Source organism: Ruditapes philippinarum, unplaced genomic scaffold, assembly GCF_026571515.1.
Source record: "Ruditapes philippinarum isolate M1 unplaced genomic scaffold, ASM2657151v2 ctg7952_1_1_1_1, whole genome shotgun sequence".
In the NCBI taxonomy this organism is placed as follows: domain Eukaryota; kingdom Metazoa; phylum Mollusca; class Bivalvia; order Venerida; family Veneridae; genus Ruditapes; species Ruditapes philippinarum.
The window spans coordinates 9666-81754 of NW_026867316.1; the positions used below are offsets into that span (position 1 = coordinate 9666).

General features: G+C 30.7%; 1 long non-coding RNA gene across 1 annotated transcript; it reads right to left on the reverse strand.

Annotated features, from left to right (window-relative positions):
* Positions 1 to 16214: 16214 nt before the first annotated feature.
* On the reverse strand, positions 16215 to 18794 carry LOC132735698 (uncharacterized). Its single transcript, XR_009626488.1, has 3 exons — positions 18467 to 18794; positions 17347 to 17443; positions 16215 to 17015 (listed from the first exon to the last, which is right to left on the reverse strand). It is a non-coding gene; the product is annotated as an uncharacterized LOC132735698 (long non-coding RNA).
* Positions 18795 to 72089: the final 53295 nt, after the last annotated feature.

Below are 72089 nucleotides of genomic sequence, written 5' to 3' on the forward strand. Positions count from 1 at the left end.
GGTATTTACTTCAAAGTTCAAATATAATTTTTTATCATCAACCTCATCATATGTGACAAGGTTTACAGATCTAGCACAAAAAGTATCGAAATTTCCCCCTTGAACTTAGCATTTTTCATAAAAAATGTTGGTTTTATACCTTCTTTTTCTTTTAATGTATCTACTTCAAACGTAATCTTATTTTCACTCAAAGCATTTGTGAGAAGGTTCAATACTCTGAACTTGATTTTTTCGAGAATAATGTCCTCTTGAATTTTGATTTCTCTTCTTGAAATTAGTAATTCTTACTCAAGCTTCTTTATTTCTTATAGGATTAACTTTAAACTCCCACATCATAATAATACGACAACGTTCATAAATCTAGCATCCATATTTCCAGAATTGTCTCCTCCTTAAACTTTAAGGTTTTCAATCCTTAACTTTCTTATTTCTCCATTGATGTACATCAAATTCAAAAGATACAGTCATTATCAATAGCTTCATTATATGGGAGCCATGTGTTACCATGATTATTTTTGTTTTGAACTTGAAATTTAGTTGTTGTTTTTTTTAATTGAAAATTGTTAGTTTTTCGCTTCTCTTGTTTGTGACTATAAATGGCATTTTTCTAAACATAAAATAATTGTTCTATGTTCTTTGTTACACTTTCATCATGTGTGACCTTGTTTGTTTGTTTTGGGTTTTACGTCACATCGACACAGTATAGGTCATATCGCGACGTTCCAGCTTTACTCCTGGAGGAAGACCTCAGGTGCGCTTCCGTGCATTATTTCAGGCACGAACGGGCACCTGAGTAGAACCACCGACGTTCCGTAAGCTAGCTGGATAGCTTCCTCACATGAAAGAATCCAAAGTCCCTCTCGGGATTCGAACCCACAGCGGTGAGGGGCAAGTGGCTTGAAGTCAACGACCTTAACCACTCGGTCACGGACGCCCTCATGTGTGACAATATTCATAAGTCTAGCTTTATTTCAAGGGTGAACCTTGAAGTCTGCTTTTAAAATGTTATATTTTGGCAACAACCAAGGATGTTTATTCATTGACACCATTTAATGGCCAATGACCCTTCAGAATGTTGCTTGGGTTCTGACCTGTAGAGGACTCAAAGATTGCTTGTAATTCATTTATAATTGCTTATTTTATATGTATTTATAAATTCAATTCATTTAATATTTATATTTGGGAGCGGTTGTTAACTTTAAAGTTTGTTTGGGAATTCTTAAAATACATCAAAGCAATTAAGTTCATTCAAATAACATGACGACTCCCAATACACAATTCCGGAAGATATCATTAGAGTATATGTATATTTATGTTTTGGGCATTTTTTAAAGCCCCTGACTCTTTAATATTCAGCTGCTACGCTTAAACAACGACCCGAAATTTGTTTGAAATATAAGATGCAAGGTTGTCTGTATAGACCACGATCGCTATAATACAACCTACGATAACTGCGTCAGTTGATTTATTCTTTAGATCAATGGTATTGATCTTGTTTGTATTATGTTTGTACTGTTTAAGTTGTTCGTTTCACTTTTTTTTCATCTTATAAAAATATTGTAAAATTAATTAAAACTAAAAATGTATCGCTTTTGTTTTCCCATTGATAAGTTAGATGTTTAAAGCCTCTCAAAATTTACTTAGAAATATCTCATAATTGCGTTTGTAATTATTTAGTTTAGTTTTCAATTTTAGTCAAATTAAATGTAAAGTGGTGATCATCAAGAGCGGTACGTATTATGTTTTAAACTGGGCGTCTTTTCGCCCACTATTTAAGCTTGAAATAAAAAATAAGAAATAGATTTATATCATTATATTCATGCAATTTAACAAAATAACACTAACTTAACATCAACTTTGGTTACCAGAATTTTGTACTTCACAACAGCAGGTGTCAAGTGCCGTGTGGCAGCCGTTAAAAGTTGCCCCGTACTTCACTTCAGTGTTGTTATATTTTCTGGTCCTTCGGGATCATTGATGCCAACACTATAAAGTGTTGAGAATTGAGTACCGCTCAAGCCGGTGCTAGGGGGCGTGAGGGATGTTGCACTTATTCATTATCCCTCATGTACAGACTCAATCAAACCGAGTCTGCAATTCTTATGATATTTTGTTGTGATTAATGCTTCCGAAGGATCACTTTGGTTACCAGAATTTAGATGCCAAGTCTAAATGAAATACTAAATGTGTTTCCTGGAAACAGGTGACATCATTCAGACCTTCTTAAAGGATTCTATTTCTCTCTATTTTTCTTCCGAAACATTTGTTACCTTTGTGGTACGTAAATTTTTCACAAATCAACAGATGTTGAATATCGATATACAGTAAAGTTCATTTCTAGCGAACACGGTTATTGCGAACTTCCGGTTACAAGGAACTAACTATTTTGGCCAGAATTTTGCCCTTCTTCATTTCATATAAAACATACGGTTATAGCGAACACGGTTATAAGGAATAGTCGCTTATAAGGAACTCATTTCTTAGTCCCTATTTAGTTAAAAATACAGAAAATTACACGTTTATAACGATTTCAATATATTGGCTATCCGTAAATATTCAACTTTCGTTTCATTGGCACAGATTAAAACTCGGACGAATGTACCGTTTATTGATGTATGTACTTCAATACCTCTATGAAAATGGATTTGTATAGCAGTACGTAATAGTTTTCTATTTAGGATATTTTAGTACGAGTTCTTGTTACCAAGATAAAACGGTTATTCTTTTTATCATATTATTTTTTTCCTTAATAGTTTTGCCCGACGAGTAAAATTATCATGACCATTTAAAATCGGTTTTCAACATTATCACGCATGCAAAATCCATTGAAAACATCAACGTTCGCTTGATTGTAATGAAAAGAAATTTATATCTTTCATAAGTTAAAGTCACCCTGAAGATAAAATAGAAGATTTTCAATATAAAAGGAAAAATATTCAATATAAAAAGGAAAAAATCGAAGAGATTGTTTATTATTAATCATAAGCACTGAGTTTAGAAACAAAATATGATAGTTTATGCTCATTAAAATGGCGTACGATGGTAAATAATCAAATCAGTTCGTTATATGTAAATCTGTTCGCTATAAAAACTCCTGATACAAGGAACTAATTCGCTATATGCTTACAAGAACCTCCGTATATAAGGTTCAGATTTTGAATGTCCAAATGAGTTTGTTATAAGCGGAGTTTACTGTATATTGAATTATGGTTTTTGAAACATTTATCAAGAAACCGAAGCCATTTTTTACACAGTTCCTCTTTACATTTGGTATGAACACGTCTGCGGATGTTTCTTAATTTATAATTTACTATTTAATGTTTAATGTTGAATTCTGCTTAAGCTGGTGCTAGGGGACGTGGATGTTAGTTTGCACTTGACAGTACCGTCAATGAACAGATTCAATCAAACCGAGTATTCCATATTTTCAATTTTGCCGTTTTGTAATTTTTTTAGGGATTCTTATTTTCTCTTTTTGTACCAAATGTGGTTAACATTGCAACTTAAATATCATGCCTGAATGTCTTAAAATTGTCCCAAAATACGATTATTTGATAAAAGCATAGTATATCTTCTATAGTACATCATTCACTGAAGAAAGAAAATGAGCAATAAAAAGGTTGATTTGTAACCCGAATTATATGTCATTGGACATAAATCAGTCACGTAGACTTCCGATAATGTGTTTGTAATGTGTCGCTGCAGGCGAGACGGTAATATCTTTATACTGTAGGGCAAAAATTGCATATATTAGGCGAGCATTCCTTTCGCAATTTTCCAAATTGAATAGACATTTCACAACAACGTATATTAGATAGTATCAAGAAAGAACGTTTTAGTAGAACGTTTTATTTCCTTTTCGTCTTTTAAATTTTTAAGGATACAAAAATCTTGTATGGTTTAAATGCAGTTTGTCATTTGACAGATGAATAAAATGATATAAAGAACATGGAATTAACATGGAATTTAACTTAATGTAAATGTTAAACTATGTACGGCATATTGTCTGCATTGTAACTTTTATGGCAAATGTATGCTAAATTTTCGAATTTACTTGTGTCAATTATATTTGCTTTTGCTGTTGGCTTGTGGCACAATTTCGATTTATGACTTAACAGTAACTTCATTTTTTTATATCCAGTCACTTAGCTTACATAAGTGCACTAAAACGACTACCAAATGCATCATTTAAATTTTCCGTTTTTCAGGTGTTCCAAGTGGACTCCGCCTTTATCTGTTTAAATAAAAGGAAAATAAAGAAAAATATCAACTGTACATTTATTATTACAATGCCTGAGCCTTTTGCATATACATTGTGTTGTGTTTTTCCTAAAATATTTTGGTAGATTTTCTCTAATAATTGAATAAGCCAATCGAATTGTTCATGAGCATAGCCGTTTTATCATTATGCAATAACACTAGAAGCTCTGCTCTGTAAAAAATGTTTTTACATATTGTGTAAAATAGGAATTGAACTTTTAGATTGACCTTCGTTGGTTGTTGTTATCTTTTGAAATATTGCTAACGACTGAATTATTTAGAAAACTATTGCCTGAACTTACTAAACAAATTTGAAAAATACCAACAAAATATCAAAACAACTCACCAAGTAATTAACGAATTATGTCTTGCTGGGTTCTTTGCCAGTGTCTTGTGTTGTTGGGTTGGGTTGGGTTGGGAGATGCGTTCATAAAATAGCGCCATTCTTTGATGATTTTGATTCCAATGGAATGTGACTATCATTTTACTAGTTGACGAATATAATTATGTGAGAACATATCATTGTACAGGAATATTAACTGCAATTGCGTGTGCACTTCTTTGTTTTATTCAAGTTAATCCCATCTTTAATGAAGAAAGGCTTTAAGTATCAATTTTTAATAGCCTTGCTTAATGTGATTTCAGATATCAGATTCACTGTAGAAATATTGCCACTTGTAAGGGACTTTTTGTTGAAAATGTGTCAAGAGTTAAATCGTTTACATATACATGTACATTTCGTTAACTGGAGAGAAGGTATTTGTTACCCGCATTTTTTGGCTTATTTTTCTTGGTTTTACTTATTGTGACGGCAGAAAAAGGGATAGCGATAGAAATATTACATTCAGATACTTCACCATTGTTTTTGTCTAGGGTTTTATAGTGCAACAACGGGAACTTGTTTTTATTTTGTCTATGATGCAATTAGAAAGAACATCAAAATAATCGGCAATCTGATTCAAACACGGAGTTACGCCCCTCAAACAAAGAATGCCTCGTTTTTCGATGCTCAAAAAACGTATCATAATCTAGACAATACTTCAGAAAAAATATTGTATTTTGAAATAGCAGTTTCAATATATTTAAAATCGCATTAAGGAAAGTCACCTATTTAACGTTTCCCTATCAAATATGCAAAGGTCTATCATTTTGTGCTGAAATATATGACTTAAGGGAGGGAACATGTTGGATAATATAATCGGTTATTAGATGACATTAAAATATATGTATTGTTGTGTATGAGTTTTGACATCCCTGCGGTAAAGGCTATCTGGGTAAAGTAAACGTCTGGCATCTTTGATAAACGTAACTATGGCAGGAGCGTTTTGTACGAGACTTACATACATTTTTAATTGACTCGTGCTCATGTTTGAATTTATACAGCCACCTCAAAACATGTGTATAAGATACTTCTTCACTGCTGTTATACATGTTACAAATGTCATTTACCTAGTTTTCTTTGAGCTTTTATGTAAGCGCCTATTTCACCACTTTTATCTGAGCGTTTACCAGCAATATTCTACATGAACTCACTCGTGTAGGGTATTTGTAAATATTAATACAAATATTAATATGTTTACTGAAAAAAATCATTCTGGTTTCATTTGAAAGCAAATATTTTGAAACATAACATAGTTTATATAAACTTAAGGATTTGCGGGCTACATACAATAATCACTTCATTTCATTGACCGACACTTGTAGTTACGAAGGTCAATAAATTATAAAACTGTACATGTTTGTGAAGAATGTTTTCAAGTATCTCATGATAAAAAATATGGCACAATCATGAATTGTTCTCCATATAATAACAATTGTTATTTGCATATTTTATTGATATATTTAAGCAATATCAAGAGTAATACCGATCAGTCATTATAGGCGACAACAAATTTAATGTGTATGTTCATAAATAGTATATTTTTATTCATTTTCCTCTAATATGCACACAGTTTACTACGATATACAAATATATATTTCAACACTCGATTTTGATGAAGAAACTATTTCTTGACTAAACCTAACGGATATTTGATAACAAAATAAAAAGACGTCGAGAAAAGAGTCTTTGGGGTTTACAAAACTTATTTGTTGAATGAAAAATTACTTTAGAAAGGTAAGTATATAAAGATCATTTAGAAAATGTAAGACAATCTAATTCAAACGTTATTTGTTCACGTGTTTCTTTTTCGAGTGTTATCCTGATTAATAACATGATATGCTATCAGAAAACATATAAAAATTGAAGATATGAAATGATATAAAACTACAACTTTATATAAGATATCTGTCTGCTTTGAATTCATTATACGAGACATTTAATATGTTTGCCAGACAAACCGGAAATCATAAAAGCTTCCAAATTACCCATAAAATAAATTTATTGAGCCATACTTGACAACGTTGACAACTTTTGAAATATTTGACGTCACAACTGTCCTTGTTGTTCTTGTTGAAGTAATATAAAAGTTTATCTTGAAAAATGTGCACCATGTTACATTAGCAAATATTAGTTAAATGTGCAAGACTTATCACATGTAAGCTACATTTCGAAAAGAGTAATCGATGCCAGACATACCAATGATATTTATAAAGAAATGTCACAAATGAACGATTTTAAAACAAAAAAGCATATATTTTATTGAAAAGAGATATTTAATGATTTGAACTAAATTTTGATAAATAAAAAGATTTTTTTAACTAGCGAATATTCCTGTTTTATCTTGATAGTCTCTCCGAGAAATGACCTAATATATACTATTTTTATAGTAGGTTACAGTATATGCTTCGAAATACAGGTCTGTTATGAAATACAATTTTACTATACCGTAAGTGTTACATGCGATTTTTTTTTTAATCATGATTGCATATCACTTTCAAAGGCATATAACTCTAAAGGGAAATTTGACAGGACTATGACCCCTTTGTGAACTTTCGATAATTCTTTTTAAAAGATTTGCACATAACAACATTTTTTATGAAAAAACAACTACTGAATAAAATCATTTGAAACATACTAGTATATTTTCCTGATTATAAATAATCGACTTAAAGTGACAGTATGTCCATTCCACTATAAAAGGTCACTGTACAGGTAAAAATCAAAATAACTTGACATTTAGTCATAAGTGTACTCATTATTTTATTTTACTATGAAAAAAATCAATAATCCATATGGCCAATGGATAGTTCTATAAATATCAGGGAGATTGCATCGACAATGCTCATTTCTTAAAATCAGTGGGTCAGTTTTTATAATTTGGCTCGTTTTTATATTGTATTAAAAAATTTCTTTACAAATTGTCGCTCGTAATGTTCTACTGACAGTTTTTGAAACTTAGCAATCACAAAAAATGGTCTTATTACTTTGTATGCTAGTCTTCAACTGATGTTCTATTTTAAGATTGTTTCTATTGATTGTGCTTTAAAGTGACATTGTGCTCATATTTTCTTACTCAAGTTGAGCTGATTTGATTTCATATTTCAAAAGATTGACTGTCAAAATGGTGTTTGACCAACAGTTGACATTGGAAAATGTTAAGGATAAAATTAAAAATCTGCCTGAAATTTAAAAAGACTGCCCCACTCTTTTTATAAACTAAGCGTTATAGCGTTATAGTAAACTGTGTGCATATTAGAGGAAAATGAATAAAAATATATTATTTATGAACTTACACATTAAATTTGTTGTCGCCTATAATGATTGATCGGTATCACTCTTGATATTGCTTAAATATAACAATAAAATATGCAAATAACAATTGTTATTATATGGAGAACAATTCATGATTGTGCCATATTTTTTATCATGAGATACTTGAAATTTTGATAAATAAAAAGATTTTTTTAACTAGCGAATATTCCTGTTTTATCTTGATAGTCTCTCCGAGAAATGACCTAATATATACTATTTTTATTGTGGGTAACAGTATATGCTTCGAAATACAGGTCTGTTATGAAATACAATTTTACTATACCGTAAGTGTTACATGCGATTTTTTTTTGAATCATGATTGCATATCACTTTCAAAGGCACATAACTCTAAAGGGAAATTTGACAGGACTATGACCCCTTTGTGAACTTTCGATAATTCTTTTTAAAAGATTTGCACATAACAACATTTTTTATGAAAAAACAACTACTGTATAAAATCATTTGAAACATACTAGTATATTTTCCTGATTATAAATAATCGACTTAAAGTGACAGTATGTCCATTCCACTATAAAAGGTCACTGTACAGGTAAAAATCAAAATAACTTGACATTTAGTCATAAGTGTACTCATTATTTTATTTTACTATGAAAAAAATCAATAATCCATATGGCCAATGGATAGTTCTATAAATATCAGGGAGATTGCATCGACAATGCTCATTTCTTAAAATCAGTGGGTCAGTTTTTATAATTTGGCTCGTTTTTATATTGAATTAAAAAAATTCTTTACAAATTGTCGCTCGTAATGTTCTACTGACAGTTTTTGAAACTTAGCAATCACAAAAAATGGTCTTATTACTTTGTATGCTAGTCTGCAACTGATGTTCTATTTTAAGATTGTTTCTATTGATTGTGCTTTAAAGTGACATTGTGCTCATATTTTCTTACTCAAGTTGAGCTGATTTGATTTCATATTTCAAAAGATTGACTGTCAAAATGGTGTTTGACCAACAGTTGACATTGGAAAATGTTAAGGATAAAATTAAAAATCTGCCTGAAATTTAAAAAGACTGCCCCACTCTTTTTATAAACTTAGCGTTATAGCTTAATTCTAATGGATATTTACAGAAATTTGGTTTAGATCTATGCGTAATTTATAATTTATGCAAAGTAAACTATTAAATTGAAAGGAATTATGTCAAAATGGAAACTTGCTTTGATCTTCGCCCGTTCACTTACTATATACCCTTGAATGGGCATAATGTCATTTTAATCTCTACTTATTTTGCAACCACTTTTATATCGAAATAGTGGAAATAAATATGTTTATCAAATATGCATGCTCGTATGTTTTATCAATTAGAATGTTTTACAGCTCGCTCAGATTATGTTTAAGAGCAATAAGCAAATAAAAAAAGCTTACACATCTTTATCGTTAATGTGAAGAAGAACTTCAATCTATTAACCTTTTCCCTCATAGAAGTGTGTGACGGCATTTTGTCCCCCCGCCTTTTTGTGAGGCCTCAAACAGTGAAAATGTCCTATTTAGGCCCCAAACACTGTTTTTCGTTTTAGAAGTGTTGTTAAAAAAGTGTCTTTTTCGGCGCGGCCCCCCCCCATCAAAATGATAAGGAGGATGTACCCCTTTTGTTTGTGGGGTTTGAAGGGGGCGGTAGTCCCCCTCATCTTCAAGAAAAGTTTGGACATGTGAAGATGGCCTCAGGTCGATCTTAAGGTGATATTAAAAACCAACGCTGAAAAGCCTTTTGATCTATCTCATTGCATTAAGAAGTTGTAGCACTTTGAAATCAGTTTGATGGGGGAAAAAAAGGCAAAATAGTGATATTTCGCAATTTTGATACGTCCCCCCGTTGCCATGGTAACATGAAATTAAAGATTGAGCATGTTGTTACAGAGGTTATGGTTCAGTCAACATATGTGCCAAGTTTAATCTATTGAAGCATTTTTCATAGTTTTATAGCAGTTGGAACTTGTAACAGGAGGCTTTTCAATGAAAACGGCCATTTTTAACAATATGCTCATGTGGTATAAGGTTAAAGGCTAAATTGAATTGATTAATTTCTTTGTTGTTGTTGTTGTTTGTCCATTTGTCGGTGCAAGGTGCTGCAAGACATTTTGCATTATTCACTGTCTCGAGTACACACACAAGATAAAGTAGCTGTCGCCATTGAACCCGAATAACCAACTGATATAAAATAGATTTCTTATCAACTATATCGTGCAAAAAATAAACATGCTGATATTTTGTATGTTGAAAAAATATCATTCATAATTAGTTTTGAATTACTTTCGCATTGTAGGAAATTTATCTCCGGTGTAAGAAAGACAATAAAGGAAATTATTAGGATCCTGGAAACAATGTTTGATATGCATAATCACAGAGCCAGACATCTTGTAATGTCCCTATAATGCATAAATGCATGCAAACTTTTGTAGTGCACGTAAAAAACCTTTGGAAACACAGACACCTGTAATATTTTAGAGTAAGGATGAAAACAATCGATAAAAATAAATTTTCAATGCTTTGTTAGCAAGACTGATTTTCCTGATTTAAGAGACAATGAGATACATGTTGTATACTGTTTTCAAGAAAAAAAGAGTATTAAATTCGACACAAGAAATGAATGAAATTAAGAATTAATAGACTATTTTAGTTTCATTTTACCTCTCATATAAGACTTTAAGACACACATTGTAATACAAAGTGTAAAAATAACAAAAGAGTTGTTTTTAATGTAATCATATGGCATTATTCTCGTGTATTTCATCAATACTATAGTGTCGTTAATGAAGATAACGTACGTAAAATAACATTAAAATTAATTTACTACTTTTTGAAGATTCCTTCCCAGTTATATAGCCTGTTATAAAATTGATTTAACCTTTGAAATGTTTGATAATTATTCTTGAACTTTTTTTCAAGAGAATGCTCATTTCAGTCCATCTAGTCAAAATCTAAAGTAAACAAATGACTATGCTTTGCTGCAAATGACATTAGCAAACTTATTAATAATTTAGTTAACAGCAATTGAAACACAAAAATATACGTATAAAATACTTTCAGTGGATAATATGATCATTTGCATTTATTTATTTTCATATTCATGTTGAATTTGCCAATTATCTAAACACAAAAACTTTCCAGTCCATACACTATCATTTGTTTGTCTTTAAAATTATTGTAATTGTGTTTTTTTTGTTCTAGTTTGCTTTTTTGTATTAGCTTCTTTTTATCTTGCGTTTGTTTTGTTGTTTTTTTTGTTTTTGTTTTTTTTTTTTCTTTGTTTTTTTTTCAACCCGCAGTATGTTAAAAATGTTTTTTTACACTCTGGACATGTAATTTTTCCTGTAAACTGAAATTCGTGTCATTAAATTATTTTAGACAATAAATGACTACCATGGGAAATTTAAATTGTTTTGTTATATGAAACAAATTTGAGAAAACCCACATTTTGACGTCATTTGAATTTACAAAAATAACTTTACGACGCATCTTTTAAATTTATTGATAATATTTGCCAGAGAACTATTCCTCCCTGACCAAGATGACACTTGTAATCATAATTATTTGTAATACGAGGGTAGAAAGTCTGTTGTGAAATTATTATAGAATACCATTTCTTATTAAGAAACGTGATAAATTAACACTTAAGTAAAATCAATTCTTCCTCCTGTCCTGAAACGTTCCGTTATGTTACTGGCTGTAATTAAGTGATATTAGCAGGTTTACATAATTCGTGATATTAAATTGTTACTTTTGTCGTCTTCAACCATTCACATGATCGTTTATTTTAACTGTTTAACTGTACGAATATATACTTGAATATTAAAACCTTTTGATCATATTTGCAAGCATTTTGAATATATATGGTATTTTTCTGTGATATGAATCAGTGGTACATCTTTTTAATGTCAATCAAACCATGGAGTATACGATACTTTCAGCACGCTTATTACCTTAATAATTTCATTTTATGTACTTAAACTTTGTTTAGAAAACATACTACTTTCATTGAAACATGCAGGTAGATCAAACCCAACGTATGTTCTATATAATGTTTCAATATAGTGCTTTTTTGTTTGCTTGTTTCTTTTCTGTATTTCTATTTAATTCTTCTAACAATCCATTATTTACATTTACGATATGTATCTGCGTTATAGAGAGAGTACATACAATTTTTCAGTTTTTATATTTGTTTTCCCTTGCTTTCATATTATTTTTATATGAACTTATGTGATACTTATCCAATCCTTTGTTGTGGCTGCAATAATTGCATGTGCATTCTTTCCATTTCTGTTGTTGCTTTATTTATTTTATTATTGTTCCAAATAGTACACTATAATGCTTTTTTATATTTATGTGTATATTTTGAAAAAATTAATCTATTAGAATGAAAAATACTGTCAAAAGCAATTCTAGATATTATGCAGTCTCATTCACGCCTTTATAAACAAATCATGTGACATAGTTCATATACAAAGAATACGAGTAACTAAAGTTTGTTTTATCATACAAGTAGACTGCAGTTAGTTTAATATGAAAATTTGACTCGCGCTCTTATGAATGTTTGGTCTGAAAGTTCCTTTGAGAGGAGATACGTGAGATAGATATATTTAAAAATAAACAAACTGAGTTCTTTACTTTAGACTTTTATGATTATTTTTTAATATCTTAAATGTTACGCAAATGTATGTTTGATATAACAATGGTATCAATACATCAATTCAAAGATACCGTGTTTGCCGTTTTTCATGTTTTATGCTGTCTGCCTATAATACCGTTTTAAGCCATTTAACCACGAGTAAAATTTGAACGTCGCCATATGGCATACTACTCTACGTCAAATGTATTAAACTTCGCCCCGGGCCCTCGCTTATAAGCGTGTTTTTGTCCCGCGACTCCGCCGTTTTATTTCTTAAATCTCGCTCCGCACTTTGCCCCGCGCCCTCGCTAATTATCATGTTTTCGTCCCGCGTCCCCGCTATTTTAACTTGTTAATTTTCGACTTTTCGCTTGGCGGGGTCGCGGGTCGAAAAAAAAATGGCACAAATCAACCACCATATCAAACCGTTTAAAAGGCCTATAGTTTAAGATATAGCCAATATTGATGAAACGTTTCTCTGTTATTTGAACGTAAATAAAGTAACATTTGATTAGTGTCTATTATTGTTTGGTCGAATATTTTATAATTTGATCAAGTTATGTTGCATTTATTAATGATAATATATCAACGATGATAATTGATATTTATGTTCTTGCATAAATTGATAAGTTACAAATGTAAGCTGTATGAAGCAATGATTTTTACAGAAGCAAGTTTTTAAAATGACCGTAATGATGTAATAAAACCCTTTTGATGCACAAACACAAACATATTGGTACGACATAAATTTTATTCTTGAACAATTATCTAAAATTACCCTTCATCATTATTGTCCCCTGCCTTTTGAAGAAAAACGGGGGCTATAGTCCGACTGTTGGTCCGTTTGTCCGTCACATTTTCGTGTCCGGTCAATTACTATGTCATTTATCAAAGGAATTTAAAATTTCTTGACATAAATGTTTGTCATAATAAAGACGACGTGTCATGCGCACCCCAGATCCCTACCTCCAAGGTCAAGGTCACACTTGGTGAGTGAAGGTCAACAATGTCTATTTGGTATATGTAGTGTCCGGTTCATAACTTTCTTAGCGATAAAAGGATTTTCATATACTATATTGATTTTTATTTGTAACATTTTGTGGCTTTGAAATAGTGAATACAAGTACATTTATACATATATATTTCTGTAAACACATACACAGAAGTTATTTCACTATATTTCTTTAATTAACTTATTGTTACTTGTATGTGCAGATCTTGCATTGATCAAAATTTTGCCCTGAAAGTCCAGGGTGCCGTTTTATCAACAAAGACGGTCGTAACTGCGATCTTATCTTACGACCGAAACTTACGACCGAGCTTACGATTTCCACATGACCGTTTTATGAACACGGTCGTACGCCCTCAGTCGCAGCTAAGACCATTTTCGGTCGTACGACCGTATAAACAGTTACCATACAGTCGAAAGTACGTTTCCGGGTCACGTGATTTCCCGCGCACCTGTCATGGCATAAGTAGAAGCATGGGGAATGAGCAAAAAGAATACGTTTTGTCTCCAAATTAACTCAACAATGTACAAAAAAACAATAAGTCTTTTTGAGTTAGAATGCCATTATAATTTTTTTCTAATAGAAGATTTAAAATTTTTTTTACATGGGATACATTGTATATTGATCTTTATTTAATAAAAAAACGGTAAATCCTTCAAGTTGATAAAAACAAATAGATACTTATTTGCGGATCAAAATATAGAGATGCATCAAAAAAGAGGACATTATATGAGCTGCGTTACGACAAAACCAACGTATTGTGTTTGCGACCAGCATGGATCCAGACCACAGCGCATCCGGAAATTGATCACGATTGCTGTTCGCTTACAGACCCTTAACCCGTAAAGAAATGATAGAAAATAGCTAACCCCTAAAAGATTGCGCGACCCAAGCGGGTTCGGATCCGCGGGTCGCAAACCCAATATTTTGTTTTGTGTACGCGGCTCAATATTTCGAAACAAAACAATGTAAAAATTTTTTATATGCCCCTGCGTTAGCCCAATTATTAAAAAAAAAAATTTTTAGCGCCTTTCGATACCCTTAAAAAGGTTAAACCCCCAAAATGATTTATGTAAAATATCCTTAAATCCCTTACCCGAGATGGAAAGAATTTTTCTAAATAAAAGTCAAAGAACGTTTTATTTCATCATTTTTTCCTGTCAACCGTAAAAAGACCTGAAAACAAAAGGTTTCCAAACATAGCTAGATTTGTTTTACTTGGAACAAAGCGCTGTTGATGCTTGAATACATTCGTAATTAGATTTGTGAAGATAGTGCAGGAAGTACAGAAGATGACCTATTTCAGAAGCATACCTGAATCTTGTATGTGCCCGGTGTAAAGCACCGATACACGGGACCTTGGTTTAAAGTCCAATCCGAAAGACTGTTGGTAATGTTAGGGAGGAGCTGGGATCGAACTCAAGACCCCTGGATTTTATATATGTATTAACCACCAGGCCACAGATCCGCTCCTAAGTAAATCGCTAGATTCCTAGATGTCCTTATATTTATGGACAAGCTTCTGTCATTGTACGAAATATACAGCTATGTATGTACCTCTGGCGCATCTTCTGCTTCACTACATGAGGTTCTACAATTGATTGCCCTACTACTAAAATCTTATATTGCAGTGGTTTTTTTTCTGTTTCAGTTAAGATTGTTGTTTTTTTGCTGTATATAATACATCATTTGAATATCAATACTGATTTTAAAACATTTAGTGTACATATTTGTGACAATTCTCAAGGATCGTGGATCCAGACCCACCAAAGTTCAATCTGTCTGTGCATTCATGACATTGAATATTTTACAGGTGGCACAGCTTGAATTAAAAAAAATGTACAGTACTCTGAGGTAAAATGCTAAACAATATCTGCAAACATTAGAAGAGTCTTTCTTAGCAGTTTCAGCTAAGATTAAGGGAAAGTTGAAAACAATACTGGGCTCCTTCATATTTACTGGACAATCGGTTTACCGGACAAAATCTATTTCTGCCGAGTAGTTCTTTATTTTTTGCTTCGATTAAAAAATCATCCGGTCTGAATCGTACACACTATTTCTATTTCAAAGTAAATAACAACAAAACCACTCTCAGGTAAATATTGTTGATTCAGTTTTTTATTTACTACCATGCCCTTTTGTGTTTACTAGTAATTTCATGGCCTAGTCATGCGGGGAATAATCTGTTCTGCGCATGCCCGAATATTGAGGCCCTTAATGGTTATTTTAGATAAATTTCACTTTTAATTCTTCTCAACGTTATCTCAGGAGACAATCGTAACAGATTTTTATGATAAAAAGTAATTTTAAATTTATTCCAACATTATGTCGTTGTCTTTTCAAAGAAATGCAAATTAAAAAACATATAAGGAAACGGGTTACGCCCATGGAAGGATACTCTACATGAAATGTAAATAAAAATAGATTTTATGGCTTTTGTAACATGCTACATGATGACCAAAAGGGAACTTTATAACAAAGAACAGAATTCCATTTGAATATCAAAGTGTTTCATACATTTAAGGATCATGAAGACTTAATACGTTACATGTAATTGAGTTAATAGTGTTAACTTCAGTTACACCCCAAACATTGGCCTCTTCGTAACAAACATGACTGCCTGGGTTCTTCAAATATCTTAACCTTGTCGTAGTTTCCATGCTGATTATTTACAGACAAATTTAAATTCACGACTTCAAAATATTTTGAAACACAATGTCCGCGGTAAATTGAGCTGTCTACACGATTTTTTCTCTTATAATGCCCTACTTTAAAGACACATTTCTACGGTCAAATTTTTAATTTTATGTCCGATTAAGTAATGTTTACGTGTTATAAAAACCCAAAATTATTTGGGTAAAATTCCATTCTTTTTTATTATTTAAAAGAAAAATACGGCGAAAAAACATATTTTGTCCGGTAATAGGCAGGGTCCTAGTATGGCTGGCTACAGAACAGAAAGTGTTGGAATGTTACAAAGTCATTTATTATCATTCCAGTATGACAATAAATAAATATAGGACAGTAAATTATGACATTGAAATGAAATGTTACAACTTTTTCTAATTCATATTATTTTTTTTATGATACCTATTGAGAATTTATTTATATATCTACTAGAAAACAATCTTGAAAAATAATATGTTTTAACAGACACAGGGTACTATTCAGACAAGAGCAGTTAAGACAAAGATGATTATAAACTTAGCACATTAAAGATAAAATGTCACTTTCAGGGAATTCTGTATTACAATTGTTTATTTCAATCAGTGTCCCTTTTGTGTTATTTTCTTTGTGTTTTTAATATTCATCCCAACATATAACAAGGTCACAACACTTGGACCCTGTAAGGGGAGCTGTCCCTGGATATTGATTCCAATCATAAGATTGTTTAGCTGTAAACCTTCCATCATTCAGCAGTAATCTGAAACATCACAGAGAATAATCTGACTTAAAATCAAATAATTAACATTGTAATTTGATACAATATTTTTTTACAAACTATCTCATATGAAATGTCATAAACAGATAAATATGAAAATGTATAATTCAAATGAAATCCTTATAAACTAAATGTGAATAGTTTTTATTCAATAATTATGTATGTCTTTGAAATATGTGAATTTGCCAGTCACAGTCATTGAGCTGTTAAAGAAGTTCTCACTGTTGAAATTTTTTTATATTCAGTTCCCTGACAGTGTAAGGTCATTTTACTTTTATAGTACTGTTTCTAAAATAAGTTTGTCACTACTGACCCTGGTGATATACAGCCTCATCATTGTTAATGTCCTCTTTGACAAACACATTGATCAGCAGATGCACCAAGTACTAACTATTCATGCTGCCTTATATCTGTAAGGAAAATCAGATAAAAATTCAGCTACAATTTTATAGACTCTATATAACATGTACATGTGTAAACAAAAATCAAGTAATACCTGAAAAGAAGCCTACTAGGATAATATCTACATAAACTTAAACAAACCTATGAGTAAATCTTATAATGATTCCCACAAATCTAACATTACTACACAATATATAATACAATAGTATTTGTTTAAATGTGTAAACAAGACACTTAACCTCTGAAGACACTTCACACCCCAAAATCAGTAAGACACTTCAACCATCATCCCTGATTATTTCTAGAATAAAATTTTCAATAACAAATAAACCTTTTGTCTGTTAATTTTCTTCTTTTAGTATTTTTTTTGTAAAATGTTTAACTCTAGGCAATTTTCAATATTTTTAACCCTGACAAGTTAACTTGCAACATGGAACTTCAATATTATTACCATTTTCTGAAACATTACATGAAAGACAATTTAAAGTATCAATGTGACACAAAAATAAAGAAAAACTATACTATATAATTGTTGATAAAAAATATTATGTGTGATTTTCAACATAACTATCAATGTACTGTCAATCTGGGACATACATGTATTTCCCAACAAATGAGGGGTGTAAGATATATCTCATATCTAAGATACAAATGTAGTAGGTCACCCACTTCAAATGACTAATACAAAGTAAGTTATTTTAAATAGTCAAACTTATTTTGAAGTTTTAATGTGATAATTATATTTTAGAAAAACATATAATGAACTCAATTGATTATCATTAATACACATGTAATATATTAGGGGAAAAGTAAATCTCTATTTTGATTTGGTCCATACTTATTATATAACAAGAAATGTGTTAAAACAATGAATATTTTAATCACCATAATTGATTGCATTTCACATGTTCCACCTTAATTTGTGTAAAGCACATAATAAAACAAAAAGGGAGGTGTAGTGCTTTAATCAGATTTCATAGTTCTAAAGAGGGGTGAAGTGAACTCTAAAACTGTCTATATTTCAAACTCACCTGTCTGCACAAGTTACTTGTCCTTTGTTTACAATCCTCTTTTCATGTGATACACCAAATTGGATCTAAAGATGCTCATTTCGCAAACATGTACATGCTTTACCAAACAATAGTGCTGCAGTTTCATTTGCATTCCATAACAGCACTGTACTGTAGGTTAACATAATGTTGCCATGTTGATTTCACATTATTTACACTTGTCTTTCACATAGATACTGTAGCAACTTCATTGAAAGGTCTACAAAAGAACATACTTAACTAATTATAACAATCAAATTGGTTTAATAGCTTGACAATTAACACAATTGTTATTGACAATTGTTAGATCTATATTCTGTCCGAAATCTGCACTGTCCGAAAATTCTGTACTAAAATATTTCGAAAAGAAAAGTAGGAAACGGTATAGAAAATTGTAAGAATAATTTGCTAATCTAGCTACAGATGTGACAGGAGTATATATTAAACACATATATAAACGTCGGTTGTACTTAAATTAAAGTTATATAACTAGCCATAGCTTCTTCGTGGAAATTATCCGGAGATTAATCTGGAAGTGATAGTTGTGTCCCTTGGATGTTAAATAGAATCAGCACTGTACATAAACATGTACGCGGAAAACCTACGTTAGTTGAAAACTTCAATTGTTCAAATATTTGTGTTTGAAAGTTCCTATCGGATTATGCAAAAATTGCCGCCATTTTTTAAGATCTTAAGCCTACTTACGACTGGTCTGAAGCAGCCTTAAAGTTACGACGTTAATCTACGACGTCTTAGCTACGACCATGTTGATAAAACGCGACGTAGCCGTAAATTCGGTCGTACGACCAAATCTTAGCTACGACCGGGCGTACGACCGTTGATAAAACGACACCCAGATCCACAATATCGTGCTTTATGTAAAATTTCCTATATGCGGGGGACGTTGTTAACTCCGTTACAAATTCTGGTTAGATTTTGAAGTCCAAAATTAAACAATAATTCACAATGATGAGAGGTATGTAGCAAACAGTTGATTCAATTATATTCATGATTAATGCCCTAAATAAGACCAAATCGAAAAATATTTGTTTATTTGGGGTTTAACGGCACATTGACACATAAATGGCCTAAACCGCGCCTAACACAAAAATATCAAATGAGTCGACCACACATGCAAACAACTGGATTTTAATAATTTAAATGGTTTTATCCTCCACAAGTAGCACTTACTCCTATGTGCCTGTATTTTTAAATAAACATTCTACATGTAGACGGTAATTCCTAAATCAGAAGTGTTCTCAGCAACACGTGCGTGGTTCCCCTTTTCCGCTCTATGTCAATGAATGTGAAACGGAAGCCGGAGAGTAATTTCGATAGGAATTACCTTCTCAAAATATCGTCTACATGTAGAATATTTCTTTAAATACAGGCACATAGGACAAAGTTCGACTCGTGGAGCATAAAACCATCAAATTGTATGTAAAATCCAGTTGTTTGCATGCGTGTTCGACCCGTTTGATCTTTATGTTGATGCTTTTCTAAGCGTAAACTCCAGTGTTCACAAAGAAAATATCAGGATCAGGATCAGTTGATCCTGATTTTATTTTCATTGTTTTATAAAACTAAAACTGACCGTATTATGCTAGAATCAAATGGAACGTATTCAAAATATATATAATTGCTTATTTGCAAAGAAACCATCCAATTATGGGATCAAATCAACAAATAAGAGAACAAATGCAAAAATAAACGGACAAAAATAAACGGATCAAAATGAGGATAAATTTTAGGATCAAGATCAAAATTTGGATCAACTGTAAAATACTTATTTCTTGTAAAAAAACAATAAATTCATTCTAAAATTTCATAAACGTGCTATTTCAAGTCCAGTTTTATCAGGTTAATACTGAAAATTCAATCTAAGAGAATAAATAATGGAGAATATTCGAGTTTTTAAATTTGATCCTGATCTTGATCCTGATCCTTAAATCTTTGTGAACACGGGGCCAGGCTACAATGTACATGAAATGACGGTCTCATCTTTCGGACCTGGGTGAATTCTTACTTTCGGGCTTTACTGCGGTAATTTACGTGTAAATATGGATCTAGTCAGTTATGATAGAAAAATATATACTGCAATGATTACATGCAAAAATCCGACAATATTACCACCGGGTGGAAAATTTTGTCACCGAGAACAGACATACCCATAATTTTCGTACTTGGATGTTGCATACCTTGTCTATAACAATATACAGGATAAAAACATGTTTTTATTTTATTTTATTTTTTTTTTATTTTGATATTTTATTGCAGAAATAACAACGTTTATCACATTTACGGTAAAATCTATGTCATATTGCTCTCTATACTACTTATGTTTTTCGTATGAAATAATTATACAACAGCTTGTAATATATAGAGGATATTCAAGTTTTTTCTATAAATACATGATTTATTTTCATCGAGTGGTATGAAAATAAATATTTCATGAGTGGCGGTAGCCACGAGTGAAATATGGTAATTTTCATGCCACAAGATGAAAATAAATCATGTATTTATAGAAAAAACTTGAATTTTCTGTTTATTATATACATTTTTCTCTTTCTGGACATTAAAATTGAAAGACTTTCCCTTAAATTTTAAGTACTGGCAGAATTTAAAAGAAAGTAGTTCGGCAAGACACCAGTGAAAATACGGAAAATATGTTTCACTGCAGTGAAAAATAAATTTTTACAGTGAAAATACGGAAAATGAAAATACACATTTTATTTCATCAATATTTCTCAATATTTCATTTGAAAGTCTATAATAAATTTGTTATCAAGTCGTTTTGCTGACTTTATTTTTTAAAAATATTTTTCTTTTCATTTCTTTTCTAAAAACTCAAAAATGTTATATGTACTAAAAATGTATTTTTTCTTATTTTTAATATTAAGATAATGCTCAATGTAAAGATATGCTAAGAATAAATGTATAATAAATTATGATGTGCCATTTAATTTTTTTTCTCTTTTTTTTTCATTTTTAACTTGAGATAAATAGGAAGAACGAAAAAAAAAAAATATTGCTGCCCATAATATAGTTTTTAATCCTTCAGCTTTGTAAATCAAATGTTGAAATCTTACGAGATGAATTGTCGCTATCGTTATTTAACGAAACAGAACACTTCGAATGGTGTGCCATTATTCCTATAAAAGAAAAAAAACCTTTAAAACGGCTAGATAGAAAATAATATTAATATATCAAATATATTGGTTTACTTTTACCGCACAGACGACGAAGAAGCTAAATCAAACCTAGCTTCTATTTGGTCGTTCATATAAGTGATATATTAGTGTTGTTTTTACAATTTAGAAAAGTACGGAACAGTGATATCATACATCATTTTATTTAGTACGAAGTTCTTTTTTACGAAGGAAGCCTGAATGGAAGATGGTAATATACGAGTATTCGAATTAATATAATGTTGGATTATGATGCTTGTTTGTTTGGGTTTTACGGCGACATTGACACGTTACTTGTCATACCGCACCGAACACTATAATAAGTAAGCCTTAAAGGAGTTGGTACAAGTGCATTAGTTGAATTTTAGAAAACAAGTTTACTTCCGTTAGGGTTTAAGATTGAACTAAAGCAAAAAAATCCCTGAGTGACTCGATAAAATATATCATGAACATGTGCAACATCGTGACATTCAAGAAGGAAGTATATAGCAGTATATATTTACTGCAAACTATACAAAATGGAGCATCTCTCTTGTTGACAGGTAACACTGTGTTACACTTGATTGTCTAATTCTACATCTAAGATTAACATCGACGAGTACATGATTAATCAAGACAAGGGTTGATAACATAAAGTTTGTTAAATGAAATAAGTTAAATATTTGAAGTTTAAAAATCACGTTTTGGTAAGGTAAACAAACTAGTTGAGAATGTAAGGATTCCTGAGCCGAACAATCTGCTTTTTCTATTTCCTTGTATTTATAACGTTCAATTGTTCGTATACTACTCCGAAGCACAAATTGTTCTTGTTAATGGCTCTCAGAAAAAGGAGGACCAAGCCGTAATTGTATCACACATATGTACTACTTTTGTTAACGGAAAACCTGACTAAACGAAATCATTCCATAATATGCTATATACTTATCAAGGCGATGATGTACCTTTTTTTAAATGTTTTTCCTATACGCCCGTTTGTATGTAAATTTAATTGGCAATTTTTCAAGATCAGTCCAATCCTTTTCATGCTTAGGAATTGAATCCAACTGTTGGGAATTTCACCAGGTATCCAAATCCTGTTAAACATTTTAAGAAGTAATTCAAGAGATAACTGTAACCAGTGACGCGGCTATTTTATGCGAAATGATGTTAAGCGTTATACGTATCTCAGTTAGTACAGATTAAGTCTTTGGTTGAGATTATCAATTAGTATAATATTTCTTAAACTTTGTTTTTGGCTCATTAAAATTTAGTTTTTATTTTTAATTTTAGAATTACTTAATGGATTTGTTTTAGAAACAAGTATGCCTGTGCTAGTAAACAGTAATTAAAAAGAAATAAATATTTAAATCCTGTACATGTATTATAAAACAAGCTTTGGTATACATGTATCTGATTACTAAGTTAAAATTATCTTACTCCTTATCCGGCACGAACCAAAAGTATCTATAATTATATATTCTATTATATATTTCATTTTGTGAAACGGAGACTATTGTTACATGTTATGAAAATGTAAATGACAGTTTTAGTAAAATATACGAGTACAAAATAATTGTTGATAATTCTTCTATTTGTGAAAATCAATTGACAATACCATAAAGAGGCGGGGAAATTCACGCACATATCCTCTTTTTGTTGTGTAATATAGGGTATCAGTTCGCAATAATAAACTTAAAAAGCAATAAGTTCTACAAGCCATAGTCTGGTGTGCAATGATAGCTGTTGCTTTAAAACTCCAAGGACTCGATTTATCAAATTTACAGAACAGACATTTATTTGTTTCAACATAGGATAGGTTCTAGAATTGCCATTTTGCTGAAATTGTCAGAGGTATGAAGAACGTTGGTCGACAAGGTAAGTAGTCAATGTCGGATATATTGAAATGTAAGAAACTCAACTTGCATTTGATACAAATATTCTGAAAAATGTAAATGTTGTTTTGTAGCGACACAAAGTCACAACGTGTGATATACGTACTATTAGACAAGATTATAAATTGGCGCCATATGTCGCATTTTTCTGATATCTTTCAAAATATCAAATTTCGTAAAACATTATTTCTTTATCAATTATGGTGTCTTTATTCTTTCCAACACAGTCTTTTTATATTCAGGTTGTCCCTAAATATCAGTAAAATGAAAATACCACTTGAAATTTAAAAGGATATATTTCTTTAATTTTCTTGAATACAATATTATCGTAGTTGTGATTAAACCGACCTGTCTATGTGTTTTTTTCCGGCACTGCACCATAACTATGTCTTCAGTAATATTAAATTACTTTTAAAAATATAGAAACAAAGTGATCCCGCGGAAGCATAAATCACAACAAAATTACATAAGAATTGCAGACTCGGTTTGATTGAGTCTGTACATCTTTAAAGTTATCTCTTACGACACTAGTATTTACTTTTGCAGTCATAATTTTTTCTATCAGTTATAATTATGCGGTAAAATGAATTTCAAAATCAATAACTATTTACACCCTACTTTTATTAATTTTTCATAAACGCTTGTCTGTTGATTAAGCTGTGTAGCATGGTAATGATTTTTTTTATATTTATTTATTAATTCAAATAAATCTTATGCTTTTTTAGAATTTATCTATTTATTTATTTTATTTTATTTTATTTTATTTTAATTTTTGATAGGGTATGAGTTGTTAACTTTAAACTGAAATATAGGAGGCAAGATATCAGTTGTCTGTATAGACCACGATCGCTTAAATACAACCTTCAATACCTGCTTCAGTGGATTGATTCTTTAAATCAATGATATAGAGCTTGTTTTTATTTTGTTTGTATGCTTTAGTCGTTCATTTGATTTTTTTCACAAATGTATTATATGACTTTTACTTTTTGCACCCTTGATTTGTTTCATCTAATAAAATAAATTGTAAATTAAATATAAATTAAAAATATATTTTCTTTTGCTTGCCCATTGTTTAGATTTTAAAGCACATAAAATAGAGAAAATAATCCCTAAAGAAAGTCCAAAACGGCAAAATTGAAAAAGTTGCAGGCTCGGTTTGTTCATGGACGGTACTGTCAAGTGCAAACTACCGTCCACCCCTAACTCCAAAATTCTAACACTATCGGAAATTTTTTCTATATAGACAAAAGGCCCGAAGCGTGCATTATTCTGCAACAATGCACTCGCCGTTCTTTATTATCTCCCTGTGTATTTTCACATTGAGGGCGCCATTTTGTTTGAAAAATCTGATAAATAAAAACAATTTTTTGTCGAATTATGTTTGGGAAAACTATCTAGAATGATAGAAAATGGTCTAACTAAGAAAAAAAATCCGAACACCAATATCTTTAATTCAGTCGTTAACGCTGTACAGACGTTTAAAGTGTTGTTTACCTGACGTCACAATGTAGCGCCAAACAGCACGTGCAAAACAATCAAAATCAAGTACGCTATTTTAACGTCGCAGACGAGTTTAAGTTTTTTACATTTATTTCACTTTTAATAATTTTGTATTTCGCTTGGAAAATTATAGAATGAAATAAAATAAACAAACAAAGTTTTATCAACGTTTTCAAAATTCGTTATTCTCAAAATGTTTCTACACACGGTAGATTTAACGACCGTTTTTTTCAACCCACTGGAGCGGCCTTTAAAGAACGTTTCTATTGGAAACTCTAAGGCGAAAACAAATTTAACCGCCAAACATAAAGTCCAACTTTATAATAATAATTATATTTTTTCTTGACGTGTTAGTATGGAAATAGATATTAATTCTTCGTGCATTATTGTACAATAATGCACGTTTTTCGTTCAAATGCTTTGTAATTAATCACTCAGGCCTATCGGCCTTCGTGATTATATTACTACGCATTTGAACTCAAACCGTGCATTATTCTACAACAATGCACTCAGAATTGATATCTATTTCCTAAGTATACTTACAAGTATCTTATAAATTGTGTTTGTAACTATTTAATTTTGTTTTAAATTATTAGTCAAATTCAATCGTCAAGAGTTGTACGTATAAAGTTTCTTATTGAGCGTCTGTATTCACACTTTTTGAGCTTCAAAACATCCAAATGAAGTATTATAATAGATAAGTATTATTAATTTATATGTGATTTAACAAAATAACAGTAACGTGTATGCCACATCTAAAAATAATGGATTGTTTTCGCAAAAAAAGTAACATCTTTCATCGGAAACATTGATTCTTTACGAATGTTGAATCTTTTAAACTTTCAACATAAATATCATGCCTAAATTTTTTAAAATGTGTCGCAAAACTAGAAATTATATGATAATTTAATTCAAGCATAATATATATTCATAGAACATACTCAATGAAAAAGAACAACGAAACAATAAAAAAAGGTGATTTTTTAACACGAATTATATGTAATTGGACATAAATCAGTCAGCTAGACTTCCGATAATGTGTTTGTAATGTGTTCGCTGCAAGCGAGACTTGGGGGGGGGGGGTATACACCTCCTCTTATTTATACTGTATAAGGGCACAAAATTACATAAATAGGCGAGCCTTTTTTCGCAATTTTCCAAATTGAATGACATTTCACCAACAACTAATATTAGATAGTATAATGGGAAAAATTTGAATTAGTTAGAACATTTTGTTTTGTGCTCTTCTTATATATATTTTAAGGATACAAAAGCTTGAATTGTTAAAAGCACTTTGTTATTTTCGCAGATGAATAATATGAAATAAAGAACATGAATTTAAGTAGTTTAATTGCACTGTTAAACTCTATGTTGTACGGCATATCTACAACATTATAATTTTTATGACAGGTGTAGTTGCTATATTTTCTAATTTGACTTGTGTCAATGTGGACACTATTCAACTGTTGTTTATTCTAAGACTTTTTATTCTTTTACTGCTACTTTTTCACTATTTTCTCTCAAAACTTTATTTTTCATATCCTATCACTTAGCTTGCATAAGTGCACTATTAACTACTACCGACTGCATCATTTCCCGTTTTTTCGAGACGTCGCTTTTCTCTGTTTAAATAGAAAGAAAATAAAGCAAACAAATTTGCCGTACATTTGTTTATTACAATGGCTTTTGTTAAATTTCCCGAAATAATTGAGTAAGCCAATCGAGTGAACGCTTCAATTGTGTGCAAACGCATTGTACATGTAGTACATACTGTATACATAAGCTACGATGTTCATTGAAAAGCCAGTCAACATTGTCTGAAAATTTCATTAATTAAAATCTATATTGCTTTATTTTATTAAATTAATAAATAATTCAAATTTTTCAAAATAATCAAATTTAAGAACTAAAGCCAATTCCCTTATTCATCTTTATTAAATATTACAAAATTTAATAATTAATTAAAAACTTAGCGACACATTTTGAAAGAATTTGTTTTAAATTACCATTTCTTTTGTTTCATTTCTTTTAGCATTACCATTTTATCATTATGCAATAACAGGATCAGTAGAATTGTTTTTACATACTGTGTAAAACAGGAATTCAACTTTTAGATTAACATTTGTTTATAAGCCTTTGGTTTTTGTTGTTATTCTTTAAGGAAGAAATACAAAGAAATTGATGAATTGTTGTCCTGCCTGTCTCTTTGCCAGTGGTCCTGTATTATTTGGTTGTAATGGGAAATGCGTTCATTAATTGGCGTCCTTCTTTGATGATCTTGTTTCTCATATTTTCATCGAAAGTCAAGTTTGACTATCATTATAATAGTTGGCGAATACAATATGTGATAGTATAACATTGTATAAGGATATTTAGCAGTTATAAAATATTCCGAAACATCTCTTTGGGTTTTTGTCTGTATCAGTTTCGCGTTATGTGTCAGTATGCGTAAAACTTTATGGTAAATAAATACTGGAACCAACAAATATTAACCCACAAAGGTCAAAAATTTATAAAAAAACGATTTTCCTACATGGTTGTTAAAACGGATTAAATTGAAAAGAGATATTGATAATAAGACATGTACTAAAATTAAATTTTTGCAATTGTAAGCCCATTTTGAGATAAAGCGATTTAAATATTTTTATTTTAGGTCTTTTTTATCACAATGCGAATAGTTGTTCTAGATTTCGAACAAAGTTACTAGTCAATAAGCATACACTTTTCAAAGTTTATTGAAAGAACTTTAATGTGACCTAAAGCTATTTCTTTTCTTATGATAACTTGTCTCCTGCTTCAACCTAACGTATTTACATTCTTACTTTCAGTCAACAGACTATTAAATTTATTTTGAAAAAGAAATGTTTAACATTAACCAAAAACGTTCAACTGTTCAAATTGAAATTAACCAGATTTGAATAAATTGATTAATCTGTTTTAATATCACACATGAAAAAGCAAGATGTACACTGTCAATACATGTTTTTTTGTTTTTACTTTAAACGGTCTCCTATATAATCAAACAGAAATGATATTCGAGCAAAACAAATTTGTTTGGATAGAGATTTGCTAACACAATATGCATATTTTACAGGCCCCTAAATACATAACCCATCAACTGCAATTGCGTGTGAACTTCTTTGTTTTATTTAACTACATTCGATCTTTAATGAAGCCAAGGGTTTAAGTTTCAATTTTTATTAGCCTTGGTTTATGTGATTTGGGATATCATATTTCCTGTAGAAATTTTGCCATTTGTATCATAGTTTTTTTGGGACCTTTTTGATGAAAATGTGTCAGATTTAAATCGAATAAATGTAAGTGCTTAGTACGTTAACTTGAGTGCAGTATAGGTTTTCTCGAACACCAGAGCATACCCATTGATTGGCTTATTTTTTCTGGGGTTTAATTATTATGACGGCAAAGATAGGGATAAAGATAGAAATGTCATATTCAGATGCTCGATTATTGGTTACTTTTTTCTGGGGTTTCATATTGTGACAACAGAGAACATGTTTTTATTTTTGTCTATTATACAAAAGAGAAAGATCATCAAAACACTCGGCAGTCTGATTTATACTCGGGGGCTAGCCCCTCTTACAATTCAGATAGCCTCGTGTTTCGATCCTCTATCTATTGCTTAAAAATGTGTCATAATCTAGACAGTACCTTATCACTTCTGAAGTTGCTCACTCACTTTGTCAAGCAATATTTTCTTAAGCATGGTGATTTATAAAAAGTGACACAATCATGAATTGTCCTCCGTATAAAAAGATTTGTAATTTGCAAATATTAATGATATATATAAGCAACATCAAGAGTAATGCTGATAAAAAATTATAGGCAAAAACAAATCTAATGTGTACATTCAATTAATAGTATATTTTTATTCATTTTCTTTTGATATGCATACAGTGTACTAATATATACAAATCTATTTCACAGAGCAAGACATCTTGTTATGTCCCTGTTATGCGCCATTGCATGCGAGGTACTGTAGTGCACCTTAAAAAAAGGAAACACAGATACCTGTAATACTATGGAGTTAAGATAAAAACAATGATAATAATACATTTTCAATGCTGTGTTAGCAATACTGATTTCTGTGATTGTTGAGAAAAGGAGATACATTTTATATACTGTTAGCAAGGAAAAACCGCAAACCAGAAATGAATGAAATTAAGAATAAACCGACAATTTTTATTTTATTTTAACCTCTCTTTTAAGACTAGTGAAAATATAACAAACGTTTTCTTCTAAATGTATAATATGTCATTATTCTCTTGTATTTCATCTATAATAAAGTGTCGTTAATAAAGAGAACGTGCATAAATGAATAGTATTTTTACATTACTACTTTTGGAAGATTCCTTTTAGTTATATAGCCTGTTATACAATTGATCTTACCTTTGAAATGTTTGATAGATTTTCTTTAACGTTTAGATTTTTTCTAAAGAATGCCCATTTAAGTCCATCTAGTCAACATCTTAAACGTTATTTAAAGAGTTGACGGCAGAGAAATGGATAAAGATAGAAATGTCATATTCAGATGCTCGTTCATTGGTTATTTTTTCTAAGGTTTCATATTGTCACAACAGGGAACATGTTTTTATTTTTGTCTATGATACAAAAGAGAAAGATCATCAAAACACTTGGCAGTCTGATTTATTCTCGGGGGCTACCCCCTCCTACAAATCATATAGCCTCGTGTTTCAATCCTCTTTCTATCTCTTAAAAACGTGTCATAATCGAGACAGTACATGTTAACAAAAAATATCGTATTGGGAAATGGCAGTATCAATATATTCAAAATCCCATTACTGAAAATTGTCATATTTTACGTTTGCTTATCAAGTATACAAATATCTATCAATTTTTGCTAAAATATAAGACTTAAGAGAGAGAAATTGTCGCGGAATGCACTTGGCTATTAGATGACGATAACAAAACTAATGTATGGTCGTGTATGAGTTTTGATATCCCTGCGGTATGGGCTATCTTAGTAAGTAAACGTCTGGCATCTTTGATACACTTGACTTCATGAATGTTTTTGCCAGCAATTTTCTACTAGACTTATAGGTATCTTTAACTGACTCATGCTTATTTTTGAATTTATGAATCCAGAACGAAACATGTCTATCAGATACTTCATTGCCGCTATATATGTAACAAATATCGATTCAACATTTTCCTAGTATTCTTCAAGCTTTTATGTAAGCCCGTATTTCAGCATTTTCACTGAGCGTTTACCAGCCATCGTTTACATGACGTTACTCGTATAAGGTATTTTTAAATATGAATACAATTTTAATCCGTTGACGGCAGAAATGATTTTGGTATCATTTGAAAACAGATGCTTTGAATCAACTCAAGCATTTGCGGGCTAAATTAGAAAATCACATCATATTGTCTTTCATTGCCAACACTTGTAGTTATAGGGGTCAATAAATTTTGAAACTGTTAATGTCTGTGAAGAATGTTTTTCAAGTATCTGAAGATAAAACAAACTTCATTATTTATCCAGACAGGGATTTATAATTTCTATGCAAATACATAATCACATCTGAAGTTGCTCACATCACTATGTAAAGCAATATTTTCTCAAGCATGGTAATTTATAAAAGGTGACACAATCATGGATTGTTCTCCGTATAATAACAATTGTTATTTGCATATATTAATGATATATACGAGGGATGATCAAAAATAAACCGGACTGTGACTGGCAATTGAAGAATTTTCATACTATCACTTATTGTTATATATCACACTTAATCGGAAAACAATACCTGTAAACTGATATTATATCTAACCTGATAACGCAAATAGCTTGTCCGTAACAGCGAATTCAAAAACCATGGTAACGCACGCCCGGCGCAGTGCGTAAATTCGCCTTGACATCAAGCGCTTTATGCTGCGTGTATTTTACAATATGGCACATTTAGATTTCAAAATACGCCAAAACGTCATGTACCATATCGTTGACGTTGTCAGTAAAAATGACTTCATTTAAACCATATATATATTTACAATCACAATTCAAACGTCACATGTTAATGAAATACTCGAATAAAAACTATGTCGTCGGAATGTCTCGAAAATCAATCAATAGGAAAAATTTGTCAAATGTAAGACGAGAAACTTAATAAAATGTAGAAAAAGATTATGGCTATCAAGGGAAAAGTTCCAGAAAGCCACAGCATATTTTTTGATTAGCTTAAAGGATTAAGAAAGGATAATAGAGAAATAGAAAACAAGTAAGGGAGAGACAGAAAAAAGACATTTTCAAGGACGTTGATGACGTCAATCGCAAAGACGTTCAAAAATGACAGTCGATTGACTGCGGACATTGTCAACGATGTTCGACAGTAACTACGGGACGGTGCAGTCAACTCTGAGGATTTTAAAATGATAAAAGTTAATGCATTAATTACATGTATTGTATTCTTGGTTTACAATTGTATCAATTATTTTCTTATTTTACGCAGTACTTAGTCTTATGCAGAAATTGTGTCAACAATTTAACAGTCACTGTTCAAATTGGCTATGCGTTTTATTTATTTTAAAATAATGACAATTTTGACCATAGTTGTATTATTCTGTTCTGTTATTTTTTCGTATGTTTGATACATTATAATTCAGCAACATTATTTTACATTATTTGTATACATAATATAGTTAATTGAATGTGCGATTTTTCAATAATCAAGTTACAGAAGGAAATAACGGAACTTTGCGTCATTACAGGAGCTCTTTATCACCATTCAACCTATTACAATACAATATGATACCCACTTGTACAGCAATATATATAGGCAGTGGATCCGCCGCATCAATAACATGATTGTACCACATATTGGCCTACTCCGTGAATGAGTAAGAATCTGCTCCGTTAAGGACAATACGCTTGTGACGTCGTTAACGTCAATTTTAAAGTTATACCGTGCGCCGCATTGCTTTACATGTGCATGCCAATAACAGCATAACTTTTTTCTTTGTTTATATTTCTTGTTGGTATTTTTTTATCATTTAGGGGATAGATTCCGATTTATTTTCCGTGTATTGTTATGTAAATGTATTTAACAGGTTAAGAACCATTTACAAAGTCCGGTTAATTTTTTATCATCCCTCGTATAAGCAACATCAGGAGTAATGCTGATCAATCATTATAGGGAAAAACAAATCTAATGTGTACCTTCAATTAATAGTATATTTTTATTCATTTTCTTTTGATGTGCACACAGTGTACTATTATATACAAATATATTTCACAGAGCCAGACCACTTGTAATGTCCCTGTAATGCGCCATTGCATGCGAGATACTGTAGTGCACCTAAAAAATGGAAACACAGTTACCTGTAATACTATGGAGTTAAAGTTACATGACATAAATATGTAAAAATATTTTTGCCGTCGGCCTAAAAACCAAGCATTCTACAGTTTCATTAACCTTTTTAACAGTATCGTTGTAAATCTCATCAAATATTGTTCATAAATTAGGATTTTAAATGGAAAACCCCACGGTAACACTAAAGTTCGTATACGAATTTTAACATGCAAACGAAGACTATAATCAGCTCGTGTATGCGCTACGTCACGGAGTTATAGTTGCTATCCGGAACACAGCAAATATAAGATTTTCTTGTGCAAACACACTTTTACCGTTTAAGCTTCACGGTGCACTAGGCCTGTGGTTCAGAAAAAATAATCATCTCATAAAAAAGATTAAATTTGTATGAAAACATCCGTTACAATGCGGAAATATACCGTTAAATTAGGACTGCTTCTTATAGTCATGTTTGTTGATTTAATATTGATGTACGGATGATCTGAAGGCGGAGTTTCTCATGCAAACAGAAATTGTACTTCCGAATTCGCTACAATGAGGTTGCACATTTGTATGCTCATTAAACTCATTTTGGTTGCCTGGACACCAAATAAGATCTGGAGGCGATATGAAACCCAATTTATTAATGAAATGTCGCTATTTCTTTTTTTATGAAATTTATTTAATGTAGCTTTAAGATAAAAAAAATGATAATAATACATTTTCAATGCTGTGTTAGCAATACTGATTTCTGTGATTGTGGAGAAAATGATTTACATTTTATATACAATTTCCTAGTTTTCTTAGAGCTTTTATATAAGCTCGTATTTCAGCATTTTCACTGAGCGTTTACCAGCCATCGTTTTCATGACGTTACTCGTGTAAGGTATCTTTAAATATGAATACAATTTTAATCGGATGACGGCAGACATGATTTTGGTATCATTTGAAAGCAGATGCTTTGAAACATAGGATAGTTTATATACATTGAAGATTATAAAATCACTTTATATTGCATTTCATTGGCCAACACTTGTAGTTATACGGGTCAATCAATTTTGAAACTGTATATGTCTGTGAAAAATGTTTTTAAGTATCTTAAGATAAAACAAACTTCATTATTAATCCAAGCTGGGATCTATAATTTTCATGCAAATACATAATCACATCTGAAGTAGCTCTTGTCACTATGTCAAGCAATCTTTTCTTAAGCGTTGTGATTTATTAAAAGTGACACAATCATGAATTATTCTCCGTATAATAACAATTGTTATTTGCATATATTGATGATATATATAAGCATCATTATGACTAATGCTGATCAATCATTAAAGGCAACAACAAATTAAATGTGTACCTTCAATTAATGGTATATTTTTATTCATTTTCTTTGGATATGCACACAGTTTACTATTATATACAAATATATATTTTACCATTCCTTTTTTGATGATGAAACTTTTGTTGAATCCATCTACTGGGCATTTGGGAAAAAATGAAATAAAATACGTTAAAGTGATATAAAAGCCTATCTGGAAAAATATGTACCATGTTACGTCAGCAAATACTATTTAAATGTGCGTTACTTTTAAGATGTAAGCTGTATTTTGAAAAGAGTAGTCGATGCCATACATACCGATGATATATTTATAAATAAATGTCACAAATGCAATATTTTAAAACAATAAAAAACATATTTTTAACTAAAATACATATTTTATTATTTGAACTAAATTTTTATTAATAAAAAGGTAAATTACTACACAAGCGATTAATCTCGTTTAAAATAAATGTTCGGTAAAATCCATGCAGAAACTTTTTTAATGAGTTAATATATATACTCGTATACTAGTATTGTAAGTTACAGTATAGATTTTAAAGTGAATGCTTTGAATTGCAAGTCGGTTATGAAATACTATTTTACTATACCGTAAGTGTTCAATCCGATAATTTGAAATGACGATTGAAGATCATTTTCCAAGGCATATAACATAATTTAGGAGAACTATGGCCATTTTATATATTTTCGCAAATTCCAAGTAAAAGATTTGCACGCAAAAACATGTTTTAAGACAAAACAACTACTGAATTTAATCATTTGAAACTTTTATCTTATTGATAATAAATGAAGGACTTATCCTTTAACCTCATATAGGCGTGTTTTGACGGCTTTTCATCCCCCTTTGAGGCCTCATATTGTGAAAAACGCCCTATGAAGGCCCCAGAAAATGTTTTTCGTTTAAGAAATTTAAAAAAAAAGTGATTACTTTTTCTGCCGCCCCTTTCAAAAAGGTACATTTATAGGTGCCAGAAGGGGATGTGCCCCCACCCCCCTCATCCCAAAGAAAATTTAGAACTTGTGTGGAGCTAAAAAATGCCTCAGGTTAATCTTAATGTAACACTTTCTAACGCTGAAAAGCCCTTGACTCTTTCTCAATCCATTGGGAAGTTGCAGCATTTTGAAACCAGTTTTGATGGGGAAAACAACGCAAAATAGTAATCTTCGGCAATCTTGAGACGTCCCCTGTTGCCATGGTAAAGGAAATTTAAGATTGAGCATGCTGTTACAAAGGCTATGGTCCAGTCAACATGTGTGCCAAGGTTGATCAGTATTGAAACATTTTTATAGTTTCATGGAAATTTGAAATTGTAACAAGAGGCTTTCAATAAAAACTGCCGTTTTTTGCAATTTGCCCGTGCGGTAAAAAGGATAAAGTGACATTATGCCTATCCCACTATTAAAAGTCACTGTACAGGTAAAAATCAAAATAACTTGACATTAAGTCATAATGTGCTCAACTTTATATTTTACTATGAACAAATAATCAAACATCCTTTTGACCAATGTATATTTCTATAAATATCGTTTAGAATTGGCAATGCTCATTTCTTAAAAGCAATGGGTCAGTCTTTTGTTAATTTGTGTCGTTTTTATATTGTATTAAACATTTTCTATCATGATGATCTACTGAAAACTTTTGAAACCTTGCAATTACAAATATTGGTCTTATTATTTTGTATGCAAGTGTTCATTTGAGTTTTTCTTAGAATTGTTTTTAATGATTGTTTTTTAATTTAAACTAACTTTGCAACCACTATTTTATCAAAGAAGTGGAAAAATTGTGTTTATCAAATATGCATGCCGTATTCTTTATGAATTAAAATGTTTAACAATTCGTTTAAATAATGTTTAAGAACAATAAGCTGACGTTTTTACCTGAAATAAAATGAGCTGACACATCTTTTTTGTTTATGTGAAAAGGAACTTGTTGTTTTTTCAATTTATCTTAAAATTTGTGTATTCAATTATTCGACTGTTCTTGAACAGAACAAAAAGAAGACGAAATATGACTTAATAACACCTAATGATTCTGTATGGTATTTAAATAATAGTAAGAATTTACAAAATACAAACGTGTTTAGAACACATTTAGATTATCATCAAATAATTAAATCCCACAAATCTGCATGATAAGCTTTTAGTTTGATTGACATGCTCTCGACGGATTTCCCTTCATAAAAAAAGATCTTTATGGTTTTTGTAAAGTGTTCAGAAGCAGTAATTTAACGTCTCTTCAAACTTGAAATCAGCATAGATAAATGTTATTGTTCTATTAGAGAATCGATTCCAATAATTCCATTTATGTAAATGGAATTATCCATTTGTCGGTGCAAGATGCTGCAAGGCATGTTGCATTATTCATTGTCTCGAGTACACACCGAATAAAATAGTTGTCGTCATTTAACCTTAATTACCAACTGATATAAAATAGATTTGTTAATTTTCAAGAAATAACTATTATATATTGTAAAGTCAAAAAAGTTATTATTATATTAAAGACAATTTTGTTACATTTCGAATTAAAGTAAAGCTTGCCTTTCATATCTAAAATATAACAGTAATGAAACTAAAAAAAAGAGAGCAGCCTCTTAACAAAACCAGCATGGTTTGATACTACTCGGGAAACAAATTTTACTTAAGTATTACAAAGTGAACCCAACTTAACGACAGTTGTTTTATTGAAAGTTTTCTTTTGTGAGATGTGTTTTTTTTTTAAATAAAACAATATATTTTATATCTTAGTGGTATGATACAGATAGTTTTTTATAAGCTGGTACATGTATTCATTAGGGTATGTGTAATAAACCGCCAGCTGTTCCTCGTATATTATAAACATGTCAACGAAGTGCCGAAAGTATAAATGTCTAGGTATTCCCTGGATTATTTCAGCCACGTGTAGGTATATTTGCAACTTGACATTTCTAAACAATTACTTACTAACTACTTTCAAAAGCAACATTTTTTTTTATTTTTGCATAATGTTCCTTACGTAAAAGCACATTTTGAAAATATCCTTGAACTCATTGACTTTTTTTTTGTCATTAACGGCTTTCTATTGGTAATTTTGCACTCATATTGCTTAAATGGCACATAGAATTTAATAAGTTGCATTTTAACACCATAACTTAACACCACTTACACGATATTTTAGCACAAAAAGCATGGATAAGTAAATTCGTACTCGTCCTTTATAATAAAGTTCTTCTTCCTGGTGATTTTGTAGTGAAGTTATTTGAAGTGATCTTATGAGTAAAGTAGTACGAAATGTGGAATGGCTTTTGACAATGATAGGTGTACTTTTAAAGTATTTTTGTCTCTAATTGGGGATATGAAGGTTACATTTATATGACATTAGTCTCTCGTATTTCATCTATACTATAGTGTCGATAAGAAAGAGAACGTGCGTAAATGAAAAAGTAATATTACATAACTTATATAGCCTGTTGTAAAATTGTTTTATGCATTGAAATGTTTGATAGATATTTTTGAACGTCGAGCTTTTTTCAAGAGAATGTCCATTTAAGTCCATCTGGTCAAATTTTGCCTTTTTAAATGTTAGCTACTTTTTATACCTCGATTTGTTTTGGTTTTTTTCCTTAGTCATACGGTTGTTAAAAAACTGTTTTTTCATACTGACTACCTGTAATTTTTCCCTGTAAACTGAAATTCGTGTCATTAAATATTTTAAACAAGGAATGACTACCATGAGAAATTTGAATTGTTTTGTTATATGGAACAAATTTGAGGAAACCAGCATTTTGACGTCATTTGAATTCACAAAAATAACTTTATGGGCATCTTCTAAATTTATTGATAATATTCGCCAAAGAACTATCCTTCCCTGACCAAGAAGACATTTGTAATCGTAATTATTTGACATAAAAGAGCGAGAAATCCTGTTGTGAAATTATTATAGAATACCATTTCTTATTATGAAATGTGATAAATAAACACAGTATGTAAAATACATTCTTCCTGTCATATAATGTTCAGTTATGTTATTGGCTGTAATTAAGTGATATTACCAGGTTTACAAAACTCGTGACAATAAATTGTTACATTTGTCATCATCAACCTTTCGCATGATCTTTCTTATCAGTTTATTTCAACTGTTTAACTGTACGAATTTATACTAGATTATTAAACCTATAATTGTCCTGTATGATGAATCAGTGGTACTGCTCCTTAAATTTAAGCCAATCAAACCATGGAGTATACGATACTTCAGTGCAATTAACTTTGTTGTCGTTTATGTAATTGAATTCATTTTAGAAAACATATTGCTTTCATCGAACTAGACAGGTAGATCAAAACCTACGTATGTTCTGTTCTATATAACGTATCGATAAAGTGCCACTTTTTTGTTTCTTTACTGTATTTCTATATTTCTACTATCATTCGATCATTTACATTTACGTAATGAACATGTATTTGCGTTATACAGATATACAAGTTTTTTATTCGTTTTTCTGCAAAGAAACTTTTAAATTTAGAAATGAAAAACTGTCAAACGCAATTCCAGATTTTAGGCAGTCTAATTCACGCCTTTATAAACTAATCATCTGACATATTTCCTATACTTTTTCAATATATTCCGAGTAACTAAAGTTTGTGTCAACATATAAGTACACTGCAGTTAGTTTAATTGAGCATTATCCTCGCGCTCTGAAGGATGTTTGGTCTGAAAGTTAATCTGAGTTTTCTTTTGATCAACTGAATAATCTTATAAATCATTTGCTCAAGACAAGAGAAGTGTTAAAAGTGTCTAGTAATTATTAGCAAGAAAAGAATCAATGGAATTCCTTGCCTTATACAAAAACAAGTGGAAACCATTCTCCATTCGAGCTAAGTCTAACAAAGCTTGTCCATAACAGAAGTAGGCATCTGCACATTCTTTAGCAGTTTCACCGTGTGATCTTTACAACTTTAAATTTATATTTCAAATTTTCAGACCTAAAAGTGTAACGATGCTATACTACCCTGAGGCACACATGGTATCTCCGAACAAGAGGACCAAGCCGTACTTGTATCACAAATATGTACTAATTTGTTAACGGAAAACCTGACTAACTACGGAAACCTGACTGAAAGTTATCGTTCCATTATAAGCTATATACTTAACAAGGCGATCATTTACCTTTCTTTCAAAGTTCTTTAATACGTTGCTTGTAAATAAGATTATACGGCAATTTGCTGGGTCACGGTTATTCTTTCCATGTTTAGGAATTTAAATAATAATACTGTTAGAAACTGACCAGATTTCCAAATCCTGATAGGCATTTTAAGAAGTAATTCAAGAGCAGTAACGCAACTATTTTATTCAAAGTGAGGTCGTTACGCTCAGATTACGTTACATATTATTAAGCATTTGGTTGAGGTTATCAATTAGGATTATACCTCCTAATCTTTGGTTAAGCATAATAATTTAGCTCAGTATCAAAATAGAATTTACCTAATGGATTTGTTTCAGAAACAAATATTGCTTGTGCTAATAGACAAAAATAATTTTAATGATATTAAAAACAAATAAAATATTTAAATCCTTTTCGATGTATTTTCTAACAAAGCGTTAGTATATCTGATTACTAAATTAAAATTAATTTGTTTAAATTACACGTGGGCCACGATAAAAACCAATACATACCTGTATAGAGTAATTCAATACCTACACAACGGTGTATAAATGTACATGTTAGACTAAGTGTAAGACATACAATTTGCCATGTAAATACACGCAGTCATTGACCACTGTATTAAAAATGGTTGGTATGAGCATCGACAAAAAAGATGAAATATGGGCTTACTTCAAAGCTCGCTCAATCTGGGTTGCTCTTTGAAGCAGTTGATGACTGAACTCTCTACTGCTTATAGGCTTTCTTGTGTGTCTAATGACACAGTTAGGCGATGAAAAAAGAAATTTGAGTCTGGTGTAGAATGCATCAAAAATGCAACAAAATCAGTTAGGCCAAAATCTGCATCTCGTAACGAAATCGTTTCCAAAATAAAAGATATCATTAAAGGTCTCCGTCCGTCCGTCCGTCCGACATTTTTGTCCGGAGCGTATCTCAAAAAGAGTTTGAGGTATCAACTTGAATCCTTATAGGTGGATAGATCTCATTAAGGAGGAGTGCAGTGCACAAGAATGATAACTTTACCTGGCATAATTTTTGAGTTATGGCCCTTTGTTATTTTTCAAACTTAATTTTTGTCCAGAGCATAACTCAAAAAGCTTTCAAGAGATCAACATGAAACTTCATAGGTGGATATATTTCACTCAGGAGGTGTGCAGTGCACAAGAATAATAACTCTACTCTTCATATTTTTTGAGTTATTGCCCTTTGTTATTTTTCATACCTAATTTTTCACCTGAGTGGACCTAATTTTTCACCTGAGTGGAGCATAACTCAAAACGTCTTTGAGATGTCAGAATAGCTGTGCACAAGAATGATAACTCTTCCCTTTATAACTTTTGAGTTATTGTCCTTTGATATTTTAATACTTTTTGACTTGAGCTTATCTCAAAAAGTGTTAGAGGTATCAACTTGAAACTTCATAGGTGGATAGATCTCATTGAGGAGGAGTGCAGTGCACAAGAATGATAACTACCCGGCATAATTTTTTTAGTTATTGCCCTTTGTTATTTTTCAAACTTAATTTTTGTCCAGAGCATAACTAAAAAAGCCTTTGAGATATCAACATGAAACTTCATAGGTGGATAGATCTTATTGAGGAGGTGTGTAGCACACAAGAATGATAACTCAACTCTACATATTTTTTCAGTTATTGCCCTTTGTTATTTTCATGCTTAATTTCTGTCCCGAGCATAACTGAAAAAGCCTTTGAGATACCAACTTGAAACTTCATAGGTGGATATATCTCATCGAGGAGGAGTGCAGCACACAGGAATGATAAACTACCATGCTTAATTTTTCAGTTATTGCACTTTGTTATTTTTCATGCTTATTTTTTGTCCAGAGGATAACTCAAAAAGTCTTTGAAATATCAACATGAAACTTCAAAGGTGGATAGATCTCACTCAGGAGGTATGCAGTGCACAAGAGTGATAACTCTACCCATCATATTTTTTTAGTAATGGCCCTTTGTTATTTTTCATACTAAATTTTTCACCTGAATGGAGCATACCTCAAAAAGACTTTAAGATGTCAACATGAAACTTCATAGGTAGATTTGTCTTATTGATGAGGAAAGTTGTGCGCAAGAATGATAACTCCACCCTTTATAATTTAGAGATATCTCCCTTTGTTATTTTTAAAATATGATGAACAAGATCGACAAGGAAAGGCGGCGCCCAATGAACGCAGCCCCCACCCGACCCAGCAACAAGCGCCATCGGTAAGGAGCCCAGGAGGACCCCAAAGAAAAACAGGACAGGGCACAAGGCAGAGCACGGGCAGCAAATAATAAGCAACTGACCATGAACTAAAAGAAAACAAATAAATGAATAAATATTAGGCCCATAAAGTCAAAAGGCACAGGGGAAGGGGACATGAGATACGGGGAAGGGGGGGGGAATAAATAAAATAAATAAAAAATAGGGACAAAGGGGAAGATACTTACCGTAGACTTAATACTTTTTGTCCGGAGCTTATCTCAAAAAGTGTAAGAGGTATCAACTTGAAACTTCATAGGTAGATAGATCTCATTGAGGAGGAGTGCAGCACACAAGAATGATAAACTACCCTGCATTATTTTACAGTTATTGCCCTTTGTTATTTTCAGCCATCAGTATTCACATAGAATATGTTTCAAATCTGTGATTACTTCAGCAATCAGTTTTCATTACCAAAAGACCTCTTAAAATTGAATTATTCTGCTCTACTACATATACATTCTTCGAATGAGCAAACACATTCGGCGGGGGATGGCCATGTGAACATGGCTCTTGTTTTGAAGAAGCATTTGAAAGTCAAAAAGATTTCTGCTAGATGGGTGCCACATCTGTTGACCGATGGGCAAAAGAGGCAACGGGTTAAGGTGGCCAAAACGCTGCTTCAAATGTTTCCAAATTATGACAAAAAACATTTTGCCAATGTCGTCACAGGTGTTGAGACCAGTTTCTCCTATTTGGCTATTTTCAACTTACAGTATTCCTACTTGAATACTGTATAATCACCATTAAGATATGTTGCCTGCTTTTTAAATTTGTCTTTTGACGTCTTATCTGTGATATGCAGGCTTCATAACCTCAGATCCCCTTTCAAAATTCCATTTTATTTAGTTCCGCCCAATGTTTTCTCGTTTAGGGCAAAAGTATTTGTTTTCTTTGGATTCCTAATCAGTTACAAATTATTTATAATTTAGTGATTGACCTGTCCGTGCTCTGTCTTTGCCCTGTCCTGTTTTTGTTTGGGGTCCGCCTGGGCTCCTTGCCACTGGTTCTTGTTGCTGGGTCATATGGGGGTTGCGTTCATTGAACGCCGCCTTTCCTTGTTGATCTTGTTTATCATATATTTACTTGGGGACCATACGCCGCTTTTCATGGAATGGCACTACCGAGTCACATTGAAGGTTCCATGATAACCGCCGTATGAACACATCTGCGGATGTTTCTAGATTCAAAATTTCACCATTTTCGTGTTAAATATTGAATTCTGCTAAAGCCGGTTCTAGGGGGCGTGGACGGTAACTTGCACTTTCCAGTACCGTCCATGAACAGGCTCAATCAAACCGAGCCTGCAACATTTTCAATTTTGTTGTGTTGGACTTTCTTTAGGGATTCTGTTTTTCTCTATTTTGGGTCCATTATTTTGAGCCCGTCAGAAAGGTGAGCAACAAAATCTGGGCCACTTAACACAACAAACGCCCAATAATTGCCAAACGGTCGCCTTTCCTTGTTGATCTTGTTTATCATAGTTGTATGTAGTTTTCTTCTCTGGAGAAGGAGTCGCAATAATAGTGCCGGTGAAAAAGGGCAAAAGTATCACTTGGAAGTACTACAAAGGCGTAGTACTTAAAAAACTGAAAAAGTATTATAAGAAACGACGACTTGTCTTGGCGTCTTATACATGACAATGCCCCCGCTCATACCTCCGCAATAGTATCGGCGTTTTTTGAAAAAAGAAAATGTAACTGTTTTGCCTCACCCCCGTATTCTCCAGACCTTGCCCAATGTGATTTCTTTTTGTTTCCGAAATAGAAATCCTTCCTAGCTGGGCGGAAATACAAGTCCCGACAGGCACTTGGATCTGCAATTCATCAGTACCTTATTACTGTGCCCAAATCAGCGTACCGTGACGCCTTCAAGAAATGGAAACATCGGCTGAAACATCAATATTTGTACCTTATTAAATATCTTACTCCTCATCCTCCATGAACACCAAATGTATCTATAATTTTTATATTCTACCAAACTGTGTGCATTTTATGAAACGGGAATATTATTGTCATATGTTTTGAAAATGCAAATAATTGTATTTGATAATATACGAGTACTATAATGGCTGTTGATAATTCTCCTATTTGTGAAAATCAATTAACAATACTATAAGGAGGCGGGGAAATTCACGCACATATCCTCTTTTTGTTGTGTAATATAGAGTATTAGTTCGCAAAAATAAACTTAAAAAGCAATAATTTCTACAAGCCTTTGTCTGGTGTGCAATGATAGCTGTTGCTTGAAAACTCCAAGGACTCGCTTTATCAAATTTACAGACTTGTGTGAGTTACACAAACAAATTCAACAGTATATGTTAAAGTTTTTTTGTTTTCTTACATTTATTTCTTTTAACATAGGATAGGTTCTAAAATTGCCATTTTGCTGTAATTGTCAGAGGTATGAAGATAGTTGGTCGATAAGGTAAGTAGTCAATGTCAGATATATTGAAGTGTAAGACATTCAACTTGCATTAGATATTAACTTTCTGAAAATGTTTATGAAGTTTTGTAGCGACATAGGAACAAATGAAAAATCTTCTATAATATTCGAACTTTGGAAATCTTTACTGTTACCTATCTAAAAAAATATGATAAACAAGATCAACAAGGAAAGGCGGCGTTCAATGAACGCAACTCCAAGCGGCTCAGCTAGAAGAACCAGTGGCAAGGAGCCCAGGTGGATCCCAAACAAAAACAGGACAGGGCACAAGACAGATCACGGACAGGCTAATCACTTCGTTTTAGACACGGTTATTCTTAAGAAATTGGCCTTTACATGTCTCATGTAATAGATATACCATTGCTGCGTTGACGATTTTTGGGTTTGCGTAAAGTTTACCATAATCACGTGAGCTTTCTTATGCCTTAACCTCACGAGACGAATAATCACGTGACCTTTCTTATGCAACCTCACTCGACGACCTTTCTTATGCCTTAACCTCACGAGACGAAGTCGAGTGAGGTTGCATAAGAAAGGTCACGTGATTATGGTATAATTTACGCAAACCCAGAAATCGTCAACGCACCAATGGTGTATCTGTTTTAACCTATAGCTCCGCCCAGAAACACTTACTCCTTCGATCTTCAAAACTGAAAATTATACCTAGTCGGGAGGTAAATTTAGGGTTTATTAAAATTTAACCCCTTGGAAAAATTTTTCATAAAAACGCTAAAGACTTAGTTTTTCTGTTACCCCCAAACCCCAAAAGCAAACATTTTTTTTAAATTTCTTTTTGATTTTTCCAACAAAAAGTCTTTTTAAACCGAGTTTAAACCCCTTAATATCAGGTAATGAAAAACACTTGACATTAATATTTTTTATTATTTTAATTTCTTCTATACAAGTTGGAAGTTGTTTTTAACTGTTTGTCTACGTTTTTTTTTTTACTGCCCCAAAAATTTTTAAAAATTTAAATATTTTCAATATCTTTAGGGACTTGTTTTTACAAAATACGCCATTATTTTTTTTGTTATAATTAGTAAAAATTTAAATTTTCAAAATCAACTAATATTAACACCCTACTTTTATTATTTTTTCTATTTATCATAAAATATTTTGTTGTTCAACTGTGTACCAAAAATATAAAAAAAGTTAAAATTTATTATTTATTTTATTACTTCATTGTTTATTATTTATTTCTTTCTTTTTCTTTTTTTATTAATCTTTTTTAAATTAATCTTTTAATTTCATTTTTATTTGTTTATTTTATTATTATTTTTTAAATGCCGTGACGGTTTAAAATTGGACTGCTATGCTTTAATGAACATCAAAGACCAGAAACTGAAATAAATATATTACGCGAGATATCAATTGTCTTCTCTGACCACGATCGCTATAATACAACTTACGATAACTGCTTGAGTGGATTGATTCTTAAGATCAATGATATTGATATTGTTTTGAATTTGTTTGTATGTTTTAGTCGTTTATTTGATTTATTAATTAATCATCAAGAGTTAAATTGTTTATCAATTATTAAATTATAATTATTATTGAAGCATTTATCATTTGGACACAATTCTTCTTTTTACATTTTTACCAAATTTGGTTAATCTTTCAACTGAAACATCATGCCTAAATGTCTTAAAATTGTCGCAAAATTAACAATTACATAATTATCAAATTAAAGCTTATTAATATATTTCATAGAATATCTCTCACTAAAGAAAGAAAATGAACAATAGAATGTTTATTTGTAACCCGAACTATATGTAATTGGACATAAATAAGTCAGTTAGACTTCAGATAATGTGATTGTAATGTGTCGCTGCAGGCGAGGCAGTAATGTCTTCATACTTTAAGACAAACATACATATATTAGGCGAGCATTCTTTTTGCAATTTTCGACATTAAATAGACATTTCACAACAACTGTTATTAGATAGTATCCAAAAAAAATGTGAATAAGTAGACCATCACTACTTCTTTTTATCAGTAAAGAGTTAAAATATATCTCTAAGGATATAAATATCTTAAATGGTTTAAATGCAATATGTTATTTTTTTGCAAATGAATAACATAAAATAAAGAACATGGTATTAAAGAAAAAATTTTAATGTTAAACTCTCTACAAGATAGCGTCACTATTATATTTTCATGTCAGGGGTATGTTATATTTTACTTATTGATTTATGTCAATGTAGACAATGTGAAAGACTTTCTTATGCCTTTACTACTGTTTTTACACTATTTCGATTAATGACTTTACATTAATGTCGTTCATTTTATCCATTCACTAAACTTGTCATTACCAATATCGACTGCATCATTTTAAATGTTGCCCTTTATTGGGTGTTTAATGGGCGTTCATAGCGGATTCCGTCTTTCTCTGTTTGAATAGAAAGAAAATAAAGAAACATTTCTCTGACGTACATTCGTTAGCTTTTGCATTGTTGTTTACATTTATCTGTTTTTTAAATATTTCGAAGAGGTTTTAAAAATGTTAGAAATTCTCAATTTATTAAGCCAATCGAGTAATGCTTCATCTGAGTATAAATGCATTGTACATGTATAACTTATATAAGCAACGATGTCTAGTGTAAAGTCACCTTTATTCAATTAATACTTACTAAGGATAGGTTTTTAACCTTAATATTGTACAAAATGTAAACGTTTTCCTAATTCATCGTCATTTGTTTATTTTTTAAACACAAATATTTTGTATAAATACGTATGTAGCATATATTTATTTTCTAAAATAAAAGGGCTTGTTTTACTACATGTGTCATTATTTTCTGTGAGTTTTTGACGTATTGTTAATGTAAAATGGTAATAATCGATAAATTTGTGTCTAAATAAGTGTGAAAATTACGTTACTTTTCTATTTTTAAAGGTTCATGCACGATGGGTTCCTAGCCTGCTAAAAGAAAATGAGAAGATAAGATGGTTGGCCGACGATTTTTACCATTGAAAATAACAGATAACTGTAATTTAGAAAGTTTTTTTTTATTTCAGATACAGCTGTTACATTTCCGGTAAAACTGACAAATAGCGCAACACATTAATGTATTTGTTCTAGCAAACGTTGAAGAGATATTAACTAGAATAAACATTTTGTGTTATATTACATAACTAAAAATAAAATGGCTTGTTATGATTACTTATTGTCATTTTACAGCTTGAGAATGGTGTGGGCTGAAAAAAATTAACATGATGGTAACCATGAAATATTAGAATGATCAAAATAGAATTGAATTGAAATAAGGTTTAGACAATTTGTTATATTATTTCAGTTATAATGCAATTTTTATTTTGATATGATGGTACAACAACACCTTCGTACGTCAATAAATTCTCGTTTCATGAGTATTAGTATATCAACTTTACTAGATGAGAAATAAGACGGTTAGAAAAGGGCAAATTATCTCGGCAGACTTAAATCAAATCAATTTTTAAAAGTAAAGTATTTTTGACTTTAATGTCGTGTTGTTTACGAGTAAAATATGCTGTCGACAGCGTTGATTGTCCTAATACTATTATTCGGATTACATTTTAATTTGTTGTAAATTAAATAAAAGGATAGTGCTCTATTATTACATAGAAGGAACAAAATATTGACACATTTTGTTTTCGAATAAAAAACCCAATATATTCATTTACATTTTATATTGCATATTTTATATTTCTCATAAGCATGAAAAAAAAATCAAAACAATGGTTAAAGTCGTTGTTTTCGTAAAATGGCACTGCCTTGCCACATTAACCGCCGTATGAATACATCTACGGATTTTTTTTTAATTCAAACATTCACCATTTACATGTTCAAATTCCTATTGAAGTCTGCTTAAGCCGGTGCTGACGACATGAACGGTAACTTGCACTTTCCATGACGGTCCTGGAAAAAGCTCAATCAAACCGAGCCTGCAACATTTTCAGTTTTTGTTGGTTTTTTTTAGAGATAACGTTTTTCTCTATTTTAAATTAACGTTTTAGTATGCTATATAATGGTTCGTAGAAACTTCATGTTTGGCCACTACCAAAGCTGAAAGATAAGTGTAAATCAGTTCATTCTTGTTTAGCACATTATTTTGGTCTATTCTGTGTTTGTTACACAAACGGAAAGAAACCACTATTCGGGAATTCCAATGAATTTATAAAGGCTCACGGGTCTCACATTTGAGGGAACTTGATTTTTAAAGACAAATTCATTGATTAGGGGGGCTAAACGAAAGAACTGCTTAAAGCTTTTATAAATGAAGCAACCTTAGCTCCACATAAAGGTCATCTCTTATATGATAACAATCGTGAAAAAGATTTACAGTCATTTGATAATTTGAAATTATGGAATACTTGATAAAAGTTTTGGTCAATATGAAATGCAATGTGGTCAATAAGGTGTTAACAAAAGACAAAATATTTTACAATTTTCTATTTCAACCCTTCGAAATACTCTCTTCCTAAAGAAATATTCAGTTTAAGACGTTTAATCCAATTTATAAATGCTTCAACATACTCGTTTTTCATACCTTTTTCAATAGCTACACAATAGCTACAAATTGTTTGACCAAAGTCCATTTCTACTCTTGTAGCAATGACCTCCTATATGATTTGTTCATTCTAGGTAAGTGGAAAAAAGTCACAGGGTGCCAAATCTGGAGAATACTAGATATAAGACGTTTTCTTTGGAAAAAGTAGTTACTGTAGCTCATTTCTGTGCAGGAGCGTTGTCATGCAGAAAATACAGGACTTTCATACCAGTATTTGGGCAAAAGTCTCACGGGTATTGAAGGAAATAATGTAATTACTTCCATGACATTAATCGCTTTGCAATGCATGTTATACGAACATTTTACTGGCCCAAATATTATTGTTATGATTGCCAACTGACCTAACCAGCTTTTATGAAAGGCCGTATATCGACACTTTTAACTGAGCGTTTACCGGCCATATTTTACATAAAGTTACTCGTGTAAGGTATTTTTCAAATATGAATACATTTCTTAATCTGTGAACTGCACACATGATTTTGATATCATTTGAAAGCAGATGCTTTGAAACATAACATAGTTTACATAAATTCAAGACTTACGGGCTAAATTAAAATTACTTCATATTGCATTACATATTGACCCACCATTATAGTAATGAAAGTCAATAAACCATAAAACTGTATATGTCTATGACGAATGTTTTCAATTACCTCAATATACGCTCGTAAAACAATTTTCATTATTAATCATAATTATCTTGGATCTATAATTTCTATGAAAATACATAATAACTTCTGAAGATGCTCTTGTCACTATCCCAAAGCAATTTTCCAACATGGGGGTTTTAAATACAAACTGCCCCTTTTGAATTTTTTCCGGTAAAAAAGAAATGTTTTTTGCATATATTAATGATATATATAAGCAGCATGAAGGCAAGTGTAATGCTCTTCAATCATTATAGAAAACAACAAATATAATGTGCGTTTCCAATAAATAGTATATTTTCATTCATGTTCTTTTTTTGTGCAAATATACATGTATTTTTCACAATTTGTTATTTGGTTATGAAACTTATTTGTTGAGTCAAATTTAAAAATACGTCGAGAAAAGGTATGTATATAAAGATCATTTAGGAATGAAAGAAAAACTAATTCAAACGTTTTCGTTAACTTTTTTCTTTTTAATAGTTAAACTGATTAGTGACATGATATGCTATCAAAAACAAACACTTAAAACATTAAGATATGAAAAGATATAAAAATACAACTTTATATCAGATATTTGTCTGCTTGTAATTTATTATACGAGACATCTTATATGTTTGCAAGACAAACCGGAAATCATAAAAGCTTCCAAAATATTCATTACATGAATTAATTGAGCCATACTTGACAATGTTGATAACTTCTGAAATATTTGACGTCACAGCTGCCCTTAACATTGTTGTTAAAGTGATATATAAGCTTACATTATGTTACATCAGCAAATATTATTTAAATAAGCGAGACTTATCAGATATAAACTATATTTAGAAAGAGTTATCAATGCCATACATTCCAATGATATATTTAAAAAGAACTTACACAAATGTACCATTTTAAAACAAAAGAAAGCATATTTTTATTCAATATACATATTTCATGCTAAATTGTGATAAACAAAAAGATGATGTTTTTCACAAGCGATTATTCCCGTTTTATCCTGATGTTCAGTTAACTTCCATGCAGACTCTCCGAAGCAGAAACATTTTTTCATGCTTTAATACAAATATATACAAGGATATGCATGCAACATTTTATCTTTAATAAAACAACTGTTGGTTACCTCATGTTGTTGAAATTATAACTGTCTAAGATTCACTACTTTGATTTAGAGTAAATACTGTTTTATTCGAACTTTCTTTCTTTGTTTAATACTTTGTCTTGTATTTTAAATGAAATTTACTCTTTGTAAATCATGAGCAAGCCTCTTATCTTACTTCAAAACACCGTGATGTACTGACAGCTTTTGAAACCTTGCAATCACAAATAATGGTCTTATTACTTTTTATGCTAGTTTATTTGAGGTCTTATTTTAAAATTGTTTCCGTTGGTTGTGCTTTAATGTAAAGTGACTTTTAACCACTGTTGTATTCAAGAAGTGGAAAAGTCCTGATTATCAAATAAGCATGTCCGTATGTTTCATACATTAACAATGTTTTACAGTTCGAACAAAAGGAACATCAACCTCTTAGCGACTGAATTGAATTGATTGTTTTGTTGCATTTTATCTTAATATTTTACACTTCACTGAAGAATATATGCATTCAAATATTCTACTGTCATTGTAGAGAAGAGAAAGAATTCGACATATGGCTTAAACATATCAAATAAAAAGGGTTTTGTGTGGCATTAAAATAAAAAGAATTTAGAAAAATTGTTAATTATCAAAACCTTATTTAATACTACCCACAAATCTGCATGATAAGCTTTTAGTTTGATTGACATGCTTTCGACGCATTTTCCTTCATCAAAATAAAATCTAAATGGTTTCTGTTAAGTGTTGAGAAGCAGTAGTTAAACGTCTCTTCATACTTCAAAGCAGAATAGTTAAATGTTACTGTCGATTCCAATTATTCCATTTATGTAAATGGAATTATCCATTTTGACGGTGCAAGGTGCTGCAAGACATGTTGCATTATTCATTGTCTGTAGTAAACACACCGAATAAAATAGTGTCTGAATAAGTTGTCGTCATTGGACCCAAATTACCAACTGATGTACTTTATATAAAATATATTTATTTATTTTCCAGAAATAACTTTTATGTTTCTTTAAGTCAATAAAGGTATTATAATATTGGAGATAATTTATTTACATTTCGAAACGAAGTAAAGCTTGCCTCTTGTATGGAAAATAAGCAGTAATGAAAATAAAAACAAGAAAGCAAAATCCAAACAAAACCAGCATAATTTGATATTACTTCATTACTACCCAAAAAATTCACTAAAGTATTACAAAGTGAATCCAACCTTAACGTTAGTTTTAAGTTTTATTGAAAGGTATCAAAGCATAATTTTTATACACATAAACTACTGTTATCTAAAATAATTATTATTGCCATTAAAAAGAAAAAGATTTAAGCAATAATGCTTATTTTGAAACTAAAAAGTATGTACATTTTTTTACATACTTAACTTATATTATATTGATATGTTATAAACCGAAAAATGTACTTATTTAATATTTAATAACCCTGCTAGCTGTTCCTCTTAGATTATGAACATGTCACAGAGTGTCTAAAATATAAAGTACTAATCTAACCCGGACACATTTAAGTCACATGTAGATGTATCTGCAACTTTAAACAATGACTAACAAATTTTACTAATTACATTGAAAGGTAACAACTTTTTTATTTTTTCATCATATTCCTGTCGTCAAAATCACTTTGTAAAAAAAATCCACATATTCCTAGAGTAAGTTTACGTCGGTTATGGCTTTCTATTGGTAATGTTGCACTTATATTAATATTATCGAAATGACCCATAAAAATAAATAAGTGAATTTTTATCTTTGAGTGTATAACCAGTCACATGATAATTTTAGCACAAAACGATAGTGGCTTAGGAAAACCGTATTCAATTATTATATTGATATATTCTACTTTCTGGTGAGTTTGTATCTAATAGCGTACTAAGAATTGCAGAATGTGCATTTACATACAGTGATAGGCCTTCTTCTTAAGTGTTTAAATCTGTAATTGTGATTGACATCAACCATTGACATTCTAGGTTATTTTCAAAAACCCATAATCGAATTTAGCAACTGCTTTTAATATGTAAAGTTTATAACAATAACGCAGTAGAATTATCCTGCCAACAACATCTCTTTGATATATTGTACTAATTGCCCCACTTCATTTTGTTTTAGGGCAAGTAATTTTGACTATCATATGATCTAAATATAGCTGCAATCTCATTGGTCGAAACAGTTGTCAACAGAACTTGTTATACAATTATATTCACTGGGTGTAGTATCATATTCACTGGCTAAATTGGATTTTCCCAGTCTAAAGATTGATTGAGACTCATATTCAATGACTGTTAATTACGCGTGATTGGTTGCGTTTTGTTCTTTATGGTATATTTCTCGATTAAAATATCATCACTTTACTATTATAGTTAAAAGTTACACTGCAATGATAAGTATAAACTTGAATAATTTTTGTATGCGCAGCGTTAGCGTAGTTATTGCACGTCTTCCACGTGCGTCTTTTTTCTCGCGCATCAACGAAACAGACAAATGTTGTACATGTATAAGGTTGTACTCTCTGTGATTTTTAAAAAAAAATTATAGCCTATTCATATGATAAAACAATTTTTGGCTAGTGTGCTATTCAATATGATGTGATATTCACCGGCAGAAAGTCATAATGACATCGGCTATCGCCTCGACCAAAATGTCATCTGCCGGTGAATATCACATCATATTCAATGGCACAATAGTCAATAATTGTATAATATTATATGTATGTTCTTGATCTTAGGCTAGATCCCACGGGCCAAATTATAATTTTTTTAGTTTAAACTACATACTAATATGTAACAATTATGGTAGCCATTTTCAAGACATACGTGCGATAAACATGAATTAAAGATTCATTACCCTGTTTTCGTCTATGTATTTATATCGTCCAAAAAGTAGAAACATATTGATATTTTGTCTGTCGGAGAACTATGATTAATAATTGGTTTTGATTTACTTTCACAGTGTAAGAAATATATCCCCGGTGTAGCAAGTTCATGTCCATCACTCAAGAAAGAAAGGCAATACAAGAGTTTGATATATTCCTAGAAACAATACCTAATTGTATATAGATCACAGAGGCAGACATCTTAAAATGTCTCTGTAATGCGCCAATGCATGCAAGACATTGTAGTGCACCTGAACAACAATGATTTAGAAACACCGCTAAAATCGAAACAATTGACAAAATCGACTTTAATTGCTTTTAACTTGTGATTTTCGAGAAAATGAGATACTTATTAATAATTGTTATCAAGAAAAGAAACCGTTAACTTGATAGTGTTAACATCGAAAACAGAAAAAAAAAAATTTTCATTTCATTTATTTTTCCTTTAAGTCTTTATGACAAAACAAATTCATGGTGTAATAACTGGGATCGATTGCGGATACAGACCAATATCACATATATATATCAAAAAAAATGTTTTGTTTTAAATGTAATGGCATTACTCTCTTGATTTTTATCTAAACTATAATAAAGACAAAAGTAAGATGTGCTGATTATTATTTTTGAAGATTAATTTCAGTTACATAGCCTGTTATGAAATTGACTTAACCTTTGGTTTAGTAGATTTCCTTTAACGCTGAGAGTTTATGTTTTAAAGGAAATGTCCATTTTAAGTTAATCTAGTCAAAGTCGGAAACACATAAATGACAATGCTTTCTTACAAATGACATTAGCAAACGTATTTATAATTTAGTTTAAATGCTATTGAAATTAAAATTTTAATTATAAAATTCTTTTCAATGGTAAACATGATTATTTGCATTATTTTATTTCCATATTTATATTACAGATTTGCCAACTATCCAAACACCGAAACTTCTCCGTTCATACATTGTATTTATGTATGTATGTTTTTCTTAAATTCTTGTTATTGTGTCTTTCCTATTTTGTTTTATTTTCTGTAAGCTACTCTTTTACATTGCGTTTCTTGTTTCCGAAGTCATTAGAATGTTTAAAAATCTGTTCCATTACACTGTGCACCTGTTAATCTTTCATGTAAACTGGAATTTGTGTCATTAAAGTATTTTAGACATTTAATGGCTATCATGGGAAATTGTTTGAATTATTTTGTAATATTGAACATATTTGAGAAAACCAAACTCTTGACGTCTTTGAATTAACAAAAATAACTTTACGGCGTATCTTTAAAATAAATTGATAATATTTGCCAAATTACTATTCCTACCTGACCACAAAGACTTGTGTAATCATAATTATTTTTAATTAAAGAGAGGGAAGGTATGTGGAAAAGTTATTATAGAATACCTTTTTTATTAAGAAACGTGATAAATTAGCAACACTGTACGTAAAATCGATTCTTCTTTTTTTATGTTTCTAATTATCTTTCAACCAGTTTAACATTTTACGTAGGAGCAGTAGTCCAGTGGTAGGACGCACGCTTAGGGATCGAGAGGTCCCGGGTTCGAACCCCACCAGGGGCACTGCTAATTTCCTTGAGCAAGAAATTTACCTGCGATTGCTTCACTTCACCCAGGTGTAAATGGGTACCTGCGAGGGTGGTATAATTCCGTTGCGCCAAGTGTCGGCTGCACTAAGCGGAGTTAAAAGACTCCCCAGGGAGATTGATAGATAGATACCAGTAGCCCGATGACCAGGGGTAATAGCTGTAAAGTCGGTGAACGTGCGTAAGCATGAAACTTAGACTATAAAATGCAATTACTTTACTTACTTAACATAATTCGTGATAATAAAAATCATTACTGTTCTCATCTCCATTCACATGATCGCTCTGATGAGTGTATTTTATTTATTTGATCATAATTATCTGAAAGCCTTTTGAATATATGGGTCTACTGTAACATGCACCACTGTTTCTTCACTTTTAATTGAAGCTTATCAAAGACATGGTGTATACGATACTCTCAGCGTGTTTATAAACTTTGATGCCTTCACTTCACTTTTATTGCATTACTGATGTGGACTAGTACTGCTTTCATTTAACTAAGCTATCAGCCAATTATGTTCTGTATCTCCTTCCATTATAGTGTCCGATAAATGTGTTGGTTACCCTCATTTACATTTAACGTAGTACAGGTGAATGAGGTTTTTATATTCGTTTTTCCCTCGTTTATTATTATTACTGTGATACACACCCAGTCCTTATTGTTGCTGCAATAATTGCACGTGTCCCGTCATCTTATTCCTGTTGTTGTTGTTGTTATTCTTTCGTTGTCCTCAAAGAAGTGATAAGTATTGCACTATAAAGCCTTTCTCTATATATATGTGTACAGATGTGTAAAATAATGCAACGCTACATTCTTTCATCGTTCCATTTATATAGCTACTCTGTTTACGCTATTGCACTTTTCTGTAAATTAAACAAATAAGGTTTGTTATAAATAGGAAAAGCATAGCCATAATATTCCTTGCATTTAACATTCAAAAGATTCTGTATGAATATGAAAAACAGTTAATGTTTTATATTTTAAAGGTGTTCCACTAAGGTCAAAATATGAATTTCTTTGATTGATCAAGTGAATCACTTAACACAGAAAAGTTTGCAAATGGTTAATAAAAGGAAACGCCAATATGCGACGAATCTAGGTTTTTAACGTTAATGTTTCACAAAAGCTTCGTAATCAAGTACACTGTTGCATATTGTCAGCACTTTGCAATTCGAACATGTTTTGTGGGTTTTGTGAATTATAATTCTTAACTGTTATATTTCAGACATATTGATTAAGACTTACATTACATGGTACACAAAAGAAAAAATGTTTCCAAAACTCAGTAACGATCGACTTGATATTGACTATTTTTATAGTGTATCATAAAGCGGTACAAAACAAATGATAGTGGAGAAGATGTTTATACTATCTGACTAAAAGTAGATGTTTGGCATATAAACATTCATGAATTTAAACAACAAATTATAGAGAGCATTTATGCAACAATATTTTAGATGATCAAATCAAATCTTGACTGGATAGATTAATTTTTAGTAAGTAAACGTTGTTATTTTATAAAGATAGAATGAAAAATTAGAGAAAAAACTGTTTAAATGCAACACTACTCATTAGGCTTTCTCATGCATGCCTTTATAAATTAATCTTGTGTTTTTGTTCCTACATTTATTTGAATAAATTGCAGTCATTGAAGTATGTGTTTACATAAATGTATATAAGGTCAATTTACTGCCTATCTGTATATCATCCTATATTTACAAACAACAGTTGTAATCACTGTAGTGAATAACTAACTGTACATTTTCATTCATTCAGGCATTATTACATGACATCATTTTCATTCATCATTATAAGAATTATGGGTAATGTCTTGTTCTTGTTGTGAGTTACTATGCTCAGTGAACTGTCTCTTGTTTTTGTCCTTGTTATGTTCTGTGTTGTTAAGTGATGTCCAATAAATATCTTGTATATTTGTTAAGTAAGAATGTGATTGGATGAGAGTGATTTCATATCATTTTATGCATGGGCGATCTACATTCCTTTTCTAAGAAATCATTTTCATACTTTGCACTGTAAGGTGAACTTCAGTAGTTCTTCATAGAACATTTTGAATATATTGTACGTATTTATATAAATCAACTTTACGTTTGTTCTTTTATAGAACGGATTTGATATTTATAATTTTATATAACAGAGGTCAGCCAGTTGCACCTGGTAAGATATGTTTTACTTTAAATTACTTAAAAATAAATGTAATGAAATGTATGAATTAAATAATTGAAAATAATTGACATTGTTTAAAATATGAAATTTTGAAATGATATCGATATTGAATTTGTATTTTAAATTTGTGTTTTGTATTTCATGTATTTTTATAATTGTTTATTCATTTTATAGGTTTTCATTTACACATCATCAAAAATAAATATTGAACAGTTGGTCATGAATTTCACCCAAACCATACTCTACATAAAAGCACACGGCAGTAAATTTAATGTGTGTATTTTCTCGAACTTGCTTTAAAGGACGTGAAGTCGTAAAGGTACTCTAATTGTATGAACAATTTGCCCAAGACAAGATTTTTCTGTGTGTCCAATATCCATTAGCAACGGAGGAATAAGTAGATATTCTAGCCTTGAACAAAAATAGGTGAACTATAAGATAAATTCCTAACACTAGAACATCTACAAAAATGTCACGCATTTGACTTCAATAGATTTTTACCATATAATGGGAGGATCTGTGTTTTGTTAACACTGATAAACTAAACAATTATTTTTGCTGAAAACATGAATGTGTACATCTTATCATATCTTAATATTACCAGATAGATAAATCCCGATTTGTATTTTTTTTATATTATTGTATTAGTATGATCATGTGCATGTTAAGGTTTATTGACATGAACAATTTATAAAGAACAACATGCCTCCCAAACCGCTACACACTAATTAAAATCATCTTATTTAAAACAAACATAATCTTATCATTTATTTCATATAATTCATGATGAAATTCAAAACAGTTAATAACAAATTTCACGTTTCCTTCAAATTCTCTTAATGTCTGCAATGCAACTGTTGGACGTCGTAAGTTAAATCTCTAAATAGCCGTAAACTTAAAGAGATCAAGAGTTTGTCTGTTTATCTGAACAGAAAAACGGTAACAATTTGATTAATGTCTTTTAATTATTTAGTTGAATATTTTATAATTTGATAAAGTTATGGTGCATTTATTATTGACAATTTATCAAACATGATAATTAATATTTATGTTCTTTAAATAAAATTTATAAGATACGAAAAACGTTTGCTGCTTTACATGAAAGGAGCGAGTATATATCAAAATGACCGGAATGATTTAATAAGACCTCTTTTATTCAAGGGTCCAGCATAAATTGCGTTGTTAAAATATATTCGAAAGTTACATTTTATAACTATTTAAAAAAAAATGTTTCAGTGTAAAAATAATCGATTGATTTAAACTAATGATTAACAATGATTAAATTAAACCTTCATTATTTATTTACAAGAAAAGATACAAGCATGTAAGAAATTTAATTGTTTAATTTAAATTTACATACGATCTTAAACAACAAACAAAGGATTTTTATGTACTAAAGCCAATGTCAATGTTTGTTAATGTGTCTGTATGAGCATAAGTGTAAAAATCTATTTTGAACACTGGTAGCCTTGACACAACTGACCCCTTACTTTTTATCAAAAATGTAGAAGACTTCTCAAGTTAAGTTCCTACTAAATATATAAAATTGTCTGTCAATACCACTGTCATCAAATATATTTAAGTGATATTGACCTTGACCCAAATGACCCCCTATCTAAAACGAAGGAAGAGGACCACCAGGGCATGTCTGTATTAATTATGAAAGACATACGTGGAGAAAATGGCTAAAAATAAGTGGGAATAATGTCCCTTGTATTGAAAAGTAAGTTTGAAAATTATGAAGCCATTTAGCAGATTAAACTTAAGATATTTCCATCTTGCCAGTATATGAAAACCGTATACCATTTTCAGAAGAGCTGAAAAGGCAATAACTTGGAAAAGTGGAAGCCATACTTGTGTAACTTGTCAAAATCATGTACTCTGTATTGTTAAGTTAGTGTGTAAATAATGAAGCTTTTGGAGAAAATCAACTTGCCGTTTTAGGTTAAACGCGCTCTGATTGTAAAATGGCGACGCGTTGTGGTTTAATTTGTACATACTTTATTTAAATGGTGAATGCTTTACAATATTTCGTATTTGGAAAAAAAAAATAAAGTCGACTTTTGAATTTATGAATCAATATTCATACTTCGAAAAACTTGCCGTTATCTTATGTAAGCACAAGATATATTTGCCGACACTTATTCACTTTATTTATTCAGGGCATCTGGTTAATTTTACAGCAAGATAATGCATCGGATTTAACGATTAATGGCGAACGTGCATGTGTTTACATTTCGAAATTATTCTGCGTTTCAGCAAAAAGAAATGCATTCTCTCGAGGAAATATTGTAATAAATGGAGTTTTGAGGTGAGATAAAAACTGCCAAACTAATTTGATAGTTTTCAGAATTCAAGGTTCAGTAAGAAGAAATAATAATTTAGTTTTAAAAGATGAACAGTTAGAAACCGTAGACGACTTCTTTTATGTCCCCGTAATAATAATTTATACAGGAATTTATATTATAAGAATTAAATATCAAAAAGACGAAGCAAGCAACTCATGTGATAGTTTTTTTCAGAATACAAGAATCAGTAAGAAGAAATGAGCATTTAGTTTAAAATGATGAACAGTTAGAAACCGTCGATGACTTCATTTATGTCCCCGTAATAATAATTTATACTGGAATTTATATTATAAATAATTAAATGTCAAAAAGACGAAGCAAGCAACTCGGTGCAATTTTACACGTGCACATTGTAAATTAAACCAACCGATATAACATTTGTCCGAATATTTCATTATAATACTGTTGTGCATTTGTTAGATAAACAATGTCCTTCATGGGTTGATGATATAACACTGGGTTGAGATTATCATTTAGGATAATAATTCATTGAAACATGGTTACGTGAATTATTGTGCGCAGTTTCAAAATTGCATTTTCATTTTTTAAAATTACATGCTGTATTTTAAAAAGGTATAGAACCTTTCAGACACTGCTATAACGCCTACTCTTGATACAAAGAAATCATTCTTTTTTTTCTGGTTTGCCTTGACATAGTTATTAATCATGGGCATTTGGAATTCTTTTTTGCAGATAAACTTAAATAAAATGGTACATGATACACCTGGTAAATATTAAGTATAATAAATACAGATAGGGTTCTTTTTTTCTATTTCTGTGGAGAAAAAACGATTTATATTTAATACATAACAGCGATTATAATTTTGGATATGAAATTTTAGTTATAGTTTTCTCCAAAACACCAAAATACTAAATATTGTTCGCTCTGTATGTCATGAAAAAACGAGCTATAATTATAATATTTCATGTAAAATGTTTTGTTGATCAATCCATTCGAGAAGCATATGACTAAGATTATAAATTGAATCACATATGTCGATTAATGGACTAACTAATGTTTGCAATATTTTTCGGAGAGGAAGGATAGTTTTTTAATAGAAATACTTAAAGTTACTTCAAATAAACATGGATGACTCTATACAGCACACAAATTCCAGGAAAGATTATTCAAATGTTGTTGTTTAATTTAATCTGGTGAAGACTTATTTTTTTTACCAGGTTACTAAACTTTAATAAACATAAACAACGACCTGAAATTGTTTTAATGACGTTACGTAACTGATTTCACAGACCTCGATCGTTACTTAATAATTGCAAATGTATTGTGTTAAATGAAATATAACAGTACATACAGTTGCAATAATATGTATATCTGGAAATAACCGAGAGCGTATGATAATGTAAAATTGATGGTTTTAAATAAATGTTGTTACCTTGCTGTTATGTAAACAAGTTACGGCAATTTTTAAAACAGTCAAAAAGCAATTTCTGAACATGCAATGTTTACTCTCAATTCCTTATCTGATGTTGTACCTGTTGCTTTATCTGAAAAGCTCAATCTATTTAATGTTACGATTTAACCTCAAATTACGACTGTGAAATATAGGGCTTCCATAATTCCCCATATATTGTAAAAGTATCTGTTAAATTTCTAAAACAAATATTTCATGTTAGACAACAAACAACTTATGTTAATTATTACAAAGACAAACAATAGAAGAAGGTAGATTCAGGAATATACCAAGGAAAATAGATATTTATGTTGTTTTTTTTTCAAATATGAATGTTGTAGGATATGAATTACACTTTCTACTTGTACGCCAACACTACCCTGAAATAAGAAATAAATGTCTTCCCAAATATTATTGTAATTGATCAACGCTACGGAAATTAAGAAAGCTACAAACGACACGACAATGGAATGTATTAGATAAACTTGCTTAATATATATTCTTAGCAAATTATCTCCGTTCTTCTGAAATAAGTTAAGAGTGAAAAATTAAAATATAAATAACATTTAAATATATGATGTCATGAAACCAAAATATTCAGTTAATTTATATATTGGGCCTGACGTGATTTATCTGAACTCATTATAAACATAACAATGACTGCCCCCGATTGTCATTTCATTATTTACTTTGTATACGGATTTTTTATGCAAATCTTTGTAAATTAACTTTGCATAAATCATTTGTTATAAGTATTTCTTCAGTATAAATGCTTTTATTGGTATTATGATCATGTTAATGTGAATAAACTTTTTTCTTTTTTTTTTCTGTATTTTCATTGAAAATTACGAAAATCTGCCTTTTCTTGTTTCACCGTCGCCGTTTTCCCGGTAAAAAAAAGTTAAAAATATGTTCTATGCTAAAAAAAGTTGCTTGATTGTTAAATTTACGGCTTTTCTATACTTACACATATCTTTAAATTGTGTTTGTAAAAATTTTAATTTCATGTGAATTTTAGTAAATAAAAGTTGTGATCACGGGTTTGAAAAAATTTTAAAATTTTCGAATTGTTAAAATTTAAATTGTGCCTTAAATTATCTGACAAGCGATAATAAATTTATTCTTAATTTGATGGAAAAGATTTTTCAGAAACTCAATTGCCAAAATTTTGTGTCGCATGAAAAGGTTCTTTCTTTTTTTTTCTATGTGGGGTATTTTGTGCTTTTGTACATTATTAATATTATTTTGTGACATTTAAACACAGTTACTCTTGAGCTTTAGGTTTGTTCCGAATATTCTTAAATTCATCTTACATATCATGCCTAAATGACGCATTCTAGCTAGTATTTCGTCTCATACGTATCACAAACTAAAAATGTAAAAAAAAATATTATTTCAAGACAGAATGAGATGCATCACTGACTAAAAAAAGAAAAATGAAAAAACAAGTTGATTTGTAACCCGAATTATATGGCATTGGAGATAAATCAGTCAGCTATACTTCCGATAATGTGTTTGTTATGTGTCTGCAGGCGAGATGGAAATTACATTTTTATACTGTCGGGCAATAATTAAATATATAAGGAGCGTTATAATTACTTTTTACAATTTTCGAAATTGAGTAGACGTTTTACAACAACAAAAAGTAAATAGTATCAAGGAAAATGTTAGTTTGTAAACAATTTCCTTATCTTTCATTTTTTCACAAGGGTATAATATAAAATACACACAATCTTGTTATAAATCTTATACATATAAACCATGTACACTTTTTATTTTTGCAGATGAATAATATAAATTAAGAACATTTATTAATTTAAGAATAATAATAAGGTCAGCTTAATTTAATATTTAACTATCTATAATAGCGAGCTCGACGAGCTAGCCCGAAGGGCCTGCTCGCAAAGCGAGCTTTACGGTAACGCGAGTACCTGCTAAGTGATGGTTTTGAAAACTTTCGTCCGAAGTACCGAATTGGACACATCGCAACTTTTCGAATTTAAAGATAACGATAAAAAAACTGAGGAATTCTGACTGAAAACGGATGTGTAGACTGGTCACCCGCGCACGTCTGTGGGAACCATAATTGGACAGGGAACCAGAATAACGGAAGATGTGTATAAAATATCGAATGACAGTTTTAAAACGGAAAATGTAAAATGAAAATTGAAGGCGCCATTGTGTTTGAAAAATCTGATAAAATTAAAAACAAATTTTTGTCGAAATTTGTTGTGAAAACTATCTAGAATGAAAGAAAATGGTCTAACTAAGGAAATGAACACCAATATCTTTTATTCAGTCGTTAACGCTGTACAGACGTTTAAAGTATTGTTTACGTGTCGTCACAGCAGGCCCTTCGGGCTAGCTCGTCGAGCTCGCTATTATAGATAGTTAAATATTAAATTAAGCTGACCTTATTATTATTCTTAAATTAATAAATGTTCTTAATTTATATTATTCATCTGCAAAAATAAAAAGTGTACATGGTTTATATGTATAAACTTAACACAGAAAAGTTTGCAAATGGTTAATAAAAGGAAACGCCAATATGCGACGAATCTAGGTTTTTAACGTTTATGTTTCACAAAAGCTTCGTAATCAAGTACACTGTTGCATATTGTCAGGACTTTGCAATTCGAACATGTTTTGTGGGTTTTGTGAATTATAATTCTTATCTGTTATATTTCAGACATATTGATTCAGACTTACATTACATGGTACACACATAAAAAGAATGTTTCCAAAACTCAGTACGATCGACTTGATATTGACTATTTTTATAGTGTATCATAAAGCGGTACAAAACAAATGATAGTGGAGAAGATGTTATACTATCTGACTAAAAGTAGATGTTTGGCATATAAACATTCATGAATTTAAACAACAAATTATAGAGAGCATTTATGCAACAATATTTTAGATGATCAAATCAAATCTTGACTGGATAGATTAATTTTTAGTAAGTAACGTTGTTATTTTATAAAGATAGAATGAAAAATTAGAGAAAAAACTGTTAAATGCAACACTACTCATTAGGCTTTCTCATGCATGCCTTTATAAATTAATCTTGTGTTTTGTTCCTACATTTATTTGAATAAATTGCAGTCATTGAAGTATGTGTTTACATAAATGTATATAAGGTCAATTTACTGCCTATCTGTATACTCATCCTATATTTACAAACACAGTTGTAATCACTGTAGTGAATAACTAACTGTACATTTTCATTCATTCAGGCATTATTACATGACATCATTTTCATTCATCATTATAAGAATTATGGGTAATGTCTTGTTCTTGTTGTGAGTTACTATGCTCAGTGAACTGTCTCTTGTTTTGTCCTTGTTATGTTCTGTGTTGTTAAGTGATGTCCAATAAATATCTTGTATATTTGTTAAGTAAGAATGTGATTGGATGAGAGTGATTTCATATCATTTTATGCATGGGCGATCTACATTCCTTTTCTAAGAAATCATTTTCATACTTTGCACTGTAAGGTGAACTTCAGTAGTTCTTCATAGAACATTTTGAATATATTGTACGTATTTATATAAATCAACTTTACGTTTGTTCTTTATAGAACGGATTTGATATTTATAATTTTATATAACAGAGGTCAGCCAGTTGCACCTGGTAAGATATGTTTTACTTTAAATTACTTAAAATAAATGTAATGAAATGTATGAATTAAATAATTGAAAATAATTGACATTGTTTAAAATATGAAATTTTGAAATGATATCGATATTGAATTTGTATTTTAATTTGTGTTTTGTATTTCATGTATTTATAATTGTTTATTCATTTTATAGGTGTTTTCATTTACACATCATCAAAATAAATATTGAACAGTTGGTCATGAATTTCACCCAAACCATACTCTACATAAAAGCACACGGCAGTAAATTTAATGTGTGAATTTTCTCGCACTTGCTTTAAAGGACGTGAAGTCGTAAAGGTATGAAAGATTTGCCCAAGACAAAATTTTTTTGTATGTCCAATATCCATTAGCAACGGAGGAATAAGTAGATATTCTAGCCTTGAACAAAAATAGGTGAACTATAGATAAATTCCTAACACTAGAACATCTACAAAATGTCACGCATTTGACTTCAATAGATTTTTACCATATAATGGGAGATCTGTGTTTTGTTAACCTGATAAACTAAACAATTATTTTTGCTGAAAACATGAATGTGTACATCTTATCATATCTTAAATATTACCAGATAGATAAATCCCGATTGTATTTTTTTTATAATTATTGTATTAGTATGATCATGTGCATGTTAAGGTTTATTGACATGAACAATTTATAAAGAACAACATGCCTCCAAAACCGCTACACACTAATTAAAATCATCTTATTTAAACAAACATAATCTTATCATTTATTTCATATAATTCATGATGAAATTCAAACAGTTAATAACAAATTTCACGTTTCCTTCAATTCTCTTAATGTCGTGCAATGCAACTGTTGGCGTCGTAGTTAAATCTCTAAATAGCCGTAAACTTAAGAGATCAAGAGTTTGTCTGTTTATCTGAACAGAAAACGGTAACATTTGATTAATGTCTTTAATTATTTAGTTGAATATTTTATAATTTGATAAAGTTATGGTGCATTTATTATTGACAATTTATCAAACATGATAATTAATATTTATGTTCTTAAATAAATTTATAAGATACGAACGTTTGCTGCTTTACATGAAGGAGCGAGTATATCAAAATGACCGGAATGATTTAATAAGACTCTTTTATTCAAGGGTCCAGCATAAATTGCGTTGTTAAAATATATTCGAAAGTTACATTTTATAACTATTTAAAAAAAAAATGTTTCAGTGTAAAAATAATCGATTGATTTAAACTAATGATTAACAATGATTAAATTAAACCTTCATTATTTATTTACAAGAAAGATACAAGCATGTAAGAATTTAATTGTTTAATTTAATTTACATACGATCTTAAACAACAAACAAAGGATTTTTATGTACTAAAGCCAATGTCAATGTTTGTTAATGTGTCTGTATGAGCATAAGTGTAAAAATCTATTTTGAACACTGGTAGCCTTGACACAACTGACCCCTTACTTTATCAAAATGTAGAAGACTTCTCAAGTTAAGTTCCTACTAAATATAAAAATTGTCTGTCAATACCACTGTCATCAAATATATTTAGTGATATTGACCTTGACCCAAATGACCCCTATCTAAAACGAAGGAAGAGGACCACCAGGCATGTCTGTATTAATTATGAAAGACATACGTGGAGAAAATGGCTAAAAATAAGTGGGAATAATGTCCCTTGTATTGAAAAGTAAGTTTGAAAATTATGAAGCCATTTAGCAGATTAAACTTAAGATATTTCCATCTTGCCAGTATATGAAAACCGTATACATTTTCAGAGAGCTGAAAATGGCAATAACTTGGAAAAGTGGAAGCCATACTTGTGTAACTTGTCAAAATCATGTACTCTGTATTGTTAAGTTAGTGTGTAAATAATGAAGCTTTTGGGAGAAAAATCAACTTGCCGTTTTAGGTTAAACGCGTTCTGATTGTAAAATGCGACGCGTTGTGGTTTAATTTGTACATACTTTATTTAAATGGTGAATGCTTTACAATATTTCGTATTTGGAAAAAAAAATTAAAGTCGACTTTTGAATTTATGAATCAATATTCATACTTCGAAAAACTTGCCGTTATCTTATGTAAGCACAAGATATATTTGCCGACACTTATTCACTTTATTTATTCAGGGCATCTGGTTAATTTTACAGCAAGATAATGCATCTGATTTAACGATTAATGGCGAACGTGCATGTGTTTACATTTCGAAATTATTCTGCGTTTCAGCAAAAGAAATGCATTCTCTCGAGGAAATATTGTAATAAATGGAGTTTTGAGGTGAGATAAAAACTGCCAAACTAATTTGATAGTTTTCAGAATTCAAGGTTCAGTAAGAAGAAATAATAATTTAGTTTTAAAAGATGAACAGTTAGAAACCGTAGACGACTTCTTTTATGTCCCCGTAATAATAATTTATACAGGAATTTATATTATAAGAATTAAATATCAAAAAGACGAAGCAAGCAACTCATGTGATAGTTTTTTTCAGAATACAAGAATCAGTAAGAAGAAATGAGCATTTAGTTTAAAATGATGAACAGTTAGAAACCGTCGATGACTTCATTTATGTCCCCGTAATAATAATTTATACGGGAATTTATATTAAAATAATTAAATGTCAAAAAGACGAAGCAAGCAACTCGGTGCAATTTACACGTGCACATTGTAAATTAAACCAACCGATATAACATTTGTCCGAATATTTCATTATAATACTGTTGTGCATTTGTTAGATAAACAATGTCCTTCATGGGTTGATGATATAACACTGGGTTGAGATTATCATTTAGGATAATAATTCATTGAAACATGGTTACGTGAATTATTGTGCGCAGTTTCAAAATTGCATTTTCATTTTTTAAAATTACATGCTGTATTTTAAAAAGGTATAGAACCTTTCAGACACTGCTATACGCCTACTCTTGATACAAAGAAATCATTCTTTTTTTCTGGTTTGCCTTGACATACTGTAAAACACTTATTATTCGCGAGAAATTTATTTTCGCTAATATTCGCGAGCTTTTTAAGACGCGAATTCATATTTCTCGCGAATATTTCACTTTGTCTATACACTTGTCCGAAAATGAACACTGTCCGAAAATGCGTACACATGGATATATATCTGCGGGAAAGTATCGAAACCAGTTCTAGTTACATCATGTAGCTATTCAAGTGTTGCAGTATATACATATCGTACAGATTACTCCTGTAATAATTTAGTATTATTGAGGAATTGGAAAAAAAACCTTCTTCGCTGCATATTACCTGTGTCAAGGAAGGTAACTGTGACTTGCACTAGAATTAAGTATAAACAAATTAATGCGTCACAATCACCTTCTTAATGTACCTGAAAAAACCCAGAAAATACGATTTTCAGAATAACTGTTTTGGTATTTGGTACAAATACTTTAGCACCTGCGAGTTGTTTGTAACATTTCTATTTATTGTATCTTATTGTATTGTACTACAGTTTAAGCCGGAGGGTAAACATAATCGTTTACTACAGGTTAGGCAAATTACAGTACCGTTTAATTGATTTTCGTCTGCTTGCCTTTGAATGGCTAATCAGTGGTAGTAACAATGCTAGAGGCACGGAGTATAATCAGGGACAATACATGACAAACACAGTGAACAAATAATTATCAAACTTTATTGACAAATTTTTAGAAAGACTGTTTCACTTAACAAGAAGATTAGCAAGCTATCAGAAAAATCGATACAGACATAAATGCATTCGTCGCACAATAAACGACGCAAAGTTAGAGAACGGACAGGACAGAAAATACCCGAATGACACCGGGTTTCCGGTTTCACATTTTTCGGGAAGACGCGAATTCATGTTGACGCGAAATAATTATTTTGGACATTTTGCCTCAAATTCGCGAAATAAGGTTCTCGCGAAAAATAAGTGTTTTACAGTAGTTATTAATCATGGGCAGTGGAATTCTTTTTGCAGATAAACTTAAATAAAATGGTACATGATACACCTGGTAAATATTAAGTATAATAAATACAGATAGGGTTCTTTTTTCTATTTCTGTGGAGAAAAACGATTTATATTTAATACATAACAGCGATTATAATTTGATATGAATTTTAGTTATAGTTTTCTCCAAACACCAAATACTAATATTGTTGCTCTGTATGTCATGAAAAACGAGCTATAATTATAATATTTCATGTAAAATGTTTTGTTGATCAATCCATTCGAGAAGCATATGACTAAGATTATAAATTGAATCACATATGTCGATTAATGGACTAACTAATGTTTGCAATATTTTTCGGAGAGGAAGGATAGTTTTTAATAGAAATACTTAAAGTTACTTCAAATAACATGGATGACTCTATACACACAAATTCCAGAAAAGATTATTCAAATGTTGTTGTTTAATTTAATCTGGTGAAGACTTATTTTTTTTACCGGGTTACTAAACTTTAATAAACATAAACAACGACCTGAAATTGTTTTAATGACGTTACGTAACTGATTTCACAGACCTCGATCGTTACTTAATAATTGCAAATGTATTGTGTTAAATGAAATATAACAGTACATACAGTTGCAATAATATGTATATCTGGAAATAACCGAGAGCGTATGATAATGTAAAATTGATGGTTTTAAATAAATGTTGTTACCTTGCTGTTATGTAAACAAGTTACGGCAATTTTTAAAACAGTCAAAAAGCAATTTCTGAACATGCAATGTTTACTCTCAATTCCTTATCTGATGTTGTACCTGTTGCTTTATCTGAAAAGCTCAATCTATTTAATGTTACGATTTAACCTCAAATTACGACTGTGAAATATAGGGCTTCCATAATTCCCCATATATTGTAAAAGTATCTGTTAAATTTCTAAAACAAATATTTCAAGTTAGACAACAAACAACTTATGTTAATTATTACAAAGACAAACAATAGAAGAAGGTAGATTCAGGAATATACCAAGGAAAATAGATATTTATGTTTTTTTTTTTCAAAAATATGAATGTTGTAGGATATGAATTACACTTTCTACTTGTACGCCAACTACTCCTGAAATAAGAAATAAATGTCTTCCCAAATATTATTGTAATTGATCAACGCTACGGAAATTAAGAAAGCTACAAACGACACGACAATGGAATGTATTAGATAAACTTGCTTAATATATATTCTTAGCAAATTATCTCCGTTCTTCTGAAATAAGTTAAGAGTGAAAAATTAAAATATAAATAACATTTAAATATATGATGTCATGAAACCAAAATATTCAGTTAATTTATATATTGGGCTTGACGTGATTTATCTGAACTCATTATAAACATAACAATGACTGCCCCCGATTGTCATTTCATTATTTACTTTGTATACGGATTTTTTATGCAAATCTTTGTAAATTAACTTTGCATAAATCATTTGTTATAAGTATTTCTTCAGTATAAATGCTTTTATTGGTATTATGATCATGTTAATGTGAATACTGTTCTTTTTTTCTGTAGTTCATTGTAATTACGTAATCATGCTCTTTTCATTGTATTCACCGTCGCCAGCTTACATGTTATAAATTCCGGTAAAGAACGTTGAAAATATGTTCATATGCTAATAAAAGATTGCTTGATTGTTGAATTACAGAAAAAGAACTTCTCAAATATACTTACACATATCTTGTAAATTGTGTTTGTAATAATTTAACTTTCATGTGAATTTTAGTCAATAAAGTTGTGATCATCGAGAGTTGCAAATATTAAATTTCGAATTGTTCAAATTAATTGTGCCTTAAATTATCTTGACAAGTCGATATATATAATTCATTCTTATTTGATGGCAAGATTTTTCAGAAGACTCAATTGTCCAAAATTGTCGTCGCATGGAAAAGGTAACATCTTTCTTCTTTATATTTAACTATGTGGTGCGTATTTTGTGATCATATTAATGATCACATTATTAATATTATTTAAATACGAATGACATTTAAACACAGTTACTCTTGAGCTTTAGGTTTGTTCCGAATATTCTAAAATTCATCTTACATATCATGCCTAAATGACGCATTCTAGCTAGTATTTCGTCTTATACGTATCACAAACTAAAAATGTAAAAAACAATATTATTTCAAGACAGAATGAGATGCATCACTGACTAAAAAAAGATAAATGAAAAAACAAGCTGATTTGTTACCCGAATTATATGGCATTGGAGATAAATCAGTCAGCTATACTTCCGATAATGTGTTTGTTATGTGTCTGCAGGCGAGATGGAAATTACATTTTTATACTGTCGGGCAATAATTAAATATATAAGGAGCGTTATAATTACTTTTTACAATTTTCGAAATTGAGTAGACGTTTTACAACAACAAAAAGTAAATAGTATCAAGGAAAATGTTAGTTTGTAAACAATTTCCTTATCTTTCATTTTTTCACAAGGGTATAATATACAATTATTGACTAGTGAGCCATTGAATATGATGTGATATTCACCGGCAGATGACATATTGACCGAGGCGATAGCCGAGGTCAATATGACTTTCTGCCCATATTCAATGGCTCACTAATCAATAATTGTTTTATTATATGAATAGGCTCAGAATTAAAAAAAAAAATCACGAAAAAGTACAACCTTATATACATGTACAAATTTTGCCTCGTTGAAGCGCGGGAAAAAAAGACGCACGTGTTAGGCGTGCAACGACTACGCGAACGCTGCGCTTACGAAAGTAATTCAAGTTTATACTCATCGATGCGGTTTAGCCTTTAAGTATAACAGTAAAGTTATGATATTTCAATCGAGAAATATGCCATAAAGAACAAAACGCAACAATTATTTTTTAATTAGCATACGTAATTAACAGTCTACGGTGTATGGTCATTGAATCTATTTTTAGACTTGGAAAATCCAATTTAGCCAGTTAATATGATACTACCCCCAGTGAATATGATTTTATAAAAAGTTCTGTTGACTACAGTTTGGACCAATGAGATTGCAACTATTTTTAGATCATATAATAATATAAAATACACACAATCTTGTTATAAATCTTATACATATAAACCATGTACACTTTTTATTTTTGCAGATGAATAATATAAATTAAGAACATTTATTAATTTAAGAATAATAATAAGGTCAGCTTAATTTAATATTTAACTATCTATAATATGTAAATGTAGACAATAGTAAACTGTTTTATACCTTTATTTCCTGTTTTTGAGAGGGGGCAACAAAAATGTTTAAATTTATATAAAAATTTATGGCATTAAAGAGTTTTCTTAAGCTTTCTGCTTTGCAACATTTATAAATGAGAAACATTTTGTTGATGTTCATTTAAAGAAAATTATTAGATAATATGAATTATTTAACGCTACCATTTCATATTGCAATATTTTACCGGTTTATGATATTTAACGCAACTTACTTGTGATATTTCTTATTGAATTATTAATCAGTATCAGAAATCGACATGCCCCCTTGATGTCCCATCCTTGTGTCCAACTGTTTTATTCCTTTGCTCTGCTGGGTGGGTGCCTTGTTGGTTGTCCTTTATGGCTTAGGGCCGTTTTAAAACCATTCTTCCTATTATTCAATGCCATTAAATGCATTTTATCGTGGTTATGTAATAGCGGGCTCGAAGAGCTGACCGGAAATTGCTTTACGGTAACGCGAGGACCTGCTAGATAGTGATGGTTTTGAAAACTTTCGTCCGATGTACCGAATTGACACATCGCAACTTTTCGAATTACAAGAAAGCGAAAGAAGTCGAGGTATTCTGATTGAAAACGGAAGCATAGACTGATGCCCTGCGCACTTATATGGGAATCATAATACGACAGGGAACCAGAATAAACGGGAGCCATGTATAAAATACCGAATGGCAATTTTAAAACCGAAAATTTAAAATAAAAATGAACGATTATTTTAACCTAGTTCACGGCAAAAGAAAATTTAGCTCGCTTTGAAGTTGTGCCTTTTCATATTATTAAATGTAAATAAATTATCATTTTGTTTCATATTAAACATTATAAAATTCTTCTTTCATAGTCCAATACCATATTCGAAAATTATAATTCATTTATTTTATGGATTAAGTAGCGAAATAGATTGATTCTCACTACTTAATATGCCGAATAATCATGTAATTTCATTTGTTGATAAAAGGATCAACCCTGGTCTGAAAAAGAAATAATCTATTTTTATATATTGAGTAAAAAAAAGAAGTCAGTCTAGCAGTA